The sequence below is a fragment of the Coffea eugenioides genome, chromosome 10 (assembly GCF_003713205.1).
Source record: "Coffea eugenioides isolate CCC68of chromosome 10, Ceug_1.0, whole genome shotgun sequence".
Lineage (NCBI taxonomy): Eukaryota > Viridiplantae > Streptophyta > Magnoliopsida > Gentianales > Rubiaceae > Coffea > Coffea eugenioides.
The window spans coordinates 12425887-12480200 of NC_040044.1; the positions used below are offsets into that span (position 1 = coordinate 12425887).

At 33.6% G+C, this 54314-nt stretch overlaps 1 protein-coding gene across 2 annotated transcripts; it reads left to right on the forward strand.

The window, feature by feature from the left end:
* Nucleotides 1-23860: 23860 nt before the first annotated feature.
* Nucleotides 23861-28422, forward strand: LOC113750053 (dammarenediol II synthase-like). Of its 2 annotated transcripts, none has more exons than XM_027293970.1 (15): nt 23861-24220; nt 24314-24502; nt 24607-24696; nt 24811-25005; nt 25165-25416; nt 25627-25815; nt 25942-26055; nt 26187-26429; nt 26516-26614; nt 26865-26971; nt 27090-27233; nt 27343-27520; nt 27683-27763; nt 27853-27936; nt 28051-28422. In XM_027293970.1, exons 1-15 carry the CDS (start codon nt 24020-24022, stop codon nt 28168-28170), a joined length of 2286 nt encoding a protein of 761 aa, XP_027149771.1. In that variant the 5' UTR covers nt 23861-24019; the 3' UTR covers nt 28171-28422. The 2 variants fall into 2 exon arrangements, with proteins under 2 accessions (XP_027149771.1, XP_027149772.1); XM_027293971.1 differs by having other exon boundaries at nt 26229-26429.
* Nucleotides 28423-54314: the final 25892 nt, after the last annotated feature.

Here is a 54314-nt window from a genome sequence, read left to right on the forward strand (position 1 = left end):
AGACTGAACCAAATTAGCTTCAACCTGTCCTTGTTTTGCCAAATTAGTTTTCAATTCCTTATAGTGTGAGACACCAAACCATTCATCATTTGTATCTATGTTATCGTTGAAATCAGCATCATCTTCTTCACTTTGATTATAATCAGAATCTACTGCTGAGAAAAAAGACTCATTGGCTGAATCAGAATCACTGTTATCATTTCCTCTCTCTTCATGATCATGTTTACCATCTTTACCACTAGCAGGACCTTCTTCATTCTTATCAACCTTATAAGCATCATTGCCAAGTTGTTGAACCAAAATTTCATGAAATGAGATTTCAAGGTACAAGATAACTTCCCTAATTGAACCAGCAGTCTTTACAATATATCCATGCAATTCTCTACTATTGTCTATCCTTTTAAAGCTATTATTCTCCCAACCATAGTACACTTTGTGACCAAACACACCAGCATCCTCAGTCAATCTATCCATTTCAAAAATACTCAAGCCTATACTCTCAACATAATCCAGGACACATACATCTCCACCCTTATAATGCGGTTGGGGAGTGTAAAATATCAACCCTCCACAATGACATTTTAGTGTAATCAGTGAGCTACCTTTTTCTGATAGTTAAAAAAAAGAATATATCAAATACTGAATAAGCAACCAAACCATTACTTTTATATTTTAACAATATTGGATAAACTTATTATTATAAGCTTAACAAATAATTTGAGGACAGCAAAGTGCAATAATTTGGGGACCACAGATTTATAATTCAAACACATATGTTCTAACCATTACAAAAATTAATCTTTTCAAACAATGTCGACTAAACAATAATAAGATTTACACCTGTAAAATAGACATCAAGGACCCTATGTATCATATTAAAAAAAAAAGTTCAAACTTTGTAGTTGGACCTAGCATTAACAATAATATATCACAATGAACCAGCTATGTAGCTACTGGGCAAAGAATAACCGTACTCGAGTATCACTTCATTTGGAATAAACAATGGATCCATGAGATTTGTTTTTACTTTCGGCAGCCTAATTCAAACAATGCTGCTAGTATTTTCAGCTAAAAAAAACAATAATAATATATCACAAACACCCATGTGAAGGACCACATCTACATGGCTTGCCACTAAAAGGTCAACATTTTCATTATTAATACTTTAATCAACAAATTATTAAACCCTGGACAACTTACCATAATTTGGTGGGGCACAATCGTTCAACTCCTTCTTTCGCACCGACATATTTTTTCGCTCTGCTACTTAGTGGATGCCAGCAGGTCAGCTTCTTCTTCTTCGATCTTCAATAATTTTTTGGAATGCGCTTTTGAAAGTGTAAAAATTGAAAGGCAAAGGAAAGGGGAAAAGGGTTTTTACACAAATATAAGCGAGCTTGTAGAGAGAGAGAGTTCAGATTTGGAAAGGACAAGGTAAAGTGGAGACAACGTCCTTTTCCACCTGGGTTCTTTCGGACAGGAGCTTTAACGGTACGTGAATCTCACGTGACCGGTTTCGTTAAATGGTGGATAAATTGCCGTTTGAGGATAACATTTGGTCTAAAATTCTTAATTCAGACACCAGATGTGTCATGCCCGAAAGATGAGGGACGAAATGTGTCTTGTGTCCAAAGTTTGGGGACGAAAACCGGTATTTTTCCCTTATTAATAAGTACAAGTAAATACATTTTGAAAGCTATCCTACACATCTTTTCTCCTGAAACGAAAAATGGAAAAATATCTGTTATGATGCAGAGAGAGATTAATGAACTGAAGAAGCTCTACACTGACCGAAATTCCACATATGCCCACCTACTACAGCGGCTGACGAAGGTCCGCGTTCCTACCCCAACTCCTACTTTTAAATTATTAGGACTAGTAAAATTCCACAAGCATCCTTCAGAATCCGGGCCTCACGAAAGTTCTATCCACTTCAGATCAATTCCTGTAGTTCTTTTTTTTTTTTGGGTAGAATTCTTGCAATTCTTATGACATCTAGCGTAAACTAATACAAATTTAGTATAATCGTGAATTATTATACATCAATTTAATTGTATTAGTTGATAAATTCAAACTTTATGCAATTCTTGAGAATTCGGGGCCTCACGAAAGTTCTATCTACTTCAGATCAATTCCTGTAGTTCTTATGACATTTGGCGTAAACTCATACAAATTTAGTATAATCGTGAACTACATATCAATTTAATTGTATGAGTTGATAAATTTAAATTTACACCCGAATTATACTAGTTTACATTAAAAACTATAAGAATCACATCAATCTATTTGAACTAGACATAACTTAATTTGAGAGCCCGAATTCCCTTCATATACCGCTTAACTAAAATGACACAACAGCAAAAATCAAAATTGTAGGCGCTTTACTGACTTTGGATCTTCTTTCACCTGAATCCCGTGTATTCACATACACTAAAATTGTATTTAAACAAGTAAGCACTTACTCCACCAAGATTCATCTATTTTGTTGGCCATAATGGATGTCAATGTCACCACCCACCAAAAATGCATAAAAACAAAGTAGAGAAGAAATAGGTGCAGTGATGACGGCAAACAAGCAGTTAGAAACACTTGAGTACAGTTGACTTAATGGTTTGTCCAATAAATATCGGGAAAATACCGGTTTTCATCCCCAAACTTTGGGCACAAGACACATTTCGTCCCTCATCTTTCGGGCATGACACATTTGGTGTCTAAATTAACAATTTTTGACCAAATGTCATCCTTAGACGGCAATTTAGCCAACCTTTAACGGAATCGAAGCAAAATCAGGTGGAAAATGACGTTGTCTTCACTTTCCCTTTTTCTTTCACTTTAACAACTTCCTCTGCAAATTTCCAAGACTAAGCTCCTACTGCAAATTTCTCCGAGAGTATCTTCCAATTATAAATATATAATTATAATTATATAATACATATAAATATTACTTATACTAATATTTTATATAATTATAATGCAATTTAGATATTAAATTTAATCATTATATAACATTATATTCATAATAATAAATATAAATATAATTTATTAATATTATATACACATATATATTATAAGGGATAATTTCAGAAACCTCCCCTGAATTAGCTTATGGAAAAATGGGAAAATGGATAATTTATGGAGGAAAGCCATAAAGAGCTGGTTTTTTATTGGAGAACGGATTTATTTTTATTTTATCCGATAAATAAATTTGTTTATGAAAAAATGGGTACTCTATTCTTATAATGGAGAAAAGTCATAAAGAGCTGATGTTTATTGAAAAATGAGTTTATTTTATTTTATCCGATAAATAAATTTGTTTATGGGAAAATGGGTACTCTGTTCTTATAATGGAGGAAAGCCATAAAGAGCTGGTTGTTTATGAGAAAGTGATACTTTACAGCAAGTGACCGCGATTTGGTTTATGAAATTATCCCAAAAAAAATTTAGAATGAATTTGTTTATTTAATTACATAATTATAATATATATTTATATAATACATTATATAATTATACTAATATTATTATAAAATATATAATTATAACTATATAATATATATAAATATTAATTATATTAATATATTATATGATTATAAAGTATATTATATATTAATTATAATTTTTAGTATATATTAGTATATTTATAATAATAAATATAATTATAATTATATAATATATTATTACTATATACACATATATATATTAAAATATATGCACATATAATATACATTTATAAATATATATAAATATACCCTAATAACTATAATATATTTATATATATATATTTATAAATGTATATTATATGTGCATATATTTATAATATATATGTGTATATAGTAATAATATATTATATAATTATATTTATATTTATTATTATAAATATACTAATATATACTAAAAATTATAATTAATATATAATATACTTTATACTCATATAATATATTAGTATAATTATATAATGCATTATATAAATATATATATAATAATTATTTAACTTAATAAACATATTCATTCTAAAATTTTTTTGGATAATTTCATAAACCAAATCGCGGTCACTTTCTGTAAAGTATCACTTTCCCATAAAAGACTAGCTCTTTAGGGCTTTCCTCCATTATATGAACAGAGTACCCATTTTTCCATAAATAAATTTATTTATCAAATAAAATAAAAATAAACTCATTTTTTAATAAACACCAGCTCTTTATGACTTTCCTCCATTATAAGAATAGAGTACCTATTTTTTCATAAACAAATTTATTTATCAGATAAAATAAAAATAAACCCGTTCTCCAATAAAACGCCAGCTCTTTATGGCTTTCCTCCATAAATTATCCATTTTCCCATTTTTCCATAAGCTAATTCAGGGGAGGTTTCTGAAATTATCCCTTATAATATATATGTGTATATAATATTAATAAATTATATTTATATTTATTATTATGAATATAATGATTAAATTTAATATCTAAATTACATTATAATTATATAAAATATTAGTATAAGTAATATTTATATGTATTATATATTTATAATTATATATTTATAATTGGAAGATACTCTCGGAGAAATTTGCAGTAGGAGCTTAGTCTTGGAAATTTGCAGAGGAAGTTGTTGAAGTGAAAGAAAAAGGGAAAGCGAAGACAACGTCATTTTCCACCTGATTTTGCTTCGGTTCCGTTAAAGGTTGGCTAAATTGCCGTCTGAGGATGACATTTGATAAAAAATTGTTAATTCAGACACCAAATGTGTCATGCCCAAAAAATGAGGGACGAAATGTGTCTTGTGCCCAAAGTTTGGGGATGAAAACCGGTATTTTCCCATAAATATCAAATGAGAACTTGTCAAGAAACGAAACGCCTCTTAATTTTCTGGAATAGTGATATCAAATTGATAACTTTTGGTATATTTTTTAGGTGATTTTATAGAACTTTTAGATGTTTAGAAGTATTTTGTTAGCAAATTACTAGAGACCGTGTTTAAAAAAATTTGTCTTTCTAAAACATCCGAAAAAACAAGGGCGCCAAACAACGATAAATGACAGATGAAGATGTCTATTTTAATAGGCTCAGTTATAGCAATTCCCCTGAAAGTTGAGGTAATTTCACTTCGCCACTTCTCGTTAGGATTGAAAGTGAATTAAACTATTTGATACTCGAATTAAACTTGAATTAATAAGAATTCATTTGAATTTGGTTCACAAACTAATCAAGCCAAATTTGAATAGTATTTTATATTTGATAACTTTCAAACTCATTCAAAATCATACAAATAAATAAGTCAAACTTGAACAAAATTTTATATAAATTTAAGTACAATGGTATTCAATTTGATTAGATTCATTTTATACCCCTACTCCTCCTATTTCAAAATATTGGTCAAAGATTTTATATAGTAATGTACATATACTTAGCTTCTGATAGACCAATAAGCCCCCATATGTTCAATCATTAATTTCACTTTACCATTTTACATTTTTTCCGTTATAGCACTGAAACATAAGTAGTTTGAGTTGTATACTTTTTCAAATATTAATTCTTTTTTACACTGACAATATGGGAAATGTCCACTTTTCGTCCCTAAATTTTGAGTTAGGAACACATTTTGTCCCCAAACTTTTAGACGCACCACATTTAGTACATAAATTAATTATTTTTTTGCCACATTTAGTCCAAAAACGGTAAATTGCTTAATTTGGATGGAGAAAGTCACGTGTTTGGCACGTGGCTGTTAAGTAAAATAATTTCTCAATCAAAATCAATGGTCACATCAGTCTTCTCCGTCCAAATTGAATATTTTACTGCTTTTGGACTAAATGTGATCCAAAATAATTAATTCATGTACTAAATGTGGTGTATCTAAAAGTTTGGGGATGAAATGTGTCTCTACTTCAAAGTTTAAGGACGAAAAGTGGATTTTTCCCCTGGCAATATCAACATTACTAACTCTAAATGCACAAGTTTTATGCATTTATTATAAATAACCTTCACCATACATCAGGTATATACTTTTCTGTCTAAAAAGTGGTATATTTTCCCGTACGAGTTAGTAAATTTTGGCCAGTCATGCCCTTCATAATGATTTGGTTAATTTAGTAACGTCATTGTTGATAATTTTTTTCCCTAAAACAGAAGTTATTAATACATTGACCAATGATTCAAAAAATTACTGCTTAAAAAGAAATTGAACCAAATTTATTGGATGCTGATCTTCGGTGGGTAGGGGTATAAAAGGTTAGTATTACTGTCATAGCAACAGTTTCACACAAAAGCCAAAATCTCTCATTGACAAACAACATATTTTTGCTTTTGTCTAGTAAAAGACATTGTAGTCATTTTAATTTGAAAGTACTGTAACATTAAATTTATGATTAATATTCTATACACTGACAGTATTTACACTTTTACTATTTGATGCATGACATATGATTCGAATTTGAATTGAAAACTCAAATTTTACACATGTATCGTACATTCAACTGTGATAGTATATATACCCTTAGTATATATAAGATTTACTCTTAAAATTATGACCTTGGAATTTATATCATCCCCAAGTACAAAAACACTAAGGGGTATGTTTGGTTCCCCATGGAATTGGGATTTAGAATTGGAATTGGGTCCCAAATTCCAAATCTGTTGTTTGGATACTGTTTCACTCAGAGAATTAGAATTGTATCTGAATTCTATAGGAGTCCAATTCCATGAATTGAATTCTTTACCGGACCAAAAGAATTCTAATTCCAATTCCACAATTAAACGGGTCCATACGCGGATCTGGTATGGATCAAAAATTAAAATCGGGTCAAGGATATTGGCACCCTCTCTTCCTTTCTAACTCACCGTTTTTCCTCAGCCACTATTGCTCTGCTCTCCACCATCACTTCCACCTGCAACCCTAATATTTTCGTATTAGAGAAGTGGACGGTAGAGAAAGGAGCCATTATGGCTAAATCTTTCTAGTCTTGAGATTCACTACTGTCAAAGATTAACCATGATTCCGGCCCGAGGGATTGAGGTTCATTGGTTCACTCAAAAAGTGTTGGCAATCCGCGAAGAATTTCAGAACAGGGTTCGAGGAGAGGATTTCGACAAAATCTGCCACAATATTCCTTCAGTAAGGATCCTTCCACCTCTAAATCGTATTTTGATACAGATACGTCTTGAACAAAGCTTTAATTCTGGAAGCCTTTCATTCAGTGATGTAATTTTCTTCGCCTTCTTCTATTTCCCATTGTTCTTGTTTAACTCCATTTTATAGCTTCATATATCAGAATATATAGTGAGTACTACACTTTTTATCATTTACCTGCTCCTTCCTTCCTACTCGAATCCATGTTCTGAATACTGTGAGATCCAAGCTGCTTTTCGTATTTACTACTGCAGATGATGCCAAAGAATCTGTAAAGAAGGGAATTCGCTTGAGGAGAAAACCTTCTGAAGTTTTTTGACCATGGGCTTATTTTTTGCTTATCTCTGCTGCAGATTGCTGTTAGTTATCTTGATAATTGATATTTTAACCTTTCTGGTCAAGTTGTGCATTTCTTAATGATTGAAGGCCTGCTTTTGTTTCTGCTTCCTCTCACTAATTTGTTCTATTGTGACTGGAGTGGGTTTGAATTCAGTTAGTTAAATCGAGTCCAAGTTGCTTCCTCTCACTAATTGAATTGAGGGTTGATATCAAAGTGGGTGGCATATGATATGATTCTAGGTAGTCAATGAATTGTTTCTTGGTGGCGTAATCAGGGTAATAATCAGGGAACGGGAACTTATTAGCTATCCTGAATAACAAGACAGAAATGAAATCATATCCATTTTATCTTTCATATCCATTTCTGTTCAGGTGGACTTGTTCTAGTTTTGTTTGGCTCATTTCTTGTCTTGTTCATCAGATGTCTAATGACAGAAAAAGTTCCTTTGCACCTGTTTCTCTGGCTCAGTATATCTGATGCTATCTTCCATACAAACAAAAACTTGGTCCTTAAATTAATCCAGGATCAATAGAATCTTCCCTTGTACTACTATTATATATCATTTGTCTAAATTATACTACTGCTTCATATGGATTGCTGGTGGTAGTATTTTAACTTCACTCTGATGGATTTTCTGAAAAAGTTTAAATGAATAAGAAATAAGAAATTTTTGGGTTCAATTCCACCAGAATTTGGTTTATTTCTTGGTCGGAATTCTGAATTTTTACTGGATTGTTACTGGAAATGATGGAATTGATGACCCACCCCACTAGTTACAATATGATGTAGTTTTGCAGCATGATATTTATACCAGTTTTCTTCATTGAAAGTGGTACTGAATTCAAGAGAACCAATAGTGCAGCAAACTTTGGCTACCGGACAATAACTTCGTACAACCATATAAAAATGTTGATAGTTTTCTAGAAACTAATTAAGTTTCAGCTATTTGCTTTTGTTGGTGGCTGGAAGATTCTCCACAGGCTTTTGCTGATGAAGGTGGAGTTCTCCACAGGCTGCAGGAAGACTTGGCTTTTGGTGAAGGTGGTAGCGCAGAAGTTGTCCCCAAGGTGCTTGCATCTCCATGTAGGAGGAGGAGAGGTCTGCCTGACAAATTGGCTGCAGCATATCAAAAAGATTAGTAGAGAAAATATAATTTCTGCACGTAGTCCCATTGGATGATTATAGTTAAGTGGGGAACAATTTATAGCATTTCTTGGGATCTAATGCTTTTTTAAATTGCTTTGCATTCTTTCTCAAAGTTAAGGAGCTTTTGTACAAGTGCTCTTCCTGTATTCTGTTGGTTTTTATCTCCCACAAGTCTGCACACTCACAAAAGAATGGATGACAGATATTATTCTATTTAGCAAGTACTTGACTGTGTGTGAATTGGTCATCTGACAGTCTTAAGTTTTGTATTTTCCAACATCTCCTCCAAAGAAGCTGGTAAATATTAGTACAAAGGTTCGGTCGTGTATTTGTCATATTGTGTTACAAAAACAAGAAGCCTCGGGACTTTGTCTTCATGATTGAGATCTATTCTACATTTTTTCATTTCGTGGTGCACAGTTCTTTATTCGGTAGAGTCATAAATTTTACCCTACTCGATTATCACCAAAAAAGTCAATTTGTATATTTTGTCTTCTTTTTCACTATTTTCTTGGGTCAGGTAATTTGTGAGTAATTAACTGTCCGGTATTCTACCATGTTTTAAGAAATATGCTAGTGTCATTGGGGATTTACTTTTACAGGGTTGAGGTCCAGTTTTGGTTGGATGCCAATGTCTATACCATACGTTGAACAAAAGAAGGTAGTCAGATTGACATGTCTCGCTAATGCTGTGCTTAGCACAACCTACGTCTGGAAATGTTCACCAAAGAAATTGATATAAGAGTGAGAAAAAATAAATTATTAAAGGCACAAATTGGTTTTTACTTTTAAATCTTTAGTAAAAATTAGCTAAATGTAAAGAAAAAAAATTATTATATAGAAAAAAGAAAAAAAAGAAAAATTTTATGTAAGCAAATGTTTCATGAAAACAATTCTAATTCCTAATGAATTCTTCTCTCATGCAAACAAAGGATTTGGAATTCCAAATAAATTCCGTATCAATTCTATGCATTTTCCAAACGGAAGAATTGGAATGACTTGGAATTCCAATTCATAGAATTCCAATTCTATAGAATTTCAATTCTAATTCTATAGAACCAAACGTACCCTAAAGGTAAACAAAATTATCCGAAGTTTGGTTCAATAGTTCACTCCAATTTTTAAGTTAATTTGTAAATGGTAATAATGACAGAAAATAAGCTTCCAAAATAGTTGGACATAATTGGACTGTATCTACTTATTCGGTTGAAGACTCCACCGCCTCGTACTATGTTTCTCAAAATAAATATGGGTTCCAGGACATTCAATCAATCAATCAAACGAGCGTGACTAAGTAGGATTATGTCTTCGTCACCATGTCTGGATCATAAGTTCTCCCGACGAAGCATTAAATCATGCAGTATCACGCTATGGGAACGAAGAAGAGGAAGAAAAGTAACAGTGGGTGCCCAGGAGATTTAACTCTCAACTAGCCAAGCTTCCTCGTCGGATCATGTTCGGATGATATAAGTTTTTCCGACGGAGCGTTAAAAGATGCTATCATGGAGTAAAGAAGGAAGCAAAAGTCGGTGGGTTATGAAATGATTTTATCTCAACTATCATGATACTTCCTACCCAATTATAGATTTTGTCATAGATTAATTTTATCCAATTGTGGATTAAGGAAATATAGTTGGTCTATCTTAGGTGGAAGAATTGAATGCTCCGAATTTTTTTTTCCCATCTACAGACAAGAGCATTTTTTGGTACATGCAATGGAAAGATTACGGTTGTATAAGGGTGCTCAATAGGGCACTCTTTAAGAGGGGATTCCAAATGTTAATTTCATGAAAAGTTAAAACTAAACAAGAAAAGTGTTTAACTTCAAGGGAGATAATTAACATGGGTGTAGATTCACATGGTAATTTCTATTTCGTGTAAATTAGGTGCACTAAAGGGTACTTAATAGACACCTATAAGAAAAACCAAATTATAAATATTTTTATGAATAAATTGGATCATAATTGGGACCCTTTTTTTGTAAAGTACGTTTTATAAATTTTTCCTACATTTAATTGGCATCTTTAGCCTTTTTGCTGTAAGAATATTAGCCACCCCCTCCCCCTCACCCCAAATCCGCATGTGAGTTTCTTGTGGCAGCATCCAACTGGCCATGAACATGCATGGCGGACGTCCTTGAACTTTAGGTCCTTTTACCGGTCGTAATTGCACACATGATTAGAGGTTGTGGTACCCACTCAAATGAGATCCTGTGCTATAATTCAGCGGCATCCAATAAAACAACCGACGACAAGATCAAACTTTGACCGTTTGCAACCCTGTTTTGTGCATCTGTTACAGAAATAGTTGAACCGTGTAATTTCTGTACATGTCTAACAACTACTGAACAAGTTTTTCCCGAATACATGAGGCACTCATGTCTGATAAAGATATGTTCCAATGACTTTCTTGCAAGTTGAATAAAGCATGCATGATAATCATGCCAAAAGAAATTTGATCTTATTATTGAGCAGCTACACTTCGAAGCGTCATGCAAGACTCCCCATTTGATCAGCCTTAGGAAAAATTTGTTGCGTTTCTTGCTTTCTGATAAGCTCAAGAAATTAATGACTTTTTTTGGGATCTAAACGCGAAATAAGTGACATATAAAATTTAATGTGGTTCAACTCTATTATCGAGTCAATATCCATGGAGAGAAAACTAATTTTTTTATTATGAAAGGAAAAACTCTAAACAAGAATACAATTTTAATCCAAATCCAACCCTTATACATCATCTTTCATTTCTTAAGAACCCTTTCTCACTCCATAAATAAGGCTACATGTCACGCTTCTATGCCATTTTGTAATATGTCAACCCCCACCTATTTATAAGTTACATTACTTAACCAACACCCAAGTAATAACAGGAAATAATTGTTGATTCCAAATCTTACACAAAATAGAAAATAACTCCTAATTTCTAAGTTCATACGAATAGGAAATTTCTTGGCTGTTATTTCAAGTAACTAAAAACAATAAGAGAATAGTTATTTCCACACAAAGTAAGAAACCTGCCTAAAAGAAATAAAGTCAATTTTCTAACAAATCTTTATCTTGATAAATATTTCTTTTAACAACCATTTACCTTCAATTACTAAATAGTATGATACCGAACTACATATTTGAATCAATATAGTCTGACACCTAATTGATTCAATCGATAAATGAACATATGTAGTTATCTCGAATCCAGCTATCTAGATTCATTTGAATTCATCATCTCTCTCCGCAAGATTTCTTCTAACCATCAATCGCAACTTGGGATCTTTTTTTGTGAACTCTGTTTCTAACCATTGAGGCAATCAAGTGGTAAACTCACCATACTTCTTCTCATTGTTAGAATTGTCTTGCCATATGTAGTTTTCAAAACTCCACTTACAACAAAAAAGTTTGTAACTATCAGAGTTTTTTGGCGTATGAAAATTAGATATCTTTGTTTCTTGAGGACACATGCCACATCATCTAAATAATATAATCTGAATCTAAAATCCATCCGAGATGAAGTATCAACCAATGGAATTGTGAGAATGTCTCCATCGTTTCACATTCAAAATCGACATTAGATTCTACCTTTTTTAATTCTTGAATCACCTGTCTAGATTCACACCGTCAAATATCTCCATGCTTTCTGTCTTCTCATTCTTCACATTTAATTTATTTTACCAAATCTTGAAACAAGAATATCATCCATTAAATTGTTCAATTGGTAAACCACCAATTTACTTGATCTCAACAGTCAACCAGGAGCCAACCACGAACCCAATTTTGATACCAGTTGTTAGGATCCAAATGCGAAATACACGACTATTGAGATTTCAAGTACATAATAATTTAATAACAAATAAACCACAAGCATGAAAGATAAACGACACACAAGAATTAATGTGGTTCACCTCTATTATTGAGTTTACGTCCACGGAGAGAAAATCAGAAAAAACCTTATACAAGAATACAACTTGATTTCGAGTCCAACTTTTGTATACCATCTCTTATCTTTCACCCTATGTATAGAGTTATATGTTGTCCTTGCGTGACACTTTGTAGTATACCAATGCCTACCAATTTATAAGTTACACTACTTGGCCAACATTTGAAAAAATAATAGAAAATAACTGCTAATTTTTAATCTTACACAAAATAGAAAATAACTCCTAATTCCTAAACTCATACAAATAGAAAATAAGGAAATTAGTTACTTTCATGTAAAATAAGAAGCTGCTTAAAAGAAATAAATAAAGTCAATTTCCCGATACTTTTTAACTGTGCACTATTTGGAAAATGATAATGAACTATGATTATCCTTGTCGACCTAACCTCGTAGGCTAGTCCTTTTCCTTGGTTGGAGCCTCATCCATCTATGAACCGACGCCTGCATCTTCCATCACGGTACGTTAGATGCGCTATTTTATACTCCAATTAATGCCTTTCCAACTGTTTTTGATTAGGTTTTCCAAAAGTTTGGCAGGTCTCATACTTATGTCACATACAATTGATGAACTTTTGGTCGAACGAGTAGGTGGCTGAGACAACTTTGATGGGAGTTTGGCTTTGGAAGGCCCCTCAAATACTTAAATTCGCAGGTGGTAATGTTATGCAGGGAGAGAGAGAAGAGTAATGCGATGAGGAGGGATGAATACCTCGTTGCCATGAGGTGGGGCATAATGTGGTATTTACAAATATTTCGGGGAATAAGTGTAGATATGATTGTGATTTATTTGTTATTAAATTTGATTATTGATTACAATATTTTGATAAACACTAATATAAATTATTGTAACTTTTTGCAATGTTTGGTGTCCACAAAGAATAGTAGATAGAATGTTGCAAACTTTGCATGTACAACAAGAAACTTAAAATAAATCTTCTATACACTGACAATATATACATTTTCTCCATTAGATACATGACACATAATTCAAATTTGAATTTGAAACTCAAATTTTGCATATGTATCGTATATTCAATTGTGATAGTGTATACATCGTTAATATATATAAGATTTAATCTAAGATTTAAAAAAATATACAATAACTGTATACAATTTAGCCTAACATAATCATACCTGTCCTCATACTTTTTTTTTTTTTTTGGGGAAAAGACCTGTCCTCATACCTAATTCGAGATACTAACCCTCAAAGCGAGATGATCAACGCAACATTGCCACTCATAGTTTTCAAGTGGCACTAACTTTTTGGGCACAGAATATTCATGTATTAAGAATAGTCCTCCAAATGCAGTATTTGTTTTAATTAAGCAAGGTTTTCCGACTTCATAAGCTATTAGTTCTTCCAAAACTTTGATTACTTGATAAATGTGCTTTTGAAATCAAACTTAGTCAATCACTTTGGTCTAATGCAATACAACTTTTAACAAAGACAATCATGTATTAACTCATGCAGGTCAAGAAATACTTAGGGGCTGAAATATGTGTGTTAGGATTGGAAATGATTAACATATAGGAATTAACAAACTCGTTAAGTAAAACCAATTACAGACCTGACCGTAAAGTTTAAGTTTGTGAAATAGTCATCAGCAAATGCTCAAAAGAAAACAAAAGATGGTGTGCTAAATATAAATTAAATAGATTAAATTATATGAATTGAATACTTGTTGCCAAACTTCAAATGCTTATCAACATTCACTATTGAACACAAAGATGAGCCTCTTGTCTAATGCTAAATAGTTAAAGCAATATATATATATATATATATATATATATATATATATATATGAGCGCATCAATCATTTTATCCAACCATGCATCAAGCATTTCTGTCATGAAAATTTAAATATTGAAATCGATTAAAACAGAAGTAAATTATGAAATCATAACTTATTCAACAGAGATGTGAAATAGCGTACTGGAAGATAAATTCACTTTGCTCAATTTATCTACCGTTGGGTTTCATAAATGTTTTTGTTCATATAGTTAACCATTAAGGTTTGCCTCATTAATACTCCGAACTCACTCCCAAGCATCTATAGACTTCGCAGACTATGTGCAAAAAAGTGTCTAGACTTGTTAACGCCTTACAGTTACCGTAGTAAGTCTAGAAGATTTTACTTTTTACCCTCCCAGGTGGTATAGAAAAACAAATAAATTCCAAAAAATGTTGTTTTTGGATAAAAAGAGAGTAATATGATGGAAATACAAATTACAAAACTACTATATCTTATAAATATGTAGAACTTAAAAAAGGGGATAAAAAATACGGTTTGTCTAACGGGAGTCCTACATCCGTTAAAATATATTTCAAGTATTATATTTTTTTTTTAAATATAAGATTAATTAGAGAAAGTAAATAAATACAAGGGATGGAAGGTAAGATTAAATAAGAAAGGAAAAAAATGCAAGTAAAAATAATAAATGTTAGTATGCGTATATATATGGTAAGTTAGGTGAATATTAAGTATATTAACGATCGTTACAAAAAATCCTAAAAAATATTACCTTCTACCCTGAAGTTGTAGTTTTGACAAAACTTGATACATTGAAATGGTACTGATTCATATGAGTGGGAGGTCAAGGGTTCAAACCTTGTTTCCCATCAAAGTTATCACTTAATGTGACTTTTGTTAGATCCATATGAATGCGTAATGCACCCGTATGATCCGATGGTGGTTCAATCCCCATCGGTTCCCCTTGACTCTGTTGGGTCACCTCCCCTAGAGTAGGTTAGATCCATATGGATGGGAGGTCAAAGATTCAAACATGATCTCACATCGAAGTTGCCACTTAATGTAGCTTCTCATAGATTCATATGGGTGTGTAATGCACTCGTATGATGCGATAGTGGTTCAATTCCCATCGATTTTCCATGACCTTCCCTAGAATTGGTTAGAGTAGGAGTAGAAGTAGGTTTAGATGATGATAATTTACAAAAAAAAAAAAGAATTGGTACTGATCATGTGGTGAATATTATACTTTGCATGCTCGCCTTTAAGCTGAATATAATGAGAACTCAAATAGGCTAGTATACATTTCAGATAATTGCTAAATTCAAGTACTGATTTTTAAACAGGATGATGTATACTACTATTTGGCTACGTGGCCAGGAAAAACCAGGAGCTGAAAGACACTGAAAATGACTTATGCAATACTTTCAAAAACATGCATCAAATCACAAGGATAGACATGTATTTCTCTGTCTAAAAAGGGATTACATCAATCCTTAGAAGTCAGACTTTGGAGAAGATTTCAAGCATAAGATTAATATAATTGGCGTGTTTCATTCTTATGTCTCCTGGTCATTTTTCTACTGGGGCATAGCAGCTTGACAAAAGATGCTTTTAAGTGCGTTGAAACTAGGCGCTAACTGCTTAATTAGATAGTGTAGTTATCCTCATAAGTATGCAAAAAATAGGATTTAAATTAGCGAATTATTAATTCTTTTGACTTAAAAGCAGAAAAAAAAGGGAACCTCGCAGACAAATGTTAATATAGGAATATAAAGAAATCAAAATTCTGAAAGTAAAAATTATTGTACTTGATTGTCTGCAGGGTATGACGTGGAATGTTCAAAGCCATGTCCATAGCTATGATGTCTACTATAACTAGAGGTGTCAAAATGGATGACTTGGACTGGTTTAGGTTGGGTAAAATGGGTAGTGGATATAAGTGAGTCAACCTATTTATACCAATTTAATTAGATGGATATAAATAGGTAAGTCAAAAAATGAATTGGGTAACCCAATTACCCATTTATAACTCATTTATTTTAACTTTTTGTAAACTCATTTAAATTCATTTTTGCAAACTAAGTTATCAATTTATACCGCACTTTGCACCCCATCATTAGTTTTAAATATTTACTTATAATGCTCAATAAGCCCAATTATCAATTTTTTTCCATCCATACTCTATGTTGCAAAATTACATATTATTTAATAATTGAATAATAAGAATATAAAAATTTGAACTAAGTACTATAAAAGTTAATATAAAACTTAATTCAAAAATTTTGAACCTCTAGCATTTTTTTCACATATAAATTTAAAATTTCATTTTGAAAAGATAAGAAAAGAAGTTAAAACTTATCATAAATTGGTAATGCTGAAAAATGAGCAAGCCAACAAACTAAGAGAAAATAAAATGATAAGATAAAACCAACAAATAATAATAATAATAATGAAACAAAGTAGTTAACATCATGGCAAAATGAAAAATTTGAAAAAAAAAAAGGGGTGGGGGAAGAGAGGAGACTTGGGGGAAGAAAATTCTAAATGGGTTAATTGGGTTTGATGGGTTACCCAATAATATTAAATGGGTATTATTAGGTAACCCATTTATATCCATATACAAAAATTTAAGATATCCATACCCATCTATTCATGGACGGGTATGGGTAAATTTAATTAAATGGGTTGGTTTGCCACCTATATTTATGGGTTAAATTTAGGGATTAATCTTTACTACACTGACGGTGTATACGCTAATACACTGTCAGCATTAGATGAATGACAAATATGTAAATTTAAATTTGAAATTCAACTTTTGCACGTATATTATGGATCCGACGGTGATAGTATATACGCTATCAATGTATATAAAATTTACACTAAATTTAGTGATAAGAATTTAGGCCTCTGATACTATAGGGTTTTATTAGCTAATCATACGAAAAAAATCATTATGTTTTAAAAATAATTTAAGATGAAGTTCTATTAATCGTTTAATGACCCGTACCGAGAGATCTAGCGATCACAGATGAATAAAAATTACTGAAATCTTCTATAAACAACTTTAATTTGGGTATGTGTGGTACTAAGGTATCTTTAAGTGTACAGTGCGGTGAATTGAGCGTTTCAAATGGATTGTCTGAGGCAAACTTTCTAGTCTTTTTAGATAATATATCAATTTTCAAGCACTACTTTATTGTTTAATATCCGAATTATCTTGTAGTTACACGATAATGTTACATGTATGCTAAGGCTACTCAGATATTTTGGAATAGCATTGGTCAAAGTAGAGACTCCTTCAAATTACAGACTTAATGATATTACATCATTCTAATGAACAGAGCCAAGAAGTTGACATTACAAGCATTTTTTTTTTTTGCGTAATGTCACATTTAGTCCAGTCTAACCTAGGCCTACTCCTAAGGTGGGAACCTATTCTATGGGGTGGCCCAATTGAATCGAAGAAATTTGACGGAAATTGAAACAACATTAAACCAGACGAGTGCATTAGTTTCTAAACAACCTTCTAAACCATGTTGGTGATTCTTTCAAAAGGAAAAGAAAAAACAATTTTGACGATGAAAACAAAATTGCATTTTGTTATGCTGATTATTGACACGTGTCTAAAAGTCCTAATATAATATTACACAAAGATTTTAGCAGATATTTCCTTTCCTTTCCTTTCTTTCTTTCTACCAGATTTAGATTTCCTTTCATTGAGTTCCATGTGCAATCTAAACAAGATGATTAGAAAGCTACTTCATTTTCACTAGTTTTGTTTCCTTTCCGTCATATTTTCTTTCCCTTTCCTTCAATCCAAATGGTGCCTTTTATAATTATTTCACTTGAAGCCACAATATAAAAATTAATGAAACTTCAAACGCTTCTGGCAAAGTAATATTACAAAAGCTTCTGCGTTCAAGGGATCGGCATAAAATATTTTTTAGTTGATGACATTATAACAAAAAAAAAGAAAAAGAAAAAAGGCATCACGAGAAGTACTTTTCCACTCAAAGAAAATCACCCACATTTGAAAGTAAAATTTTCTTCATCTACCAATGCCATTTGCTTGCAGAATCCCATGTAAATAAATGGTAGGAAAATAAAACAAATATTTTCTTGCTAAACATCACATTGCCAAGTGCTAAATATGATATGTTAACTCTGGTATTAATCGAAATGGTTAAACACTGTTTAGAGTTTAATTTGAAAGATAACACAAACCACATGAAACTCTTTAACTTGGTACGTGAAATCATTTAGCTAAGCTTGACGAGGTTTAAAGTGTCTCGTTGACTTATTATTTTATAATTAAAATATTAATTGGTAAAAGTCTTCAAACGTTGCTCGAAGTCAGAATATACCGACTGCATTCTTAATTTCCTATGCATACATATTTAAATTTCCACTTGAATTTCAAAGAATGAAGGAAATTGATATGCTACAGTATACGGTTTACCTAACTCGGATTGTGTCTCTTTTTTGCACTCGACACATCATCACTTTGTGCTTCCAATATTTTCTTGAATCACTTAATCCCCTTTCTACAAAATATTACTTCATCAGATTTTTTAACTCAAAATTTTCTTGACTCGATATAAATTCCTCCGAACTCAATTTTTACCATCCATGATAACCTATTTCTGCATACAAATGTTGGAGATTGTAACACATTTAAAGAAAGTACGTAAGTACGATTTTTAATTAATATAGCTCGATTCATTTACACCACAATTTAGAGCAGAGCAATCGAAATGAAACTTTTGATTTTAGTTGACAGACATGTTCCAAGGGGTTTCAATAGAATCAGTGCAGCAAAATATGCTACTCAAACTTGAGAAATATTTTAATTTTGGTGCTACGTTGAATTCCCAACTGGAATATATATATATATATATATATATATATATATATATATTTGTCCAAGTTCCGTTGAACTTGTCAAATTCGCACGGTATGGGTATCAAGCACTTAATTATGAGAAAGGACAATTGCGACGTCTGTGGTTGTAGGTAGGTGTTGTTGGCTCTCCAATTAGTCAGCTCAAACATTTTACTTTTTTTTTTTGCTTGAGGAACAAACAGTTTACATTTACTTCAGCGCCAGTCCATGTAGTGTAGTAGTGCTATAGTCGTTATTCAACCACCACTAGGAAGAATAAGCACAGCCTCCAAATGAGAAAAACACAACTGATAATCCATTTGGATAAATAGATTTGAACAGAAAAAAAAAGGAGACTTTATTCCTTTATTTACTGTGGAAATTTTAAGTGAAAAGAAATGCAAAAAAGTACAAAGAAATGACAATATTAACTTCTTGAAAAAGGTTCCTTAATTATAACAAGATTACGAGTAAATTTGAGATTCACAGACATCTCTCTCGACCGTTAATTATGTTCTTATACATATGTAAACTATTTGATTAATCTCCTAATCGAAACATCATTCTTCTATTCTTATCCTTACATATTAGGTACTGTCGCCTATATTATCTGATTTTCTTTCTCTTCTAAACCATACGAAACACCTAGGCTTAGCCATGGATCATGACCAAGTCTTACATTTGCAAATGTCGGTGTCATTGTGTGTGACCCGTGTGTGAAAATATTTATGGATTGCGCATCCATTCTTGCTGTACATTAGCAGCGTATTTTTGGCTTGGTCTACAGCCAAAGTGGACTTCTTGGCTCCTCACTCCTCAATACGTGATGGATCAAGAGCTGACAAAATCACCCAGAAGACCAGGCAAGTAACACAGAGTCACCGTCTCACTATCTTTCTCGTAAGACGGTGTGTGACAAGGATATGCTTCAGATTTTTCTTGGTGTGTGACTAGGAGTTTACACACATCTATATAAGAGTGTGTGTTAGGTTACAATTTGCCATACTTTTCTGCCATCTTTCTTATACAATAATATCTCTGAGCTCAAACTTCTCAGCAAAGCTGTAGATTGTACGATAAACCAATTCAAAGCCCACCTCCTAGCTAGCTCGACATTTATTGCCTCAGGTATGTTTCGGTCTTTAACTGTACAGGTATTTAGCTTCTGGCCGATGTGATCATGCACCTTTTGTTGTGCTGCTCCTACATCAGAGTTTATGGAAGTAGTTATTACATTCTTGAAGTTTCTTAATTGGTCAATAAAACTACTTCTCCTTTTCCTTCTGTTATTGTAGAAGCAAAAACCTTTAGAACCAGAAAGAAATTAGTGTTGTTAAAAGTCGATTCAATCGTACTACACTTTGTATTATGATATGTTTTAAAGTGGTCCGTGTATTTTATGATTTATCAATCACTAGTGGATATTAATAGAGGGATACGTGCCATTGTAATTAAGGCTGTCAATCGGCCTCTATCTATAAAGTATTAATGCTTCATGTTATAATATGTATAATTATAGATTATACATACTATTATGTCTCAATCGTGTCTAAACCTAGTAAAACGCAATCTCGATTCATATTTAATTCGGATTTAATATTCATGCTCAAACTTTGTTCGACCCAATTAAACATAAAATTTTTAATCGACTTTCTTCAGGCCGAGCAGACTCGGATCCAAATTGATCCAGCCCTATTCACAATCATAATTCTAATAGTAGATAAACTACTATCAAAAGTGTAACAAAGGATTCAAAACCTTCTTCAACAATTAGTACTACCATATAAGAAGTGTTTTTTCCTTTCCTTTTAGTAATTCTTTTCTTTATCCTTTCGATTCTATTTGCTTTCTTTTCCTTACTTTTTTTTTTTTTCCTGCAACAACCTAATTCTACATGCTCTTAAAGGAATAATCAAATCCCACGTCCAACCGAAAGTAGTGCTTTAATGCATGGTCTTAGCTCATTGTATCAAGAAAATTGTTCACAACAAGGGAGCTTTGACCTGGTCAAGTGAGCTTAACAAGATCCCTACAGCCTGAGTTTTCACCTCTATACAAACCAAAATAGACATTTTAAAAGAAAGGGTATGAGCGAAAGTTTTAACTCTAAAAGTAAAAATCCCACAAAACAATTAGAGTTTATTAGGCATCTCTAACTCTAACCACAACATTCTTTTTTTTGGGTACAGATTGACAATCAGCCTCTTTCCCAAAGAAAAAGTCGAAGAAAAATCTAACTTAGAATTTCCTCGTGGATCTAACACATGTTTCCTTCGTTAATTATCACTGAGTTGTGTGCCCAAATGTCTGTATCGTCATGATCAAGGACATGCAACAAACACAGTTTCTTCTTTTTTGGTGCGTAACAAAAACAGTTGCTGCATAAATTGGAGTCACTCACGGTGGACCACTTTATGGGACGGAGATTCTAGCTCTCTCCTTTCAACTCATATGCTACTACTAATATTTTGCCGGTTCACCATTTTTCTAAGTAAACCATGACAGCTACTTTCCAATTCATAATGGTCAATGAAATAAACTCCTGGTTTTACTTTTATTTCGTTTTGACAAAAATAGTGTGAAACGTGGTTTGACTGCTAAAATGGTTATAAAGTGGATGCAATTTCTGATCATTTACATAAGAAGTAGCTCTACTGATTCTTCATTCAAAATTGCGCCTTCTTTGTTATTTGATTAAGCATTCAAAAGTGCCCTTTTATACTAAAGTCTTCCCTATTAATCCAAAATCAAGACATCACAATTCACAATGCTTGAATGCGTATCCCCAACTTATAGATACATCACAAAACACCCATCTCGTCCATAAGTGCCATTTCTCATACTTTTCCACTCTATTTTTTCAGTTTTTGCCCAATCAACAATAAAGAGTTCCTATCATTTCTATTTTTTTGGGGCTATAAAAGCCTTCAATAATTTCCAGCAAGAAGGACCCCTCTTTTGCCCTATATGTCACTCTAAAACAAGGAAACTAAACAAACTTCTCTGCCATGCCACATGTAAAAGGGACCTGCGTGCAATATTTGGAGTGTTCAATTTTTACATCTGTGTGCTATTAATTGCATATATTGACATTTGACTAAGGATCACTGCCAATTAAGGAGATACTATGAACTTTAAAGTGACATCTATCAGAATATGACAGTGATTTTTTTACTTTAGACAATTTACATAAAACTTTGAAATGTGGCACAGGTGCACTTGGCGTCTCTTTACGGTGATCTAAATTTTTTATTTTTTTTAGTAAGTTGTACTTGTAGCGGCCCTCTTTATCTCTTCTCTCCCCGTACTTGTCTTGATCTTATCCACAAACATGATTGAGTAAGAAGTTTGTCTACTGCCAAGAAAAATTAAAAAAAATCATTTTTTGCCACACATCCATTTCAGAATGGAAAAGTACCTTAAAAATCATGGAAAATAATTTATCATGATTTCAGCAACATTTTACATATGAACGTGACAAAAAGTTTTGTAGCAGTTTTAGAACCATGATAAATACCTTTTGCCACGAAAATACCAAAGTTTCTACATTCATCACAAAAAATCCTGTGATCTATGTAATTACTAGTAAGTAAACTCAAAATTTAAAAGAGAAGTGTCACAACAAGCAGAGCATAGCATTTGGAAACAATTGTATGATTTACTATTAGGGGAATTGTACAATGTAGATGATCCCTTACTTTTTTACCCCAGAAAAAAAAGAAGTAGACAAAAAGATTTGACAGGGCGGCTTTCTTTTTGGGATTTCGTCTTTTCTTTTTTACCGAAAACAAACAAGAAGACGACAGAAAGATTTGACAGGGCGGCTTTCTTGGAATCGTCCGAAACCACTTATAGTGGTAGGTCATATATAGTTACAGATAGTAGGAGGCAGTAGTTGGCTCAGTGTAGCGAGATATGTAATTGGTGCTGTGTCGAAGGATTTGGGTGGAATATGCTGCCATATGTGGTTAGACTCCATTTTCAACTGTGCATAAAATGAAACTGACGGTTTAGGAGACTTAGAATCCATTTTTAGAGGGACTACTTATAATTTCAATAACATTATAGGCCGTCAAATCTAACATTTGATTGCAAACATCTGTCTCAATCGAAATCCAGTTACCCTCTAAACATCAACTTTTAGGTATTCTTCCATCTAAGCTTTACTTACATTACTTGATTGCCCTTTTTCATAATCTAACATTTATCAACTTTTTTTTGTTTAATTTAATTTTTCAAAAAAAAAAATCTAAACGTTACAAGGTCTGCCCATCTAATGCCCTTAAAATACTCGTTAACTATATTCTTTGTACTTTCATCTTTCACAAAAAAGGAAAGCTAGTAAATGTATCCAATTGAAAGATGAAATCGAATGACAGTAGTGAAAGGTGACGTGTAGCTAAAGGACAAAACAGAAAAAAAGGGGTAAACATTAGAAAAATTATGTCCATTTCATAGTGCAAAAACCACCAAGTTTCTTTTCTCTGCCCCGGATATAATAAATTTTTTTGTATTATATATATATTATTGATTATATTTTTTCACTGTTTTTCTCTATTAGTTATGCCCGAATTTTCCCTGCCCCGGATCCGAAACTTTTCAACCATATTGGTTCACTGACTGAGGCGCGAGCCACTTTCATTTATTAAGTTAAAAGCTCTATATATGTAATTCTGCACCTTCTCTTCAGTCTTCATTCCGCCACCATTCTCTGAATCATTTTCTCTAGTCCAATAGTACCAGTCTAGATTCCTTCATCACTTCCAACCCATCTTCTTCTTTCTAATCTTGTTATAGGTTAAGTGCTTGACAACGAAAGAATCTTGTTTTTGGACTAGAGTTCCAGAGAATGTGGAGGCTTAAGATTGCTGAAGGCAACGGACCGTATCTATACAGCACCAACAACTTCGTTGGCAGACAAATCTGGGAGTGGGATCCAAATGATGGCACTCCTGAAGAACGAGAAGCGTTTGAAAAAGCTCGCGAAGGGTTCAGAAATAACAGGAAAAAGGGAGTTCATCCATGCGCTGATTTGTTCATGAGAATGCAGGTAATGATCTTGATCATAACAGTCGACTTTTCTTGATCATAAAACAGGTGATATTGATATTTTTGTATTTTTTTTTTTTGGCTTTCTTTGCAGCTTAAGAAAGAAAATTCCCATATTGATTTGGGAATCCCACCTGTTAGGCTGGGAGAAAATGAAGAAGTAACTTATGAAACAGCTACGACTGCTGTCAGGAAAGCTGTGAGGTTAAACCGCGCAATCCAGGCTAAGGATGGCCATTGGCCAGCTGAGAATGCAGGGCCGATGTTCTTCACACCACCACTGGTAAACTTGAGATCAAAATCACTTAATTTTCAACGAGAACTTATAAAAAAAGAAACTCATTTCTCAACTTCAGCTGATATTTATAAACCTGTTACTTTCTGCAGCTCATTGTCCTTTACATCAGTGGAGCGATCAATACTCACTTAACATCAGAACACAAGAAAGAATTGGTTCGTTACATCTACAACCATCAGGTAGGTTAAAAAAAGATGATCTCACACCAAAATCCCGTTATTTCAGCAAGGGAAAAATACATGTTCTCGATTTGTTTTACCTGTTTGATTCAGAGAACTGTGTTTTGCCTGTAGAATGAAGATGGTGGCTGGGGATTTTACATAGAAGGTCATAGTACTATGATGGGATCAGCCCTTAGCTACGTAGCTTTACGCATACTTGGTGAAGGACCGGATGATGGAGATGGTGCAGTTGCAAGAGCTCGCAAATGGATCCTTGACAATGGTGGTGCAACTGGAATTCCGTCATGGGGAAAGACTTATCTTTCGGTACATATCCTATTCCAGAATATTCTTTTTAACTTTTTACATGACCAAAAAAAAGGAGAAAAAAAACTGTAGTCAGCTGATTTCTTTGTAAATACGCACTTATGGATATATGGAAAAGTACAGATTTTCGGATCAGTTGACAACTCTGAAATGGTTCAGGTTCTTGGAGTGTATGATTGGGATGGTTGCAATCCACTACCCCCAGAATTTTGGCTTTTCCCAGAGTTTTTTCCTTACCATCCAGCAAAAATGTGGTGTTACTGCCGTACGACGTACATGCCTATGTCTTATCTGTATGGCAGAAAGTATCATGGGCCGCTCACCGACCTTGTCTTGTCCTTGAGACGAGAGATTCATGTGAAACCATATGACCAAATTAACTGGAACAAAGCTCGCCATGATTGTTGCAAGGTCTGCCAAATCACTCCCAGAATTTCAAGTAACTGAAAAATCAGTTAGTTATATGACTAACCTAATTGAATTACTTTTGAATTTAATTAGAAAGGTGATTTTTAGAGTACTATGGCTGGCTGATCGCGGCCTACCTGTACCTACCTTCTTTTTGTTTTCTTTCCTTTTCGAGATCAATTTCAATGAGATCATAGGAATTGTTGATTTCAGGAAGACTTGTACTATCCTCATTCCTTCATCCAAGATCTTCTCTGGGATACTCTAAACTATTGTACTGAGCCATTTATGAGACGGTGGCCGTGTAACAAGATTAGACAAAGGGCTATGGCAAAGTCAATAGAGTACATGCGTTATGGTGCAGAAGTGAGCAGATACATAACTATTGGATGTGTCGAAAAGGTTAGATTTATCATAATTAGAAAAGAAAAAAAAAACTCGGCTCGACAATTTAAGCTAATTCGACCAAGAGTATGCTTGGACAATTATGTTAAATTGTTCTGACCAAGATTAGCATCTGTGCTGCAGAGTTTACAAATGATGTGTTTTTGGGCACACGATCCTAATGGTGATGATTTCAAGTATCACCTTGCTAGAGTTCCTGACTATTTATGGCTTGCCGAGGATGGAATGAAAATGCAGGTTTGTTTTTTATCGCTAGAAGTTCTAACTTGAGCTGAAAATGACCGATTGGGGACAAATTTCCGTTTAATGAATACTGGCAACCATGTCAAAATCCAAGCCTAATTTTTTAATGTACATTAATTTTGTAGAGCTTCGGAAGTCAGGTATGGGATTGTGTTCTTGCGAGTCAGGCAATTCTTGCGAGTGGCATGGTAGATGAATATGGAGACAGCCTCAAGAAAGCACATTTTCACTTGAAAGAGGCACAATGCAAAACAAATCCAAAAGGGGACTTCAAGAAAATGTATCGCCACTTCACCAAAGGTTCTTGGGCCTTTTCTGATCAAGATCAAGGTTGGGTTGTCTCAGATTGTACAGCAGAGGCACTAAAGGTAATTTTGGATTGATATCCAATAAAGTCAATTAAAGAATAATTTTTCTACCAAACCTGTCTTGATCAATATATTCTTGTATGCAGTGCCTACTACTTTTCTCTCAAATGCCACAAGAGATTGCTGGAGAAAAAGCTGATGTTGAACGCTTGTATGATGCTGTCAACGTTTGCCTATACTTACAGGTATGAAATCCATTATTTCTTTGACTTTTTGTGGGATTCTTTTGTGCTAATCCTTTAGAGAAATAATGAAAGAAGAGGCGTGTTGGGAATTAACATTGAAATATAAATACGTTACAATCTTGATTATCAAATGTTTGTCACTTGGAAGTTTGTAATTGGCTTCTATAGTTTCAAGAATCCATTTTCTAGTTCTAGAAATCATATTTCAACTGTCTAATAATTTCTTTTGTTTTTCTTGGTGTTAAAACAGAGTCCTGAAACTGGTGGCTTCTCCATTTGGGAGCCTCCAGTTCCTCAACCATATTTGCAACAATTGAACCCTTCAGAGCTGTTTGCTGACATCGTTGTGGAGCAAGAGTAAATATCGTTATCCCCACCTATAGCTTACAAAATATTCTTTACTCTTTTTTTTTAATTTTTATGAATCATCAAAATTTATTGACTTTTGCTATCATTCTCCAATTTGACAATTCAGGCATGTTGAAAATTCGGCATCCATCATCCAAGCTCTACTGTTGTTCAAACGTCTGCATCCAGGCCACAGGGAGAAAGAAATAGAAATTGCTGTTTCCAAAGCTGTACATTTTCTTGAAGGAAAACAATGGCCTGATGGTTCTTGGTAAACTAAAAAAAATCAAATTAAATTGCAAGATTAATTAAATAATAACTATACTTGGTTAGTTTTGACAAAAAAAAAAAAAAAAGCTAATTAGATTCTTGTTTGATAGGTATGGCTACTGGGGAATTTGCTTTCTCTATGGCACTATGTTTGTACTAGCAGGATTTACTGCTGCAGGGAAAACATATGAGAATAGTGAATCAGTTCGTAAAGCGGTTAACTTTTACCTGTCTACTCAAAATGAAGAGGGTGGATGGGGAGAATGTCTTGAATCTTGCCCTAGCATGGTTAGTATGCCCACCCATCTTGTTATACTACCAGATATTCATTGTTTTACCAGAGGAGAATTTCATTATTCTAGCTAAGCAACACTCACAAAAGAAAAGTATTTCAATTATTCATTGCAATTCTATGCTGGTTTTTTTTTTGATGTTTTGATCTTTTTACAGAAATACATACCTCTAGAGGGCAATAGAACAAATTTGGTTCAAACTTCTTGGGCCATGTTAGGACTAATGTTTGGTGGACAGGTAGGCATCTATTTTCTTTCTATAGGTGTAGAGATTAAATGTATATAAATTGCTCATTTAATGCATTTATGATTGACAAATTTCACTAGGCTGAGAGAGACCCAACACCATTGCACAAGGCAGCCAAACTGCTAATCAATGCTCAAATGGACGATGGAGACTTTCCTCAACAGGTATACATAATTTTCAATTGGCTTGGAAAATTATGCACGCTACATATTCATAATAAATGCTTTTGTTTGTGCATAAACTACGTATTTGAAATGATTTTATACGTGTTTTCACAGGAAATAACAGGAGTGTACATGAAGAATTGCATGCTTCACTATGCTGAATACAGAAATATTTTCCCACTTTGGGCACTTGCAGAATACCGTAAACGTGTTTGGCCATCCCAAAGAATGTAAATGTGAGCATAGATTGCAAAAGGATTGAAAACGAAATGTTGTGATTGTTGTATGTGGATCTACCAAATTGGTATTAATTCCACGCAAAGTTTTATGATGTATTGGAATAACTAGTTCAAGATTTTGCAACATCTTTCTTGTTTCTTAGCAATAAACCAATCCCACCTACCCCTACCCTCCTAAGGCTCCTATCCAAGAAGGAGAAATTCGAAAAGTACTATCTTGTTTGCTAGTGATCATTGTTTTTGTTTACGTGTATGATTGCAATGTGAATCCATAAAATGTTTTAAACAATTTAGCAAGCGAAACTACGTGTTAAATCATTCTGTTGGCGGGTGGTTTCAGATAATTTTTTTAAAAAAAGTTTAATAAAATTCAAGTCTGAAATATGGACTCGTAGATGCTGAAAAGAAATAAACAGGAATAACTGTTCAATAATTAGCCCTACTACAACACTACTTATAGGCAGAGATAAAATCCTAGAAATAAAAGGAAACAACTTGAAAAAGCGAAAAAGATGTTAAAAATACTAGAATGAGCGATTGATTGCTCCTAAAGTTAGCTCTACCTGTCCATCCTAATGACCAGTGTTGGCTATTCTGGTCATGGATCCCACACTAAGTACAAAATCCACACGTTGTTCCGAATGGGGTAAATACGATGGTGTTGGATTGTTGTGTTTATAACATGATTTGATATATATATTTATATAATTTTATTATTGTTGTTATACACGTAAATTTTATTTGTACATATCAAATGATTAATTCATAATGCCATCTACTTATATAAAGATAGATTAAGCATGATAAAAAGCAGCCACCTGCTCATGGTCCAATCAAAACACACTAACACATGGTAACTAACAAGCAAATGTGGAGTTTTATTTTTTAGAAAACTCATAGCTATATCTAGTGGGGAAGAGGGGGATGCCCAATAATCAAACATGTATCCAAGTACAATTAAACGATTCCTCATACTTTGACCAATCCTAACTTAAATTTGGCCGGCCTATTCACTTAAAAAAAACATTTTACTATTCTTTTTAGGGGAAATTGCAGAAACCTCGTCTGACGTGGATGTTTCTGACACTTGCACTCACCTCCCCTATGGTTTAAAATATTGCACTCACCTCCCCTGAATTTGTATTTATTTTCACATATTTAATTTTCGTTAAATACAAAACCTATCAGTTTCCCTTTCATAAAAATATTAGTGAAACACTTTTTCAATTTTAGTTACAAATATTTATGTATTTAATATAAATTAAATGATTCAGAATAAAATACCCATAAAGAGCCAATACTTTATTCATGTAATGGAGGAAAGTCATAAAGAATTAATACTTTATGGGACATTTCTTCTTTTAAAAATATTTAATTTATATTAAATATATAACCTATCGGTTTCCTTTTTTTGTAAGAATATTACTGTAACACTTTTTGAATTTTACTTACAAACATTGATGTATTTATCATAAATTAAATGTTTGAAAATAAAATGCTCATAAAGAGCTGGTACTTTGAATAAGTAATGCCTATTTGCCCATAAACTATACCTCTTAAAGTTTATTAATTGTTAATTGATTTGTAGTACTTTGTCATTCCTTTGTTAATGTTACCTGGCATGTAGCACAAAGGGCAAATCTGGCACAAATTTCTCATTTCACTCCCTAAAACAATATTTTAATCGCCTGGACTAAATATGCAAGAATCAGTAAGTTCAGCGGAGGTGAGTGCAATTTTTTAAACCACAGGGGATGTGAGTGCAAGTGTTAGAAATCTCAGGGGAGGTTTCTGCAATTTGCCCTTCCTTTTAAATAGCGACGCGTCACGTGCTTGCACATGTAAATGACATATCTAGTTAATTAAATTCTTTAATCAATGAAAAGTAAATTGTACAAAATTATGGAGCTTTGCTCCATGTTTTCTATAGGTTCTTCACAATAAAATATGAATTAATCTTGTATACATTGTCAGTATACACACCAAATCCTTGTATATATATCATATGTGAAAAAAAAAGGTTCATAGTCAAATTTGAATTAGGTGTACCATATGTGCAAAAAAAAAAAAGAATTCAAATTTAAATTAGAATTAAATAACATGTATCTAAATGTTATTGTATACTGTCAATGTACATGAGGTAAATCCCAAAAAGAAATAGGATGAGCAAATTATCCAGGTAAAAACATTAATGGATCAAAAGTGTAAATTTGGCCGCTCAACTATTAATAGTATGATTTTACACACTGAACTATCAAAAGTGTAAATTTTGGATTATTCTATCTAATTTCACGTTGACTCTGATAGATCTAACTATTAATAGTGTATGTCTTGTAAATCGCACAGATCCTTAAATCTGACAGAGTTAACGATGGAATCAAATGAAATGGTATAAAATTTACACTTTTAATAATTCATTAAGTAAAAACATATTATTAATAATTAAATGACCAAAACTCCACTATCCAAAAATTTAGTAGCTACTCAAGTTATTTGCTCATATAAGATTGTTTCTCGTATGTTTGAAGTTGGCGATTTACTCAATCAGTAGACTCCGGTATAGGGGTGCAAACGAGCCGAACTCGAGTCGAGTTTTGGCTAATCGAGCCAAGCTCGAGTTAATTTTGTGAAACTCGAACTCGATCTCGAGCTCGAGCTCGAGTCAAATTCGAGTCGAGCTCGAGCTTAAAAAAAAAAAAAAAATTATTATTATTTTATTTTTAAAAAATAAAAAATAATTTTTTTTAAAAAAATGAATAAAATAATAATTTTTTTTAAAAAAATGAATAAAATAATAATTTTTTTAGCAAATAATAAAATATTAGGGATATATATGTAATTTTACTATTAAAATAAAAAATAAAAAATAAAAAATAAAAAAATATATATAATTGAGCTCGCGAGCGGCTCGCGAGCCAACGAGCTTAATGTTTTTGAACTCGAGTTTGAGCTCGAGATCGACTTAATTAGCTCGAGCTCGACTCGAGCTCGATATTGATGAGTTTGAGTCGAGTTTGTATTCGAGTCGCGATCCGGATCGCGAGCGGCTCGATTTGCGAAACACCCTACTCCGGTACCAAATCCTTGTATAAAGTGATGACTAATTCAGCGCCACCAAAACAGAGACAGATCAGATCTGGACTTTCACATATAATTTGTCGACGATTTTGTTTCTTTTGCTTCTGCCTTGCTTTTGCACCGCACTAAGTAATGGATCAGGCGCCGCAGAGGTTGGTGAATGGTGAGAGTCCAGCTGTAGAATTCAAAAACATGTGAAAAAAAAAAAAGAAATTTGTCATTTGCCATTAAAAATAGTGAATCGAAAGGACCACCTTTTCTTGAATTGACATGTCAATAGCTTTTACATTCACTTGTCACATGTGCGGAGAGGTAATTATTCTTCACATTCACATGTCACATTTACAAAGAGATAATTTGAATTCGAATAGAAATTATATTTAATAAAACCTCCCTATTAGTGTAAAGAAAATCTTTATGCCGATGGTGCAAAAAGAAAAGGAGTTTTCTAACAAATTTGCAGTTAATATATATTAATGATACCTAACCTACAATATTTTCTAAATTAATTACACTTTCAGAACTAAATTAACACCTAAAATCTCTCTTAACGAGTGTCCATTGTGCATCTATTAAACAAACTCAAAAGAAAAATATGCTATTTGCTTTAACCAAAGCAAAGGCATGATTCTCCATGGTTATGCTAACTGCACACCCTTATCTTTTTGCTTTTCTCAATCCTACCACAGCAAGTAGAAACTAAACATTCTTTATTTCATAAAAATATTATTGTTATAGGACAAATTTTATTCGTCTATAATCTATATCAACTCATTGTATGAAAATATCACCTTGTAAGTATGTATAAGAACTAAGAAGTAGAACAACCAAACACAATTGCATCGCTGCTACTATTGGTCTTCATAAAGCTTTCATAAATTCTAAGAGGAGAGAGGATTGCGCAAGGATTCAAACATGTATGTCACCACAATTTGATCAATGGAAATATTTATTATATAAAAAATAATAGATCTTAATTCATCATCGTAAAGGAATATATAGGAATGTTTCTTCATAGGTCTAAACTAGGTGGGTTTTTTAATTATAAGTTTTTTTTTTAACGTAATCTTTTCTATTATTTGACACTCAAGAAATTTGTACAAACTTGGTATAAAAGCAAAACACACTTCCTAATGAAGGAAACCGCATGAAAACATCACCTATATTTATACAGGGTATCTTATATACACTAACAATAAATATATTGTCAATTTTGAATGAATGATAACTAAATAAAATTTGTATTATAAATTCAATTTCTACACACGCTATGAATTTAATGATTATAACGTATATACCATCGATATATTTAAGACTTACTTTATTTATAATCGGACAAACAACCTGGACAATCAACGCATTGATCAAAATTCCTTGCCGGACTGTCAATGAACGAACTTGGAGGTTTGCTTAGTCACTAGTTTCCGGTACCGGATACTAGTATCAACTATGAAGTGATCACTAATTCAGCGCCAACAAAATCGATGGAGATCGAGACAGCTATAAAGCTGTAGCAGAGATGGTCAACAGTTTACTTGGTGGATTTTATGTATGTTTCTTTTGACTTTTACCACTCGAGCCGTCCTACTTTATCAGGTGCTGCACCAGCTGCTGAATTGCGAGAATCCAGGGGGTCGAAATTTAGCAAAATTGTGTACGAAGAAAAATTGCCATTGCAAATAGTAGTAGTGATTCCTAAAGTTGAGAGGGTCAAACTCCGAGAGTATAAGAATTATAGTAATAGTAGAGTTTAAAACTAATAAACATGTTTATTTTAAAAATTCATTTTTTCTTTGTTAAATGTGCTTTTAAATGTAAATTGTGCTTAAAATTTGTAGTGAAAATTATCTTTGAATTAACATTCATATTTAACTTTTATTAAATTTAATATTGTCTTGTGAAGGGTAATGATTATGAACTTTCAATTATTTAGGGAAACATTATATGATAGGAAAGAGAATTTTAAAAATTTTTAGGGTCCACAAATAAGAAACAATTTTGAAAATTTCTAAACTTTCTAAGCTTAAATCATAATTTTTTTTTTAAAAAATTGCACCCCTGGGCTACATGTGGCTCTGCCAGTGGTATATCACATGATACTAATTGAGCATATTTAACAAGAAAATTGCTATTTATCGCATGTACATTTTTTTTAGAAGACTTGTAATTGCGAGATAGCTATCGCATCATTGCATGTGAATTACATAATTTTACGTGCAAAGAATATATTCAACCAAAAAAAACTGTAATTTTTTTACTTCATTTATTACTAAATTTCTTTTTGAGTAGCTACTACAAGTCTGTCTTACTCTTGTAAATAGGGAAAAATGCACTTTTCATGCCCAATGTTTGGAGTGTTGGATAATTTTGTCTCTAAAGTTTTGATCAAAACACATTTCATCCTTGTAGTTCTATAATTTCGACCAATTTCATTCTTAAAGTTTCATGTAAACACATTTCATCCTCATAGTTTCATAAAATTGACCAATTGAGGACAATTGAGTGATTGTTAACTAATTTGGACCCAGTATCATTACATAACTAGCATGTTCTGTTGATAATTGTATTGTTAATACTTAATTTGATTATTAATTAAATTATATAAATAACAATGAGTGTGTTCGGATAAGAGATTATTATTTTTAAATTTGTAATATAATATATGTGAGATAAAAAAATTAGATGATAGACAGTCAATTTAAAAAATATGTATATGATACAACAAAACAAAATTTTGCAAATAAATGATAATCTAAACAGTTCTTTCTTTCACGTTAATATTTTTCTTCAATTGGTTGCAATGGGATTATTTGAAAGATTTATCCAATTGGCTATAATGGAGTTTATTTCTTCTCCAAGTCTTCGTTTCCTCTCAATCTTTTTGTTCAATTTATGATTAAGAAGAGAATAATGGTGGCTGAAATTTTTTTAGTTTTTTTTAATAAGAATGTGAATTAAAAAAATGATTTTTGAGGTTTTTTGTTGATCCAATATTTTCTGAATTTTACTAATGTGCATGCTATGGTCAAGTAATGATATTCTATTCAAATTGCTTGACAATCCATCAATTATCCTTAATTAGTCAAATTTATGAACTTAAGAAGATGAAATGTGTTTGCATGAAACATTAATGATGAAATTGGTCAAAATTATAAAATTATAAGGATGAAATATGTTTTGACTGAAACTTTGGGAACAAAATAGTCCAACACCTGAAACGATGGAGATGAAAAGTGCATTTTTCCCCTTGTAAAGGGAATAAGCGGAAAATCAACTTTTGTGCCCTTCGCGTATTTAAAGCCATAATTTTCAGAAGACGAGGTTAACAAAATGATACTGTATGCTCCAGACATACTCAGTTATGGGGACAAGAGGTTTGATTAATTTTCTCACAAGTTACAGTCGTTGGTAGAGCTAGGATTATCAGGGAGGGTGCCCGATGTAAATTGTGTAAAAAATTGTTTCTTTATGTATGTCAATTTTAGAATTATAGATTGCATGTTAACTGTTTTTATGGACGCTTTTTTTTTTATCCAATCTAGATATCTAATTGCAATTTGGAGAAAAGTATTTATAATTAAAATTTAATATTAATAAATTCTTTTTCATCAGTGGACTTTTTGACAAAATGATATTAATACTTAATTTAACAAAACATAATAAGGAAGTTATATGCAATAAATCAAAATTTGCATTAATATATCAATTAAATATAACTACTCAATTCTTCATCTTTTTATTCTAACAATATTATGGGGACAAAATACAGCTTGAATATTCTGTAATATCAAACTTTGGAGAGCAATCATATATCAAAGTGCCGAAAAGAAGTAAATAGATAACATTACTAATTAGCTGTAAATGTTGGTTTTAAATTTATAGGAAGAGAATTTCAAAAATGTACTTCTTAATAGTTTTCTTGTTTTACACATAAAATATTAAATAAATTTATAATGAATTACTTGATTTTGAAATTTGGCTAATCAATAATGAAAATTAAAATAAAATATTTAATAGAAAGGCATACATAATTTAACAAATACGAGATTTTTCTTAGGAAGATGATAAAATTTTGACAATGTAAACTTTAATACTAAAATAGTTAATAAGAAATAATCAACTAATAATAATGCAAAGTAAAAAATATTCAAAGATGAAAGAAGTTTAGAATTTTCATAAGGTAAAACCTAGGTGGAGGGGGGGGGGGGGGCAATGGAATTTTATCAAGATTTTGTGGAGGGGGCAAAAGAAAGGTCTCTAATGAAATTCGTTAGAAATTCGTTAAAATTTCCTAGGGGCTAAAATGAAATCTCAAAACTTAGGGGCCAGCTACCCCTCAGCCCCCTACTCCCTCCACCACTGTGCTCAAATTAATGTGTAGTTTTTGTACTAAAATTCCTTCTTGAGATTAAATGTATATAAATTGCTCATTAAATGCTTCTATGATTGCCATTTTTCACTAGGCTAGGGGAGATCCAACACCATTGCATCAAGCAGCCAAACTGTTAATTAATGCTCAAATGGATGATTAAGATTTTCCTCAATAGGTGTACATAGTTTTCAATTGGCATGAAAAATGATACGCACCGCCGCTTCTTTTTTTCTTTTTTTTTGTGCATAAACCACGTAATTGAGGTGATTTTATACCTGTTTGCATGGACTAGGGGTGTACATGAAGAATTGTATGCTTCATTGCGTAGAATACAGAAATATTTTCCTACTTAGGGTACTTGCGGAGCATCATAAACATGTGTGGCCTTCTCAAATAATGTAAATATGGGCATGGATTGTAGAAGTATTTGAAAACAATTTTGTGATTGTTGTATGTGGATGGAGTTCCACTCAAAGTTGATGTATTGGAATAACTAGTTCAAGGTTTTGCTATAAGAGAAAATGGCTATTGTGGTTTCTCATCTTTGAGGTCTTGGCCAATTTAGTCCTTTACCTATCACTATAACTATTTCAGTCCCTTATCTTTCTTAAAAAAAAAAAAGGTCAATCTAGGACTTTTAATGGAAATTTGAAAATATCTAATGGAATTAGTCACATGCAATATATGTGCATGGTTAAAAATAACTATTTTAGTCCATTATCTTCAAAATTGTGTCTAATTTTGTCCTTTTAATAATGTAAACCCCCATTTTCACAAAACAAAATCAATATAGGACTTTTGATGAGAAATTAAAAAACCCTAGTGGAGACGATTCTATGCATTATAAGTCTAGCTTTGAAATTTTAAAAAAAAAGAATAAATAAAAGACACAATTGGACACAACTCTAATGATAATAGAGTAAAATGGTAAATTTTGATTGTGCAAGAGACTAGCTCCTTTTAAATTTTTTAATTTTTGTTATAGGGTCTAGATTGGCTTTTTATAGTAAAGATAAGGGATTATGATGGTTGCGGTGATAGATAACGGACTAAATTAAACAAAACTCTAAAGATAAGGGACCAAAATGGCTATTTTTCCTTTGCTATAATGCTGAGTACAACAGCTTTCTTGTTTCTTAGCAATCAACCAAACCCACAAACCCTACCCTTATACCCCAAAGGAGAAATCTAAAAAGTACTATTTTTTTCTAGTGATGATTGTTTTTGTTTTATGCATGATTATAATGTGAATCCATAAAAAGTTTTACATAGTAGTACAATCAACTGGCAAAACTGTACATCAAATCATTTTATGGATAGGTAATTTCAGATAATTTAGGGGGGTTAATGATAATTTATCTTCTTAAGGCATATCTTGATTCTCAATTTAACCCATAACCTTTATTTTTTATCACTTAACCCTTTAGAAATAAAAACACCCCTCTATTATACTAAGCCTTTGTTTTCAAAATTTCTACTTCCTTTAATTATTGGACTTTAACCTAAAATTTGAGTTTAACCACTCTAATTGATGCTAGTGAAGTTTCACAGGAGATGAGTATATGTATTAGGGAATACACTAACAATTGATTATTTTTTAAAAATGGCAATAAAAAAGATCCCAATAAGCAAAAACTCATTATAGGAGGAATAATGGAAAAAATATCCAGTACTAACATGTAAATGTGTGATTTGGTAATTGAGATCAATGGTATGATTATAAGGAAATAGGGTAAATTTTTTTTCATAATTTCTTAAATTAGAAAATAGATGAAATTAATTTGTAAAATTTATATATAGTTTTTCAAATTTGGAAATTAGGGCATCAATATTCTAAAGTTTTTGTTAGAGAAATTTATTATTTTTTAGAAATAAAAATTTAAAAAAAGAAAACTAATTTGGAATAAAAAAGAGAAGAGAGAAAAAAAGGAAAAAAAACACGGGAGAGCACTTTTTCTATCTCTCAGGGGGTTAAGTGACACAACATAAAGGGTACGGTGTAAAGTGAGAATCAGGATATATCTTAAGGGGATAAATTACAATAAGCCCTAATTTAGAGAAAAATTTTGATCAAACTCAAGTCTAAAATATCAATGAATAGGACTAATAGATGTTAAAAAGAAATAGATGCGATTAATTGTTCAATAATATGCCCTATTACAACTGTACTTTTTTTTTTTTTTTTTTTTTTTTTTAACGGCACATCTAGCCTAGCCTAGCCTACTCCTACTCCTAAGGGGAGGGGAAACCTACTCTATGGGGTGGCTCAACTGAGTCGGGGGAACCTGATGGGGACTGAACCACCATCAGACCAGACGGGTGCACACACCCGTATGGATTTAGAACAAATCTCATATTGAGGGACATTGATGGGAGACAAGGTTTGAACCCTTGACCTCCCACCCCACAATTAATGTGGTGGCCAACTCCACTAAAGGAAGTTGGTTTATTACAACTGTACTTACAGGCAGAAATAAAATCCCAGAAATAAAAGGAAACACTTGAAAAATCATAGTAAATATAGTAGAATGAGTGATTGATTGATCCTAAAGTTAGCTCTCCCCTCTTCATCCTAATGGCCTGTTGGCTATCTTGCCGTCGCACTACGTCCAAAATCCACCAGTATGTTGTTTCCGTAACATGGGAATGCGGTAGCTAGATGTGGTCGTTCCGAACTGTTGTGTCTATAACATGATTTGGTATATATTTATATAATTTCATTATTCTAATTATACACATAAATTTTCTTTATATACACCAAGTAATTAATGTATATAAACATTAAATAAACAACAACTTGTATAAGGATATACTAAGCATTGTAAAAGGTACAAAAACCGAATCCAACAGCACCTGCTGCTGGTCCAATCAAAACACACCAACACCTAGTAACTTACTACAAAACTATATCTGGGGAAAGAGGGGGATGCCCAAGAATCAAACATGTACCTCAGTACAATCAAAAGACTCCTCGTAAATTGACCAATCCTAACCTAAATTTGGCAGGACTAATCATTTTTAGGATATTGCAATGTTTGAATTTTTTTTTTTTATGGTAATAAGACATCATGTGCTTTGCATGTAGAAATAATCCGTCTGGTTAATTAAATTCTTTAATCGACAAAAAGTAAATCGTACAAAATTACAGACCTTCATTGCAAAAGAATATAGGATTGTTTCCTCGTATGTCTGAAGTTGGTGCTTTACTCAGTCACTAGACTCCAGTACCAAATTCTTGTATCAAGTGATGACTAATTCAGCGCCACCAAAATAGAGAGAGATCGAGACAGCTATGGACACCAAAATATAGAAGTGATGGCCAAAATTAGTTTACTTGGACCTTCACCTAATTTCTTGCGATCTTGTTTCTATTTCATTTTTTTGGTAAGAAAAAATTTGGGTGGATTCAGTCACCGTCACAGGGCAGGACATGTTTTCGGGACTATAGATCACTTATAAAGATTCTTACAGATCATCCACCAATATATCTCTCACATTGATAGTGAGATTCGAATACACGATCTTTTACGAGAAAGTGACTTGTCTTTACTAATTGAGCCAACTTGTGTTGTATTTTTATTTCTTTTGCCTTGCCACATTTGCACAGCATTACTTAATGGATTAGTTGCCGCCCAGGTTGGCGGATGGTGAGAGTCCAGCTGAAGCATTCAAACATTTACGAAGGAAAAAAAAAACTGTCATTTGCAATTGCAAAATAATGATTGCATGTATACCAAATGATATTACGTGTGTACAATCATATATAAAAAGGATTAATCGTTCTTGAATTCCTCGTGTCAATCGTTTTCTATATTTAGAAGTTGAATAGAAATTATACTATATTTCATGAAATCACCTCAGTATTGTAAAAAAATCTTTGCATCGAATACTGTAGAAGGATAAAAATAAAAAGAATATGTTATTATTGATTTTTTTTAAACCAGACACCTTAGGTTAACAGGTACGTACACAGATTTTATTAGATTAAATTAGTGTTTTAACATAACTCTTGAATTTTTTTTGCTGCAGGTGGAATTTGAACTCTCACCTACAACTCCATGAGAGACTTAAGACTCTCTTTGATGGCCACTGAGCCAAGTTCAGTGATTTCCAATTGATACTTCAACTCTGTGAGAATCCAATTGAACCATTCAAGGACCGACTCAAATTGAATTATCATCAAATAAGATCAGATGGTGCATCACGCATTCATGTAGACCAAATCCTTGCATCAAAGGTACACTGATTCAGTGCCACCGGGTAGATGGAGACAGCTATGATGCTATATCAGACATCAGTGACGGAGCCAGGATTTTTTCCTTGGGGGGGCCAAAATTTTTTCGAACAAAATTACCTTAATATGTTATGTTTAAAATAATTTTTATTTATTTAAATATATGACATCTTAAAATATTAAATATTAACTTTAATTATACAGGTATGTCTATTTCATAAATATATAACATAGTCATAACTAAAATTAAGACAAGAAATAACCTTTGATTAAATATCTTATAATATCACAAATATGTCACTTGTACAAAAACAAATATATAACTATTTTCAATTAAAAAAAGATAAAAGTTATGTTAGCATACCTTGAAATTTCATCCTCTTTTATTAAAAATAAATTGAGATTTACGTTCTTTTATAGAATTAAATTCATGTATAATTGTATCAATGCTAAATTTTCGAACAACTTCCTTTTTTTATGTATATTGTTAGGCAATCATTTTAATTATAAAGGTATGTCTATTTCATAAATATGCAGCATAGTCATAACAAAAATTAGGATAAGAAATAACCTTTGATTAAATATCTTATAAGATCACAAATTACCCAAATTGTACATTTAGGAGATGCCTTAATTGCTGCTACTTATTTTAATAATAATAATAATAAAGTTTCGTTACTTCGTCAGAATTTAACTCTCTCTCCATAAAGGACAAAGTTTACCGAAATGGGTACACATGCTTCTCGCTGCAAAATTGTGGTACTTCTTTGCCTTGTTACATTTCTGTCTAACCAATCAAATGTGGAATGTGTAGATGAACAAGGAACACAGTCAGAAAGCTGTGATCTTTTCAAGGGAAGTTGGGTTCTTGATGATTCATACCCGCTTTATTATGATGCATTGAGCTACCCCTTCATCGATCCTGGGCTCAATTGCCAGAAAAATGGCAGACCTGATAGTATGTACCTAGAGTACAGATGGAATCCGATTGGTTGTGACTATAGGGGGTTTTCCGGCGGCTTGGGGGGGGGCTTAAGCCCCCACCAGCCCCCCCTTAAATCGGATACGGGGCAGGAGCGGTCCTCAGAACGCTCCTGAACGGTCCCCTCACAAAATCGAACGTGAGGCGAGAAATGGTCCAAGTCAGCAAGCCTTCAGGTGAGACCAAAACGACGACGTTCTATTAATTGAGAAGGGAAAAAAAAATCTAAAATCGTATTTGGGGTAACGGCAAGTTACGGAACGGCAGCAACGTTGGTAAGTGTCCTCCCGCCCAAAATGAAAGGTTGAAAATGAAGGTTCCCACTTAGACCCTCTCCCAAACCCACGAAGCAGTTGCCACTATTTGAAATTCATAACTATCAACAAACTAGGGCAATAGACGAGAGGAGAAATAATAGAGAAAAAGAGGAGATTGGCAAGAACAGTGTGACATTGGAGTCAAGCTGTGGAACTGTGGCAATGTTGAAGGCTGAGCAGAGGAAGCAGAAGGAAGAAGTGGTGGTAGAAGGCCAATTTTGTTGTGAATCGGCTTTAGTAAAAGAAGAAGAAACGTGAACCTCAGCTTCAAAGTTGAAGAGCGTGGGATCCTGAGTAGTTAAAGACCACAAATCGTAAAGGTAAAACATGTGGAAACCTGGGATGATACAGTAATGTGTGTAATTTATACTTCAAAGTGGAAGGACCTTACTTGTGGTTGTTTTTGGTGTACACTATGACGCTTTTGTGTATAGTAAGTAAAAAAGTTCAGCGTGATAGAAGTGTTATGTAAAATTGTATGTGATCATCAAAACAGGAGATGGGAAAGGAGGGGGAAATCTTGCGGCACAACTGCTTGATAAAATGTGTGAATGGGTTTGGGATTTCGTAGGCGTAAAAAATGGGTGTAGATGCCGAATTACAAAATGCTAAGTAGATAGTACAATGCGTTGAGTGTATCATACACTGCGAAACTAAATAGTGACAAGATAATTCAGTGCAATGAAGGGTAATATAGCACGTTGGCTAAAAATTATGTTATGTAGGAAAAAAGTGACATGGAGAAACATTGATACGGTGTGTTAAAGTGTAAAACATTAACATAAGAAAGTCAAAACTTGTGAGATGTAGTACATAGTATAAGGAAAAGATCTAGAAAATGACAAAGGGTAGAGGCGAAGGACAAATTAGAAATGATAGTCGGAGATTGGTATGTTATATTTGAGATTTCATTGGTGTATGTCTAGTGTATCAGTTGATGTACATGAACATAATGTTGGATAAGTCTTACATGTCGTGGACTAATAGGCACAGAGAAGCAAAGAGTAGAAATGTTAGTGTAAAATTGGTATGTCTCATTTTGTGATTTTCATTAGTGTATCTGTTCTATTAGTTCACGTGCATGAAGACAATGTTGGATAAATCTTACATATTGGTGGATAACTGTTACATGGTGTAGATTAATAGGTACAGGACAGAAAGAAAAGAGAAATGTTAAGACTGAAATTTGAATGGCGTATTTGGGACTTCATTGATGTATGTTTATTGTATTAGTTGTTGTGCATGAACAAAATGTTGGATAGATGCTACATGGTGTTGGATAACTGTTACATGGTGTGTATTAGCAGATACCAGGCAGAAAGAGAAGAGAAATGTTAGATTGAAATTTGAATGTCGTACTTGGGACTGCATTGATGTATGTTTATGGTATTAGTTCTTGTGCATGGACAAAGTGTTGGATAAGGGTTACGTGGTGTTGGATAAATGTTACATGGTGTGGATTAGCAGGTACCGGCGAGAAAGAGAAAAGAATTGTTAGATTGAAATTGGAATGTCATATTTTGGACTGCATTGATGTATGTTAGATTGTATTATTTATTGTGCATGAACACAGTGTTGGATAAATGTTATATGGTGTGGATTAACAAATACATAGAAGAAACAGAGTAGAAATGTTAGCGTGTAACTCGTATGTCGTATTTGAGACTTCGGTGGTATATGTTTATTGTATTTGTTGTTATGCATGAACAGGATGGCACGAATAAGAAGCGAAAGACGGAACAAGAGTTTAGGCGAAAATGAAGGAATAGAGGCAGCGGGTACAAGTGAAGTTAGAGAACCAGTTCCACCTTTGAATGCGTGGATGAAGTTTAGGTAATATTGATGTTTATTGAAAATAATAATCATGAGTAGAATGCACAGCTAATTGGTTAATATTTAATGTGTGTAGGAAGGAGTATCAAAGCACCGTTCCAGCGAAAGGCATTAAGATAACAGAGGTATGTATTAAGAACTAAATAAAGCATTAATTGTTTATAGTTGTTGCACGGTAAAAGTAAAAAACACTATTAGAAAAGGGTTAATATCAGAAACCTCCCTTGAGGTTTCTTTTAATCACACCTAGCACCCTCCATGTTTTCGAAATCACACTTAGCACCCCTGCAATGACAATTTTGGTGTCATTGTCAGCATCTCTATTTCAAAATGATAGCAAAAAAATGAATTGTAGGATAGAGACTTTATTTTTGTTCCACCTGTACCCATAGCCCAAAAAGAGTTTATTTCCTAGTAGCAAAACAGGTCTAAATCTTGTTTTTTAGTATATGTAAATGATCATCTAATAAATAATAGGATAGCATCAGGGTTGTAACACAATTACATATCTTCATACACCATGGAGTATGCTGATATGTATCGTTTGGAGGGATGCGAGGTAGGGAAGGGTGTTAGATCAATCATCCTTGAATAATGTAACACGTTTTGAACATTCTGTAATTTTATGTAAGTTTCTTGTATATCTTTACAATAGATTGCGTCTCTGCTATTAAGGTTTACAAATAATTCACGTAGAGTTACACATTATTTAAAAAATATTACATTGATCCGAACGGGGATAAAAAATGTGAGTATGGATTCTCATAATAGCAGCAATAGTTTCAGAATGTGGTTGTAGTGGTAAATAAACTTGTTCTTCCATATTTGGGAAAATGCGGTCGTATAAATAGCTTTTTTCTGCATCGTAGTCGAATGTAGTTTGTAAGTTATTAATATTGCAATCCTCAGTGTCTAGATTATTGCTTGTAGATGGTGTTTTGGAAACATATGGATTGCGATACCCCATTATGTAGTAGAAATGGCTCGCTTAGGGTATATACTCATGAATTCCCATCATCTTTGAACTACGTTTAGATTGTGTTATTATGTAGTTAGGAATTGCGATTTTGGCAATGGCACTATGTCCATTGCCAAAAGTTAACATTACTGGAAACGGCATGACTAATTAATATTAAGGAGGGGGATAAGAACAGTTGTTAGATCAATCATCCCTAAATAGTGTAACATTTTTTCATCATTTTGTAATTTTGTATAAACTTCTTGTACATTCTTGCAACAGAAGTGTGATAAGTTGTTAGTGTAGATATGGGTATAGTATGTAATAATCGTACTTGTGTTGGTAAGTTTTACAGATAGTTCAATTAGAGTTACACGTTGTACAAAGAATATTACATAATTCAGAACAGTTATCAGCAGTTTGTCAAAAGAATTTTTTGATTTTTTTTTATCTTTTTTGGTATGCAGTTTTCTTCTTAGTTCTTGTAGTGGAGTATTGGTCTCCGTATACTGCATTGATTATTTTTAAATTATGACCGTTCAACTTTGGTTATGGTATAACAATACTTATCCGAATTTCTTTTTGCCTCTGAACGAGTTAAGGTTGTTTGTGGCATGGGATAGATGTTGGTGATTTTTGGATAATTTCTCACCTTTTGATTAGGAGAACCTGTCACATCCTACTGTCGGGAATGCTATGTGTTATTTCGAAAACTTGGAGGATGCTACATGTGATTAGAACAAACATTAGGGGAGGTTTCTGATATTAATCTGTGTTAGAAAATGTTGAATTACATATAACATGATTCACGATTATATGCATCCAATGCAGTATAATAAAATGGTTAAAGCAGCATATGATAAGTTGAGCGAGGAAGAAGTCCAGAATCGAAAAGAGAACTATCGAAAAGAGAAAGAGGAGTACAAGAGAGAAATGGCGCGTCTTGGAAAGACTATACCGGAAAAACAGCAGATTAAGGTAAGCACAAGGCATGGATGCTGAAATAGGTTGTTACGTGATAATGTGTGTATATCTAACTAGTTTTTGTGCTTGAACTTAATTATAGAATCCGAAATACACCATTCGTTGTTCACCAAATCAGATGGTTTGGTTAGCATCGAACATTGATGAAACAAAAAAATAGCAAATCAGAGATTTGGGGTTTGGAGGGCTGCTGGAAATAAAGTGTCGCTCCATTCCGAACGGCATAGCAACCTGGCTGATCGACAATTTTAATCCTACACTAAGTAGCTTTCAGCTACATAGAGATGGTGTGCTACCCTTAACAGCAAAAGACATCAGTTTAATCCTTGGAATCCCAAATGATGGCCCCTTACCAGTTGAAGATACTGATAGCAGTGAGGGTGGAGATTCTGGACCAAGTCGCCGAACATACAAATGGAAAGAGCTGCCCGAAGAGTTAGTAAGCATGAGCGGTGGGGACGAATTCAAGCGACTATTTGTTGCATTTGCTTGTGGATGTCTATTAGCTCCAACTACACAGGTTGAGCATAAAATTCGGCTATGGGATTGCACGAAGGTGGTTACTGAGGTGCCCTCATTAAATTGGGCAGAGTACGTTAGAAATGTACTATGCAATAGGATATTAGAAGTACAGAAGAAAAGCGGAAAGCAGCACCAATATATTGGGGGTTGCATGTTTGTCCTACTGGTAAGTTTAGTTATGTGATATTGAAAGTTAGTAAGTGATCTAAGTAGTAGGGGATGCAACGAAAAGAAATTTTAAGTAGGCACATGAAGGTTGTTTATGCATAGTACTTGAATTGCAGGTGATATAATTGATGTGTCAGTGTCTAATTATATTGCAGGTGCATTACCTTGATCGAGTGACAATACTGAAGCACAGAGTGGCTCGAGTTACACCAAGAGTAAAGGCATGGACAGATGCTTTAATTTCAGAACGGGATGCATTGGAGATCGATAATCTCGGAGGTTATGGAAAAGGAAAACTAGTAAGAGCGATAACTTTTTTTTGATGGATTTTAACTTACTAGTTTGTATGTATAGGCCACACATACCATGTACTTATGAAGTGATGGTTTGATTTTGTTTTCGTAGATTGGGACGCATGAAGAAGAAGAGGCTGAATCTGGTGCACAGATAAATGAACTACCCCCTGAACTAGTTGGAATAATGATGGACAGCGGCCATCATGATATCGCAGTAAGCTGCCTAACTGTTAAAACTGATACTTCATTATGCGCTATTGTTGCTTAAGTTAAAGTTATACATTTTTTATAATTTGAACAATCATTCGTAAGCAGCCACAGCTACGTAACTTAGGAAAGTAATGTTGTCAAATACAATCATTAAGTGTTGACGTACAGCATACAATCATTTTGCGTTTGCTATGCTTGACATACAAAATCAGGAAAGTTAGTTGTCAATCGACAATGGGACAAAGAAGTAGTTAAGCTTTGTAAAAAGGTGGGAAGATTTTTCGAAACGCCGATCATAAATAACACTAGTGCTTAGCTATAATCTAGCTACATTTGAAACGTAGTGTGCTCATGTCGTTTGTTCCATATTTTATGACAGAAACGAGAGAGAAAAAAAATTCTCGAATATTATTCATGCAAAATACAAAGTTAATTGTATACTTCATGCAATTCGTGTACTAAATACAGCTTAGTCATTTTCATGTAACTTTTCTTGAAAAATATTTCACCACCTGAAAGCGAACATGCAGATTTCATGAGGTCCATGAGTAAATAATACAGATCAATGCATAATATGATGAATTCATCTGTTCAGATTAAGTCGAAACGGGCTATTCATTGTGGTTTGTTAATGTATAAGCAGGTTGAGCTTTCAGAAGTGTACAGTATGACAGTGAGTTGCCAAAAAAGGATATTAAATATTGCAGAATTGCTGTGTTCTCATCCTAGGGCCAAAACAGCAACAACAGAGGTCGTTTCAAACGAAAAGCAGAAATAGAGGATGTCTGATTCAGAGCAAATACATCTTGATATGGACAGTGAAGATCATTCGGAATATCAATCCGCAGAAGCAGGAAAGGACTCCAATGCTGACGATGACGGTGATAGTGAAAAGGAACAAGATGCAGGCGGTAATGATGATGACATTGGGACCTCAACCAGAGCAATAGATGAGACTGAACCAACAAATCGACATTCGGTGGGGCAGACGACAGTTGGAAAAGAGCAAAGTGGGAGAACCGCTGATGGGAAGGAGGCAGAAAATATTGGCAACACAAGTAATGGGAAAGACATTTCAGACAGTGTGTACAAGTCAAATGATACCCCAATAATCATCCAAGATGACTCAACAGGTCCCTTTCGAATTGAGCATCCTTTGGATCTGCCACACACACCGAGAAAGTTGCGGTCTTATAGTCGCAAAAGGAAAGGTTAGTGAACAAAAACACAGTGTCTTGAATTTGATGTACAAGTACTCACAAATTAAATTTATTATGTTGTGTTCAGAAAATAGAAACCTTGATAGTATTTAGTCTGAATTAATAGTTACATTTGAGTTTTGCATATGAATTGAAGAATTCTTAGCTGATCGGTTAAACGTTATTGCAATGTGCTGCCCCATTAAATTTTTGTATAACATGTATACCTAATCATTAGGGTTAATATCAGAAACCTCCCTTGAGCTTTCTTCTAATCACACCTAGCACCCTTCATGTTTTCGAAATCACACTTAGTACCCCTGAAATGACAACTTTGGTATCATTGTCAACCCCTCAATATTTTTGTTCCACTTTTACCCTCCTTGTGAACTCTATTTATGTAACTCACATCCCTTCAACTTTAGTAACACTACAATATCGTGCCTGCACAGTGTAACATGTTTTGAACATTTTGTAATTTTATATAAGCTTCTTGTACATCTTTATAACAGATTGCGTTTCTGTTATTAAGTTTTACAAATAATTCACATAGAGTTATACATTGTTTAAAAAATGTTACATTGATCTGAATGAAGATAAAAAAAAAGTGAATATGGATTGTCAAAATGGCAGCAATAGTTTCAATATGTGGTTGTAGTTGTAAATAAACTTGCTCTTTCATTTTTGTGAAATTGAGGTAGTATAAATAGCTTTTTATGCATCCTAGTTGAATGGAGTTTGTAAGTTATTAATATTGCGATACCCTATTGTCAAGTAGAAATGGCTTGCTGATGCTATATACTCATGAATTTCCATCATCTTTGAATTACTTTTAGATTGTGTTTTATTCACTTAGGAATTGCAATTTTAGCAATGACACTATGTCCATTGCCAAAAGTTAACGTCACTGGAAACTCCATGACTATTTAATATTAGAGAGTGGGATAGGAACAGTTGTTAGATCAACCATCCCTAAATAGTGTAACATTTGTTGAATATTTTATAATTTTATGTAAACTTCTTGTACACCATTACAATAGAAGTGTGATAAGTTGTTAGTATACATATGGGTCCAATATGTAATAATCGTATTTGTGTTAATAAGTTTTATAAATAGTTCAATTAGAGTTACACTTTCTACAAAAAATATTACATAATTACAGAATAGTTTTACATAATTTAGGGAAAACCTCAAGGGAGGCTTCCGAAATTAACTCTACATAAATAGAGTTCACAAGGAGGGTAAAAGTGGAACAAAAATATTGAGGGGTTGACAATGATACCAAAGTTGTCATTCCAGGGGTACTAAGTGTGATTTCGAAAACATGAGGGGTGCTAGGTGTGATTAGAAGAAACCTCAAGGTAGGTTTCTGATATTAACCCCTAATCATTATTCTGTCAGTGTGAACTACATAACATTTTGATTTTCTGATGTATTGATATCTGCAGCAGTTGTTGAAGATGAGAATGAGCACAGGCCAGCTCGGGCAACGAAGAAAAGCAGCATGCTACGGTCAGCCGAGTACGTTCTGCCTTCGCATTTGACAATCAGCATTTACGACAAAAGGATCGCTGCATTCGCGTGGGAGGTACATAAGAATCCCAAGTAAGGTTCCTATATATTTATCATACGATTATGAGGTTATAATACAGGCACTTAAGGATTTATTGGTGCCACTATTTGTTAAATGCATCCCTCCAGTCCATTCGTAATCAATTCATGCATTTTTATGCTCTTCGAATTGTAATTCAATTTAGGCTAAAATGGTATCAATTATAACCATAAGATTGTAACATTTCTCTCGAGTTACGTTTCTTGAACATCCTTTTTGTAATGAAGAACTAGCATAAGGTAGTAAAATTGATGAATATTAGGGAATGCATGGTTTATTAGCGCTAGTATTTGTTGGCTGAAGTTGAATGTAACTTTATGATAAAGCATTTACTTTTTTGTAGAACATGGTTGCTAACAACTGCCAATTTTAAAAGTAACTCTTTGTCTGACTTAATGACAGGGAGACACTCATTCAGATGTTCCAACTTTCTCTAACACGAGATGACCTTAGGACTCTTTGTGATGGCATGCATGTCTCGACTCGGGTTAGGCATATTTTTTCAGCCCGAGAAATAATACATTGTGTTGGTTTGGTAAGGTAAAGCGATACGTTTTCCAAATGGCAGTAACTAAACCCATTCTGTTACTTGGCTGTAACTGTACGCAGGTCATGGACATATTTGCCAGGCATATAAACTGGGGTGGGGAGGCTAGTACAACCAGTAGAGTCAAGCGCTATATTGTCGAGCCTATAGCAGTTGTAAGTATTAAAATTGTTGTTAGATAATGACTACCATTCAATAAAATATTATCAAAGTTTTGCACAAATGCATGTACCAATCTATTACCCGAGTCAGTGAAATTCACCCTAAACATCTATATCCCCTTGTACTGATTGCTAACAGGATGGCATTTTGAATCTTCGAAAATTCGAAACACAACCCGATGACATCCTAACTACTAAGCTTATGAAGTTGTTCAAGATCCGCGGGCCTGATAAAGCGGCTGATCCATCTAAGTGTCAGTTGGTATGGATATAACCTTATCGTAACTATTGATGAGACATGCTATATATTGGCAAGTTATTGGTAAACTACTCTATTATGCTCGTGCTGATGAAATTTTTTTTTATGCTGCAGATTCTTGTTCCTGTCCTCGTAGACAGCTGCTGGTTTGTGTACTCCTTCCATGTCTCACAACGCATAGTGCATCTGCTAGACCCTGACCCACAACAAGCAAAGAGCAAAGATATTACAGTTCTAAAGCGCTTGGTATGAGTGTTTATAGGAGTTGTTCATTAATTTTTGTCATACAAATAGTTACTTGACTCTGTTTCATGCAGCAACGTGCCCTCGGACTGATAATGGCAGCTAAATTTGGGATGGAACTTGACTTTGTAACTTTCAAACTCTTAGTTGCTGATGTACCTCATGTGTCACCCGATCGCATGTAAAATATGGAATCTTTCAATACCACCCCGATACCTTACTATTGCAATGTGTACTACAATCACTTTAGTATATTGTCCATATTTCTGAGTCACAATATGTTGATCTGTACAGGTTCGATAGTGGAGTTTTCACGATGACCTTTCTTGAACACTGGAGTGGAAGATTGGCTGTGCGAATTACTGAGGTGTGATCATATTCTATAACTATCTGTTTTTCTACTTGTGGCAATAAAACGGGTAATAAATACCTCAATCCCCGGGTTTACTAATACAAGAGGTGAAATTGTGCAGGAAAATGTTGCGAAATATCGAATTATGTACACCGCGCGGCTTTGTAGTTCGGAGCATAATACAAAGTTTCAGGACACTATTGTCGCCACGGTTGGGAGTAAACAGTAAAAGGTTGCAAGATCATCATAGTTAAGGATGTAAATTCAGGACTCTTTTTTATAGTAGCAAAGGATGTTTTTGAAATAGTAGTTTTTCGACCTGGCCATATTAGCGACGAAATGTGCGTCTTTTTGTAACATACTGTTTATTTATCGGTTGTGGCCATAAAATGTGATTTTAAGTCATATATTTTGCGTTCTTCGAGTTGCAGTTGTCAGTAATAACATTAGCCGAACATGTATATTTATGTATATTTTTCGTAACTCTATGCCAACTACTTGTAATACGGGCACTATGAAGAGTATGGACAATGAAAACCCATGGCACCAATGCCATTTAGATTATGGTACGATGAAGAGTATGGACAATGAAAAAAAATTAGTTACATTTTCAAAGCATTAAGATGCATCTTTGAAGTCCAAACTTGGTGGGAAGGACGCTGCCCTTCCAAATCTCCCTATTATATGGACCAAAGACACCATTTATTGTCATTAATAACCTCCCTTGTACAAGTATTTTTATAAAAACAAAACGTAACTATATGCTAAGAACTTGTAATACCGACCACAGGCATTAAAGTTTGAAGGTTTTATTATCTGTATCCATTTATTGTCAGTAACTACCACACTTGCTCAAAACAAAGACTTCTTTGAACAAGGTGTAAAGCCACGTAAAGTACTTGTGCATCAAATATTAAATATGGGGTCAAGATGATAAAGTGTGTGATGAAATAATGTACAGGTAAGGCATAAAGCATGAAAAAATTCTTGTTTTTAACAAATACTGCATGAAAAAACTTTATACACATATAAACGGTATACGGAAGGTCGGAACCCTCAACCAACGCACATGACTTGCTGAGTTTTTGTTAAGTTCCTTTCATTATAAAAGCTGCAATTTTATGTAACTGTTTAGTAACTCGCCGTAACACTCATCAAACGTCTCGATACTATCTCCTGTACGCCTTGTACTCAAAGTAGGTGTGAAATCAAATGGACATGATTCCCAAGAAAGGATGTTACTCTATAGATTTCAATCCCTACTTCCTGGCATGCCTATTTCATGGATTTGGGGCAGGGACGGTCATCAGTATGACCGTCCCTGCACGGTTAAGGGCCAAGATTTGCCCTCAAAATTTTGTGCAGCTGAGATTACACCATGTAACTCGATTTCCGCGCCAAGTGTGGGGCCCATCACTATCTGTTCTGAAAATACATCATGTGAGAAAAAAGTTACACGATGTACAAAGAAAGTTATACACAGTTCATAATGACCACAATTGCCAGGGACGGTTGCACCTGCATCTATTTCATAGGTGCAGTAATGCAAAATTTGCCTACATACACAGGAAAGGTTCCAAGTGCAATCGTTGCTGAAGGTGTGTGCATTTTGTATACTCCATAACTCTGTTTGTACATGGTGTAACTCCCATTCGACAACGTGTAATTGTAGTACAAAATTTATTATTAGTATTCTTCAACCCGCCTCTAACTTCAATTGCAGTGTCATCAATAGAGGGTTCACACAAAAATCAAGTTCTTGGCTGCCAAATAGCGGCCAGTAGGTTGTATGATGTTCGAGAAGATCTCGCTAATTTAATGAGATGTTCGAGAAGGCCTCGCTACATCAATTGTTTTGGGGTTCGAATCGATCATCTTTATGTTCTCATTAGACACTTACTAAAGTGTCTAATGAAATTTTATGTGTTGGGGGGAGGACTTGTTGTTTGTGCCAAGTGCAATTGCACAAACAAGAGAAGAGGAAAGGTTCATCAGATATTAACTAGTTGTAGTATCACTAGTTGTAATATCAGAAAATTTCTAGTTGTAATATCACTAGTCTTAACTAGATAAGACGAAAGGATGCCGATTGCAAATTCATTAGTTGTAATGAATTGTAACATATATATAACTAGTTGTAACTCAAAATGGTACATGGCGTAATCAAAATTTGTTGCATTTTAAATATTAGTTACCATACTTTCAAATTACTTGTCCCAACGAAGTATCATGTTCTTCTGTGAAACTGTTACTTATTATGTGGTCACGTGGAACCAAGCCGAGCCGCCAATTGTAAGTTCATTTCTGTACTGAAGGAGTACTACCTATTGAAGTGCTTGTAATACTATCTGTAATACTTATCATTAAAACAATTATAAACAAATTGTCTAAGTTTTAACATACAAGCAAATGACAAGGTGCCTGTACAAGCACATCAATAAGCGGTAACAGCTTATTAATTTCTTGTAACGTACATATGCTGGTTGCAACTTCTTGTTACACTTGAAAGGTAAGGTGACTGATGTATAACTGGGTATTTACGACCCAATTGTTGTTGGAGTACAGGTCATGATCCAATCGAATTGAACCATTATTCCATCCACACACTATACATTTGACCAAACGTTGAGTCTATTCTCTCGTTAATAGGTGGTTGCCATGGCTTCATCAATTCACCCAGGAGTACTATCCTGTGGAGAACAGCATGAAATGACACAGCAAGCAGTTGGTCAAGTTGCCAGAAGAAACCATTTACTATGCATGGTCTGAAACAGGTGCTCCGTTAAAAATTTCTACCTCTTTTTTTCTCCCACCTTTTTCTTTATCAGTAGATCCTTTATTTCATCCAACCAAAAAGCAGTAGATATCAGCATAGTCATGCAATCCACAAACGAAGGATCTCATACAAGCTCACCATCAAATGTTCGGCAAAAAAAATGGAAAGTATCGTTGGGTCCAATAAATGCCATCAGCAAGTACGAAACACCAGACGGGAGGATTTTATATGGTACCAAACGCAAGTTCAAGAATGCTCCGCTTAACACCAACAACTCTCTGGGACTAGCTGGTCACATTTTTAAAAATACCGTCAATTATCATCTACCGTCTGGCTATTCCGTTATGGACCATGAACCCATATGGGAGCCTGTTCGTGAGCGAAGAATGGAATTAGAGGTACTTTGTCGCTGGCATGGCCTCCGCGTCCCGAGAACAAGGTCGGCGGATCTTGTTATAGGACCACAAGCCAATGATGCAAGCGTATTACATAGACTACAGCGAGAAGTTATGCAGATGGAGCGTAGGCTTCACAGGTCTCACGAGATCCAAGCCGCAAAAAGACATGGTATTGGAAAACAATTTGATGTTCAGCACATTTTAGCAGATCCCATGCTTATATCCGATCCGGACCTATCTGACTTTACTGAATCAAGCGACGATGACTTTCAAAGGTACATACCCCATTGTCTAATGCATGACGGCGTTCCCAGGTGTTGTATGGGATACAACTGATAACAAGGGATGTAGTTCAATGTTTGTTAGGGTAGCGGTAAAACTATACTCATTATAATGTCTACTCAAACAAATTGTTTACCATATTTGGATATTAATCATGCCTGTTAAACAGTCGTAACTAGTTGTAACGTAACAGTAACAGATCCCTAACTGGTTGTAACCCATTGTGTACTGTTCGTTCTTCCTTTTTGTTGCATTGTAAAACTTCATTTTAACGTTACAAATTAGTTCTCCAAGGAATCATTTTCTTATGCGCACCTATTACCAACATGTGGTCGTGACCTGGCTTGACCATAAT

What these genes read in the sequence shown, in the direction of transcription:
- LOC113750053 (XM_027293970.1), top strand. Translation starts at nt 24,020, where the DNA reads ATGTGGAGGCTTAAGATTGCTGAAGGCAACGGACCGTATCTATACAGC. An exon ending in ATTTGTTCATGAGAATGCAG is followed by an intron (nt 24,221 to 24,313) that starts GTAATGATCTTG and finishes CTTTCTTTGCAG; the next exon opens with CTTAAGAAAGAAAATTCCCA. An exon ending in ACGTTTGCCTATACTTACAG is followed by an intron (nt 26,615 to 26,864) that starts GTATGAAATCCA and finishes GTGTTAAAACAG; the next exon opens with AGTCCTGAAACTGGTGGCTT.